General features: G+C 43.0%; 3 protein-coding genes and 1 pseudogene across 5 annotated transcripts in view; 3 read left to right on the top strand and 1 right to left on the bottom strand.

The window, feature by feature from the left end:
- Positions 1–24,226, top strand: part of LOC106571395 (cation-independent mannose-6-phosphate receptor) — a 44,697-nt gene extending 20,471 nt beyond the window's left edge. For 2 of the 3 annotated variants that reach the window (XM_014144437.2, XM_045695714.1), the window contains 35 exons: positions 333–470; positions 634–784; positions 1,027–1,204; positions 1,503–1,618; positions 1,808–1,967; positions 2,305–2,481; positions 2,590–2,691; positions 2,820–2,921; positions 6,713–6,887; positions 8,415–8,588; positions 8,743–8,892; positions 9,039–9,214; positions 9,400–9,487; positions 9,607–9,816; positions 9,926–10,056; positions 10,170–10,273; positions 10,384–10,514; positions 10,705–10,901; positions 11,154–11,280; positions 11,510–11,641; positions 12,521–12,789; positions 13,340–13,555; positions 13,695–13,844; positions 13,998–14,156; positions 14,347–14,551; positions 14,935–15,087; positions 15,196–15,430; positions 15,603–15,739; positions 15,921–16,038; positions 16,484–16,630; positions 17,836–18,020; positions 18,275–18,461; positions 21,381–21,542; positions 21,679–21,748; positions 21,919–24,226. In XM_014144437.2, coding sequence (XP_013999912.1) covers positions 333–470; positions 634–784; positions 1,027–1,204; positions 1,503–1,618; positions 1,808–1,967; positions 2,305–2,481; positions 2,590–2,691; positions 2,820–2,921; positions 6,713–6,887; positions 8,415–8,588; positions 8,743–8,892; positions 9,039–9,214; positions 9,400–9,487; positions 9,607–9,816; positions 9,926–10,056; positions 10,170–10,273; positions 10,384–10,514; positions 10,705–10,901; positions 11,154–11,280; positions 11,510–11,641; positions 12,521–12,789; positions 13,340–13,555; positions 13,695–13,844; positions 13,998–14,156; positions 14,347–14,551; positions 14,935–15,087; positions 15,196–15,430; positions 15,603–15,739; positions 15,921–16,038; positions 16,484–16,630; positions 17,836–18,020; positions 18,275–18,461; positions 21,381–21,542; positions 21,679–21,748; positions 21,919–22,353 — 5,747 coding nt within the window. In that variant the 3' untranslated portion in view covers positions 22,354–24,226. The remainder of the gene's footprint in view (positions 1–332; positions 471–633; positions 785–1,026; positions 1,205–1,502; positions 1,619–1,807; positions 1,968–2,304; positions 2,482–2,589; positions 2,692–2,819; positions 2,922–6,712; positions 6,888–8,414; positions 8,589–8,742; positions 8,893–9,038; positions 9,215–9,399; positions 9,488–9,606; positions 9,817–9,925; positions 10,057–10,169; positions 10,274–10,383; positions 10,515–10,704; positions 10,902–11,153; positions 11,281–11,509; positions 11,642–12,520; positions 12,790–13,339; positions 13,556–13,694; positions 13,845–13,997; positions 14,157–14,346; positions 14,552–14,934; positions 15,088–15,195; positions 15,431–15,602; positions 15,740–15,920; positions 16,039–16,483; positions 16,631–17,835; positions 18,021–18,274; positions 18,462–21,380; positions 21,543–21,678; positions 21,749–21,918) is intronic. The other variant, XM_014144438.2, reaches the window with a different exon arrangement.
- A 104-nt stretch (positions 24,227–24,330) lies between these two features.
- LOC106571523 (solute carrier family 22 member 2-like) lies at positions 24,331–27,658 on the top strand (annotated as a pseudogene).
- A 5,015-nt stretch (positions 27,659–32,673) lies between these two features.
- Positions 32,674–38,270, top strand: s22a2 (Solute carrier family 22 member 2). Its single transcript, NM_001141799.1, has 11 exons — positions 32,674–33,114; positions 33,595–33,698; positions 33,787–33,941; positions 34,639–34,807; positions 34,936–35,050; positions 35,139–35,239; positions 36,769–36,983; positions 37,091–37,199; positions 37,295–37,407; positions 37,534–37,633; positions 37,739–38,270. Exons 1-11 carry the CDS (start codon positions 32,698–32,700, stop codon positions 37,824–37,826), a joined length of 1,686 nt encoding a protein of 561 aa, NP_001135271.1. The 5' UTR covers positions 32,674–32,697; the 3' UTR covers positions 37,827–38,270.
- A 98-nt stretch (positions 38,271–38,368) lies between these two features.
- On the bottom strand, positions 38,369–66,970 carry LOC106571394 (plasminogen). Its single transcript, XM_014144436.2, has 19 exons — positions 66,700–66,970; positions 65,875–66,010; positions 65,674–65,780; positions 65,088–65,202; positions 53,270–53,409; positions 53,021–53,141; positions 52,335–52,453; positions 51,932–52,094; positions 51,661–51,785; positions 51,284–51,443; positions 50,745–50,938; positions 47,893–48,041; positions 47,692–47,785; positions 45,639–45,753; positions 45,438–45,512; positions 43,312–43,452; positions 43,089–43,195; positions 42,793–42,938; positions 38,369–38,703 (listed from the first exon to the last, which is right to left on the bottom strand). The coding sequence occupies exons 1-19, from the start codon at positions 66,746–66,748 to the stop codon at positions 38,539–38,541; spliced, it is 2,421 nt and encodes an 806-aa protein (XP_013999911.1). The 5' UTR covers positions 66,749–66,970; the 3' UTR covers positions 38,369–38,538.
- Between the last annotated feature and the right edge of the window lie 3,916 nt (positions 66,971–70,886).

The raw sequence follows: 70,886 nt of genomic DNA, 5'->3' as shown, positions 1-70,886 counted from the left end.
TGATTCATTAATGTATACATTCAAAAATCCCAAATCTGTAACGATATTGAACTCAAAAGATCTGTCTGGAACAAGTGCCATTCTGTGACTAAGGCTGATACGCTGCCTTTTTTGCCGTGGTATCATTTTGATATCTAGTATTGTAATGGTATCAAGTATCGTGATACTAAACTTAGTATCGAAGTCAACATTTTTGTATCGTGGCAAGACTACCTGAAAGTGGAGCTTGCTAGCATTTTAGTCCTACCTTAATGTTGTCTTTAAAGTCTAGCTGTTCAACTCCTCCTGACTTTCTGTGTGCGTCCCGTCTCTCCCCCTGTCCTTCTACCCAGGTGACCTAGAGAGTGCCCCCATCATGCGGAGTGTGTCCAGTGACGGCTGTGTGTATGAGTTTGAGTGGTACACGGCTGCAGCCTGCGTCATGTCCAGGACAGAGGGGGACAACTGCAAGGTGGAAGACCCTCAAGCTGGTAGGTCACATGGACCCAGATGCCTACCAGCAATTTGTGTCCAGAACTTTAATATTGTTTCATATGGAAGCAGGGAGACGAGGACAGGAGGTTTAGATTATGGAGATGTAATATAGCCGTTTGATGCGTTACTATAATTTTCTCTTTTGTCTTCTCTCTACAGGGTTCTCATTTGACCTGTCCCCCCTGTCTAAACCTGGAGGAGACTTCTACAACATGTCCAATGGAGATTATGACTACTTAATTAACGTCTGTGGCTCTGTCACTGCAGCCAAATGCCCTCTGAAGGCTGGGGCCTGCCAAGTGGACCAAAGGCATGTATTAACCATTTAAATCAACCCTTCTTGTCATACTAAATCCCTGTGGATATACAATAGGTGGAAGTGCCCTATTACAGTGGTAGGAAAATAGGATCAAGCTTATATCTGGGGTCCATACATGTGCTTTAGAGTTCAGAGGTTAGAGGACTGAATGGACTGACCGTTTTAGTCTGAAGTAATGGATGGATATACTGTAGCTTCTGTTCTTATGTTTGGTGTCTGTCTGCCTGCTACAGTGGCTCTAATTCATGGAGCCTGGGGGAGTTTAACTCTCAGCTGTCCTACTATGACGGGATGATCAAGCTGTCCTACAATAATGGCTCTCAGTACAACAACATGCAGCACACCCTTCGCTCCACTATGATCTCCTTCCTCTGTGACCGAGAGGCCGGCGCTGGAAAGCCAGAGTTTCAGGTACTGACTGGGTCCTAGAGGCGAAAGTAACGCACACCTATTTAGGCGAGGTGCTGGCTAGCGGAGTGGAACACTTAAAAAATAAAGGAGAGCCGCACACTCTAGGAGCTCAGATGCGAAAATATTTATGTCCAACGTTTCGACAGACAAGCTGTCTTTATCAGGGTATATGTCCTGCTGACAGATCTCATCCAATCTCTAATATGTAGTTCCTCATATGGTTCACATATGCACTGTTCCACCTGTAGTATTTATACCATGAACGTACCATTATTCATAACCATGTTGATCCTCACAGGTAGAAGACAAGTACACCTATAACTTCAGGTGGTATACGTCCTACGCCTGTCCAGAGAGGCCACAGGAGTGTGTGGTAACAGACCCCAACAGTCTGGACCAGTACGACCTCTCCAGGTGAGAATTCCCTGCACAATGTTATGACTAGGGCTAGGAGTTTTCCCAGGCCACAAAGCTTCCTTTGTCCTGGTCAGGTCATGGGGTCAAGAAAAATTATCGGTCTTAGTTATGTCCAATAAAGGCAGACAAGAAACAATATTTGAAGAATAATGTGTGTAACCCTCCTCTCTCTGTCCTCTCTCCCAGTCTTTCCCGGTCTAGTGGAGGGAGAAACTGGCAGGCCATGGACCTGTCTGACCCTAACAACCTGAGGAAGTACTACATCAATGTGTGTCGTCCTCTGAATGCCGTGCAGGGCTGTGACCGCCAGGCCTCCGTCTGCCAGATGAAATACGAGCCTCAGCAGGTTAGTGTAAAAGCTCCAGGATGACCTACAGGAGGAGGTTTACACACTATGATGTGTGTTAAACACTGTTTGGGTCATGGAACTTGCACTTCAGATCCTTCTATCACCGGAGTACAGTATTTATCCAATGGCATTATCTGGAAAACAGTGCATTAAACGGCATTAAAAAGTAGATTTTTCCACAAATGATATGTATCTTTTTTTGTTATTGATATCAATTTAAGGTAAGACTGTTACTATCCCTCGTCTGGTTCTGGTAGCCATCCCCTGTGGTTCTGTCTTAGTACTGAACTGTAGCCCGATGTGATTCTGGTCTTTCTCTGTGTGTTGTCTTCAGGGCATTCTGTCTGAAACGGTGTCTGTCAGTAACATGGGCCTGGCTAAGAGAGGTCCAGTGATCGAGGAGAAGGACCGCCTGCTGCTGGAGTACACAGGCGGCTCCAAGTGCATCTCAGATGGACTGAAACTCACCTACACCACACGTATCCACCTGGTCTGCTCCAGAGGGTCTGTGGTAAGTGAAATTACATATTTATAGACCACTGTGTCAAAAAAATCTATATCATAAAGTCTGTCTATGATTTTAAGAGTGAGATGTGCCTGTATTTATTTGTATCTACAGTCGTCCGGCCCTCGTTTCCTCAATTATGGAAACTGTACTGCCAACTTCATGTGGGAGACTGGGGCAGCTTGTGCCATCAGTACTGCTGATGACAAGAACAAGGTGAGTTGTTGCATTCCACATCAACTTGAAGCGAATGTTTATCTCTAAAGTCTTTAGATCTTCTGTTATAGATTTGGTGAGGTGTCGTCAATGATTTTTAAATGTTTCTTTGTTCTATTCTATGGCAGACCTGCTCTGTGAGGGATCCCAACACCGGCTTTGAGTTCAATCTGCATCCTCTGTCCTCCAAGACTGGCTACAAGGCTGAGGGGAATGGGAAAACTTTCGTGGTAAGTCACTAGGCATGTTCACCTGTCCCTTTCAAGATGATTCGATATGTATCTAGATGCATGGGCTCAGATACGATACAGGAACGATACGTTTTAGTTTGAAACCGTTCAGTTTGATTAGAAGTACAAATCAATGAGATACGATTCGATGCACTAACATTTGTTATATAAACGCATTCATTTTCCATTCTAAATTCAGCTGGATCTCTGTGTGTGGTTGTGATGAAACTGGGCATCTACCACCCCGAAATCACCACATCCACTAAATAATTAAAAAAATTCCAGATTAAAAGGTTTTGAGCTAGTAATGTATCAATATTTATCTTTACAAATTAGCTATGATATAGCCAATGAATATATAGTACAACTTTGGACTTCACCCCTGTTTCAAAATCAAATGGCAGACCGTTTGGAAGTTTTCTTTTCCCCCACATGGACCACGCAGTGAGTGTAGAAAAAGTGATTGTTGTCCTCGTTATGAAATGATCAACTTGACCCTGTGTGTCTAAAAATGACCATGTACAGTACCAGTCAAAAGTTTGGACACACCTACTAATTACAGGGTTTTTCTTTATTTTTACTGTTTTCTACATTGTCGAGTAATAGTGAAGACATAAACTATGAAATAACACATATGGAATCATGTAGTAACCACTTTTTAACAAATCAAAATAGATTTGAGATTCTTCAAAGTCGCCTCGCTTTGCCTTGATGACAGCTTTGCACACTCTTGGTATTCTCTCAACCAGCTTCATGAGGTAGTCACCTGGAATGCATTTCAACTAACAGGTGTCCCTTGTTAAGTTGTGGAATTTCTCTCCTTAATGCGTTTGAGCCAATCAGTTGTGTTGTGACAAGGTCGGGGTGGTATACAGAAGATAGCCCTATCTGGTAAAAGACCAAGTCCATATTATGCCAGAACAACTCAAATAGGCAAAGAGAAACGACAGTCCGTTACTTTAATACAAGAAGGTCAGCCAATGCGGAAAATTTCAAGAAGTTTGAACGTTTCTTCAAGTGCAGCTGCAAAAATCAAGTACTATGATGAAACTGGCTCTCATGAGGACTGCCACAGGAATGGAAGACCCAGAGTTACCTCTGCTGCAGAGGATACGTTCATTAGAGTTAACTGCACCTCAGATTGCAGACCAAAATAAATGCTTCACAGAGTTCAAGTAACAGACACATCTCAACATCAACTGTTCAGAGGAGTCTGCGTGAATCAGGCCTTCATGGTCCAATTGCTGCAAAGAAACCACTACTTAAGGACACCAATAAGAAGAAGAGACTTGCTTGTGCCAAGAAACATGTGCAATGGACACAAGACCGTTGGAAATCTGTATTTTGGTCTGATGAGTCCAAATTTTAGATTTTTGGTTCCAAATGCTGTGTCTTTGTGAGACGCAGAGTAGGTGAATGGATGATCTCTGCATGTGTGGTCCCCACCGTGAAGCATGGAGGAGGTGTGGGGGTGCTTTGCTGATGACACTGTCAGTGATTTATTTAGAATTCAAGGCACACTTAACCAGCATGGCTACCACAGCATTCTGCAGTGATACTCCATCCCATCTGGTTTGCGCTTAGTGGGACTAATTTGTTTTACAACAGGACAATGACCCAACACACCTCCGGGCTGTGTAAGGGCTATTTGACCAAGGAAGAGAGTGATGGAGTGCTGCATCAGATGACCTAGCCTTCACAATCCCCCGACCTCAAACTAATTGAAATGGTTTTGGATGAGTTGGACCACAGAGTGATGGAAAAGCAGCCACCAAGTGCTCAGCATATGTGGGAACTCCTTCAAGACTGTTGAAAAAGCATTCCAGGTGAAGCTGGTGAGAGAATGCCAACAGTGTGCAAAGCCGTCAAAGGCAAAGGGTGGCGACTTTGAAGAATCTCAAATATTAAATATATTTTGATTTGTAAAAAGAAAAGTGGTTACTACATGATTCCATATGTTATTTCATAGTTTTGATGTGTTCACTATTATTCTGCAATGTAGAAAATAGTAAAAATAAAGAAAAACACTTTTTATAAACTTTTAACTGGAACTGTACACATATTGTGGATCGGACCCATTTTTTTTACATTTTTGCCTAAAATGACATACCCAAATCTAACTGCCTGTAGTTCAGGACCTGAAGCAAGGATATGCATATTCTTGATACCATTTCAAAGGAAACACTTTGAAGTTTGTGGAAATGTTAAATTAACGTAGGAGAATATAACACATTAGACCTGGTAAAAGATAATATAGTTTTATTTTTGTTCCATATTTGAAATGCAAGAGAAAGGCCACAATGTATTATTCCAGTTTAGGTTCAATTTAGATTTTGGCCACTAGATGGCAGCAGTTCACGTGCAACTTTTTAGACTGATCCAATGAACCATTGTATTTCTGTTCAAAATGTTGTATCAAGTCTTCCCAAATGTGCCTAATTGTTTTATTATTACATTTTCATGTTCAAAACTGCACTCAATTCAAACAATAGCATGGTATTCTTTCACTGTAATAGCTACTGTAAATTGGACAGTGCAGTTAGATTAACAAGAATATAAGCTTTCTTCCCATATCAGATATGTCTATGTCGTGGGAAATGTTCTTTTTACTTACAACCTCATGCTAATCACATTAGCGCACATTAGCTCAACCGTCCCGCAGGGGGACACCGATCCTGTAGAGGTTTAAAGCAAAAATGATTGCTGATGGTGAACCCGAACAATCAAAATAAAATCTAATTTACCCTAAGCCCCGATCAGCAGGTAGCCTACAGTATATAGCCAGATGAGTCGATCAGCAGGTATGCCACATGGCAAACTCATTCCACAGAGGGCTGAGTGTCTGCGGATTTTCGCTCCTCCCTTGTATTTGATTGATTTATTACGGTCACTAATTACACCCCACACCTGGTTGTCTATGGCTTAATTGGAAGAAGAAGAAAAAAAAAAAAACCTGCAGACTCTAGGCCCTCCATGGAATAAGTTTGACACCCCAGAGGTAGGCTATAAAGCCAGATGAGTCGTGTCTCCGTCACTTGCTTAGGCTATTTTAGTCTGGTAAAACACAATTTTCAACTAGGTATTTGAAAACAATAACCTAGCAATAACATTGGTTGTCACTCAACGAATAAAACCTAAAATTGCGCCATTTTACAAACATTTGAATGCTGAAGGTGACATGCGGCCTACCTCTCGTTGGTGAGTGCATGAAGCAGTGCGCAGTTTGACTAGGCTACTGATATTGCCTGGGTTGTTCGGCATGCAAATTGACTTGTAGATCAATGACTGTCAACACATTTACATGCTTAGTTTTACACTGAAGGAGAGGACATATCATTTGTCACAAAAAAATATTGTATTTTCGGGATGTAGAAAGAAGGTAATATGAGCTAAAAAAAAAAAAAATGGTGAACCGCCAATTCGTAACGCTTGAATCGATTTTATGACAGATTTGGATCAGTTTGGGGTCCGCGTAAAAAATTGACCCGGGGATCGATGCATATCCAAGCAGTTTTAGTTCTGTTTCCTTTTAACTTCTCCACACAGTGGCAGGTTGTAGCCTCTGGCCTGCATAGCAGAAATGGCACATTCCCAGAAATGTTGACTAATGTCCATCGTCCCTGTCAAATATGTCATAAAATCAACTAAAGTGAATCCATTTCCCAGGCTAGCTCTGGCTTCCAGTTCCTGAGTTGACTTCTGTTGCAGTGAAATGTACACATTGTTTGTGTAGTAGTGTTTTTGGGCACTGTGCCTGACTATATGACACTGTCGTCGTCGTCCCCCCCCAGGTGAATATCTGTGATGAGGTGGCAGAGTGTGGGAAGGACCAGGGGAAGCCTGTAGCTGGCTGTGAGCTGGACCATGACCTGGTTGTTGGTCCTGTGGGAGTGGAGAGATCTCTACAGTACTCTACTGACGGCCTGCTCACACTCACATACAAAGGAGACCTGGACAGGCCTACAGGTACAGTCAATGGACCCAGTTATCTTCAATCAACACGGCTGCTCCCTTCAACATAAATGCATAATTTGCACAAAAATCATCGTACACACAGTGTTATATAATAGAGTTGCACATTACAGCAATATTAGCATTGCTGCCTAAGAAATGGAATCCATATTTTTTTGCATGCTATATCCTGCATTTCTCAAACATTCTTTGACTTAAAGAGATTTGCCAGAAGTTTTGTATAATTTCCGCCAGTAGTTTTGAAAGTAGCACTCATGAGCCAAAACAGGCCAAAATAGTGTACAATTGTCTACAACGTCATTGTTCTTGAGCCTCTGTAAGGTGTACCAAAAGAGAGTTAAAAAAACAAAAACAATGTGGTGTGCATGTTGAGCTCACCCTGCAACCTCATTGGACAATACTGGGCTGACCTGATCCCTCCTCCCACTTTAACCTTGCAACCTCATTGGACATCATTCCACCTGCCAATCAACATTGTCCATCACGTTTGGGATTGGTTGACAATTATCTTCTAAATGTATTTGTGTGGCTACAATGCCATCTTTAAAAAACATGAGTGGCGCACACCCAGAAAAATGTGTTTGTGTTCGACTAACGGCGAAAGAAAGTCGCACACTCCATATATAAACTGCCAGCAATTTAATGGGTATTTACCAACGTTTCGGCATCACTTGTGAAGGCATAGTGAATACTTGAACCAGGTTATGTAGACAAACAGTGCAATTAGTGCAACCAACGACAATAGTGAGGGGTGTGTCATAATGATTTAAGTTAATTAAAATAAATTAGTGAAACTTAAAAAAATATATATATATATATTTATTTATTTATTAGTTTATGGCATATTAAATATATTACGATATTGTTATCATATAGAAACATAATGGAATATTGTACATCATATTAGCATCAACATACATTATTGTTTAATTAAATTTCACATAATTGATTCGTATTTCATTTAATATTTGTTACATGTAATCTTTTGGTTCAACCTTAATGTATAATGAGCATCATCAACAGGGGAACATATTAGGTGTACGCTAACAAGCTGTAGAAATAATATATTCATTTATAGGACTTGTTCATAAAAGAAAGATTTGTTCATAAGGGCCTGAGATCAAAGTCAATATTCAGACCACTAGGGGTCAATGTTTTTAGATATGATATCCAGTAAGCCTCCCTTTGTAGTAGTAGGATCTCGATGTTACCTCCTCTCCTTGGTAAAGCAACACTCTTGCTTCAGAGCGCAAGTTTATTACATGACAGGAACGAGCACATAGATCTCATGCGCGACATGTCAGGTTAGAATGTAAGGATTCTGTACCTTTTTCCGCTGGAAGAGGACTGTAGATCGTTTATTATGCATGTATGAGCCATACATTGACACGTTGAGTCCAAAACGAGAGGTTTTAAAAAAATAATAACTTAGTTTTCAATCCTCTGGAAAATCCCTTTTTAATGAGTCAGTTCATAAGCATTTGGTCTGATAACTGTCCTGATTCCTCCGTTCTCCCCCAGGCACCAGGGACACCTTCACCATTAGTTTTGTGTGTGACCAGGACGCCCACCCTGGCACTCTGAAACTGGTCCGAGAAGAGCTCAGCTCATCTACACACGTCACCCATGATGTCTTCTTTGAGTTCTCCACAGCCCTGGCATGCATCCCTGCCCCTGTGGACTGTCAAATCACTGGTAGGAACAACACTGTCAATGTCTTCAAAACAGTATGGATGTCTTCAGTACGTCTCTAACGAGGCATATATCACTCTATCCACCTTAACAAACTCTGGTCATAGAAATGGGTATTTTCATTAATTGAAAGACGTTGTTTGTCCTTCCATTTTAGATTCCCATGGTAACGAGTATGACCTGAGTCACCTGAGCAGAGACAGTGAAGACAGTCCCTGGGTGGCCATCGACACGGCTGAACAGGCTAAGAAACGCAGCTTCTTCATCAACGTGTGTAAACCTCTGCCTCCAGTCCAGGGCTGCCCCGGTGAGTCACACACCATGAGCCTATGTTGATATGCCAGCCAATGAGGAGGAATACCTCTGTGCTGTACCATCAGTTTAGCATTGCTCTTGACAATTTTTAGCTTTGTGTTTTAACTCCTGTACATGCATCTATGTGTGCATCTGCAGCGGGCCTCTTGGGTGCATGTGGCACCATGGAGGGTAAAGGTGTGAACCTGGGCTACGTCCAGTCTAGCCCCCAGGTGGCCTCTGACGGCTCCATCAGCATTGTCTACCTCAACGGGGACCGCTGTGACACAGACCACTACTCCACACGTATCATCTTCCAGTGTGACGACAACCCTGTGAGTAAAATACACGCATCTTGTTCTCTATGGGAATGCTCTTCCATGTTATGGCCATAGAGTTGGTGTACTTATCAATGGCAGGAATCTGTGTGAAATTTTACTTATTGATGTTACTGATCCTATTACCATATATTTCCCCTCCTAATACCTATATTTTTCTTGGTTGGTTCCTTTACTAATAGGGTTCTCCTGTTTTTGACCGCCAAGACGGCTGTGAATATGTGTTCATCTGGAGAACCTCCGAGGCATGCCCTCTCACCAGTGCTCAGGGTAGGCTTGAAAGAAGAGGCTGCCATGTTTAATGTTGTGGCTCTGACTAAGACTGTTACTTCTCTCCACTAGTGTCATCATCATGCTCAAGTTAACTCTCCTCTCCCTGACTCCTGCAGGTGAAAACTGTAAAGTCAAGGACCCCAGAAGTGGCTACATGTTTGACATGAGTTCCCTGTCAGGGAAGGACTACATGGTGAAGAGTGGCCAGTACCAGTACCACTTCTCTGTCTGCGGGGGGCTTCAGAAAGGGATCTGCACAAACAAAGACACAGGCAGTGACCAGGTGTCAGTCTGTCAGGTGGAAGGCAGCACCCACAGAATTGCCGGTATGTAAACCTGTATCAAATACTTGGTCTTTAAAAAAGCTTTGATTTTGGTTTGTTAGTAACTGATCAAAAACCTCAGGCATGTTGCTTTTGTTTTATAATGTATTAGGCATGGCCTCACAGACTCTGAGCTATGTTGGAGAACAGCTGGTACTCAACTACACTGGTGGGGAGACCTGCCATAGGATCTATCAGAGATCCACAGCGATCTACTTCTCCTGTCATCCTAAAATGAACCCTGTGAGTCTGAGCGAAGCGAAAGAGGAAACCTCTAATGCAACTTCTCTGCTTGTCCCAAAGTGTGCTTGGATGTGGTAGTTACTCGGGTTGTTTTGTGTTGTTTCTGCCTATAGGGGGTGCCAGAATTTATCAAGGAGACTGCAGAGTGCACCTATCTCTTTACCTGGCGTACAGCTCTTGCCTGTATCCCTGTCAAAACTACCAGCTGCTCTTACCAGTATGCATAGTCATATTATATTCTATTCTATTCTGGGAGCCCTCTTCCATCCACAACCTCTTTCTCCCAGACAATGACTGATTGTCTCCTATCTTTATTCTTCCTCACAGAGATTCTAATGGAAAGTCGTACGACCTCTCCTCTCTGGCCCTGAACACCAGAAACTGGGTGGTGGAGTCCAGCACTGAGAAGCAGGAGCGCTACTACATCAATGTCTGCAAGTCTCTGGTGCAACAGGGGGGTAAGTGCCTATCCTCAACACCAGCATCCTTTAAATGAAGGACACTGGTGGCGCCTATATCCTTTTTATTTCCCCATTTGTGTGAACAAATATCAACATTCTCATAAAGTCTTCATTCACAATTTGAATGTGGTGCAATTATGCTCACCTTCTGAACCATGGGATACATATTTATTTCCTCATGTTGTAGGCTCCTGGAAGTGTCCGTCCAACGCAGCGTCCTGTCTGAAGAGTGAAGAGCATTATGTGAGTCTGGGAGAGGCCGAGTCTGCCCCACAGTGGGACCAGAACATCCTTGTACTCAAGTACACCAACGGAGAGATGTGTTCCGGTGGACAGAGGAATAAGAGCACCATCATACGCTTCAAATGTGACCGGGACAAAGTGGTAAGGGATTATAGACATCACACACATGCAGATACACACACAATTACGCATAAACACAAATATGCCCACGCACAGATATGCACACACACAATAGGTAGAGCATGGCGTTTGCAATGCCAGGGTTGTGGGTTCGATTCCCACGGGGGACCAGTATGAAAATGATTCCACTCACTACTGTAAGTCCCTCTGGATAAGAGTGTCTGCTAAATGAATAAAATGTAACTGAGTAGACGGACTGTGTTTCTGCCCCAGGACTCAAGACCAACCCTGATCATGGCCATAGAGGACTGTGTCTATACCTTTGTGTGGTTCACTGCAGCCGCCTGCCCCCTCAACAGCAGCCAGCATGGCGACTGCAGAGTCACCAATCCAGTCACCGGTGAGTGCCATTCCCACGCACAGCCACTGAAAACTGAAAGACCGCTGCCTGCACTAAAGTATTTGCAATTAGTATAATTATCATTCTTGATTATCATTCTCATAGAATCTCGGTGCAGTAGTCAAGCACATGACCGCAAAGAGTTACTGACAAACTCCTCCATGTGCTATAGTTAAAAAAAATGTTTGGACATGTGTATGTATGTACTGTGTTGCCCTCCTGAACCCAGGCCACCTCTTTGACCTGAATGGACTAAGCCAGGAGGGAGGCTACACTGTGTATGACAACATGGACCCTAGGAAGATGTTCAGGCTCAACGTGTGTGGGGAACTGGCCAACGCAGGCTGTGGTCCAGACACAGGTAAGACCATATTCTATCTCATAAGCTCTGGGTTGGCTGGGAAAGCTCTAATACTGGTCAAAGCCAGATCCCCGCAGGAATCAATCAACAGGCCTGCCAATGTGTCTGCCATCCAGCAGTGATCAGCTTACTGAGCCATGGACCAGACAGGGGTCCCAAGACGACTGTGTAGAAATTAAGCAGACTCTTCTAGACGATGTTAGTTTATTCAGCGGTATTTTGTAATCGGTCTGTGGCTCTGCTTTAGACTCAGGACTGTGAGGCTGGTTCTCCAATATGTTACCTTCCTGGGAGAAGATAAATAGATATTCATTCACATGCGACATTTTGAAATGAAAAAAGCTAACAAAAAATGTGGCGCAGTGGTCTAAGGCACTGCATCACGTGCCTTAGACCCGGTCGTCACTACAGACCCGGGTTCGATCCTGGGCTGTATCGGGAGTCCCATAGGGCGGTGCACAATTGGCCCAGCGTCGTTTGGGGAGGGTTTGGCCGGGGGGGTTTTACTTGGCTCATCGTGCTCTAGCGACTCTGTGGCGGGCCAGGCGCCTGCAGGCTGACCTCGGTCATCAGTTGAACAGTGTTTCCTCCTCTGGCTTCCAGGTTAAGCGGGCGGGTGTTAAGATGCTAGGTTCGGCGGGTCATGTTTCGGAGGACGCATGACTCGACCTTCGCCTCTCGAGCCTGTTGGGGAGTTGCAGCGATGAGACAAGATCGAAAGTAGGGAGAAAAAGGGTGTGAAATACAAAATAAATATATATTAAAAAAAAACTGAATCCTTGTGCAGAAATTCGCGAAATTGAGGGCGTAGACTTGAGTTTGATCGACGTAGACAGTCTGTTCAGTTGCTTATGGTAAAGTAGTTGTTTGTGTGTGAAGGTGCAGGTGTGTGTATCAAGGAGCCCAAAAGTGCTCTGAGTGGCGGGCGGGCCAGCAGGAAGCTGTCATACCTGGACCAGGTGGTGGAACTGACCTATGAGGGCGGGGCTGTGTGTGCAGCCAACCCCGCCATCACACACAAAAGTATCATCAGCTTTGTGTGCAAGGCCCACGGAGAGGCCAGTACGGGGCCAGTACTGGTGGACTCAGACAAGAACACGTGCACACACTTCTTCTCCTGGCACACGCCCCTGGTGTGCGAACAGCAGGTAATTACAAGTGTTTTTTTCCCAATTCCAAAACAACCCATAGCCTCATACTCCCTAGACTGAGTATAACTGAAAAGATTGGATAGACGTAAGTAATATGGCAATTTGCATTACCTAGACACTGATTGATAGGTGGAATTTCTTTAATAGTGCTTACCAGTCATGCCATACATATCCGGCAACCAGTGAGCCCTTGATGTAAAGTCATTTCAAACAAGTCAATGTGCTGCTCATCTATTGTTACTGATGTTAACTGACTGTCTGTGTTGAATAACCAAACTACATGGATGTGCTGCTTTACCCAGGTGACTGAAAGATTTTCTTAATACATAACGTTTAATCTGCTGAATGGTACATCTTGAGGAATTACCTCAACTGACATCTTATTGAGGTGTTCAGATCTCAACCAACAGCTGTTAACTTTCTATTCAAATTTGGTATACTGTATTGGGTGTATTATATCTAAAAGGCTATTTAATATGTAAACATCTGATGTATCTTTTTTCTTTGCTAGCCCCCATCGTCTCTCTCTTTCATGATGTTTCCATAGGTGAAGTGTTCAGTCCTGAACGGCTCTACCCTCATCGACCTGACTCCTCTGATCCATGTGACGGGCTACTACATGGCCACAGACGAGGACCTGGTGGACAACGACCAGTCCCCTGACTTTTACATCAACATCTGCCAGCCCCTCAACCCCATCCCTGGGGTCACCTGTCCCCCAGGGGCCGCTGTCTGCATGGACCCTGACGAGGGGCCCCCTGTAGTGAGTCACACGCAGAGAAACGCATGCACACCCCAACACGCACACAGCAGAAATGAAGACTCTTTAATAGTATTCCCTCTGTGTTTACAAACCAGCATGCTCAAGGATTTCTCTCTCTGTGTCTCTCTCCTACTAACAGGACATTGGTCGAATCACTTCCACCCCGGAGTTCAACAGCATGACCAATGAGGTGTCAATCACCTTCAACAGCACCACCACCTGCCCCTCTGACTCCACCCAGAACTACACTTCCACCATCCTGTTCACCTGCCAGAGAGGCCTGGAGCTGGTCAGTACCACAGGTTTCACAGATGGCGTGTCTATATATTAGAGACCTTTTCTTTCATTGTCGTCTTTTCTCACTGATGGTTCTTGTGTTGAAAGATGGCAAAAATAGAGGTAATGCCTTTGCAGAATGAAAGCCTCTTTCCTGTCCCCCCAGGGCTCGCCCCAGATGATCAGGAAGCAGGACTGTATGTATGTGTTTGAGTGGGCCACTCCGCTGGTCTGTCCTGATGCCACTCAGACCAGTGTCTGTAACCTAACTGACTCACAGCTGCAGTTCACCTTTGACCTCTCACCCCTCTCTGGGGAGATCCAGGTGGGTTGACCATTCATATGTGGCCTCTTACCCTCGATATACCTACTTCTATTATAGCTACTTAGCTAATCTATGCATTAACACATAGTTGTCCATGTATTAGGTGGACAGGGCTTTCTTTCTAAGTAGTTATTCTTCTTTTTCATGATGCATTTCATCCTTGTTGATACCCTTTGTCTTTCTCTTCCAGGTGCCCGGCGTCGGTTCAGAGACCTATAAGATCAATGTGTGTGGGGCGGTGACGGACCCCAAATGTAAGAACAGTGCAGTGTGTGTGCAGTCGCCGGGCGGATCAGCATTCTCCTATGGCATTAGCCAGGCCATGACTATGGACTACAAACATGAAGAGCAGGCTGTCATTATGCAGTACAGAGGAGGAGACATCTGCCCAGCAGGTTAGACAGTTCTCAGTCAGTCCTGCCTCTGAGTCTATGACCAAGTCGCTAATGACACCCATATGTATGTATGTATGTATGTGTGTGTGTGTGTGTGTGTGTGTGTGTGTGTGTGTGTGTGTGTGTGTGTGTGTGTGTGTGTGTGTGTGTGTGTGTGTGTGTGTGTGTGTGTGTGTGTGTGTGTGTGTGTGTATATATATACACGTATATATATATATATATATATGTATGTGTGTGTGTGTATATGGTGTTATTTAAGATGCGACCTATGATGCCTTGATGAGGTGTTTATCAACCTTTTGTGGTGTTGTATCCCAAAGTGAAGCTCATTTCAAACAAAATATAGTGTGTTTTTTTATTGATGTACATGTTTTCCTTTTCAGTGACTGAGAATGGGGAGGTGTGCGTGTTTCCCTTTAACTTCCTGAAGAAGTCGTACACAGCGTGTACAACCGAGGGCAAGATCGGTGGGAGACTCTGGTGTGCCACCACCAGCGACTTTAACAAGGACAGGAAATGGGGATTCTGCGCTAATGGTAATTACTGGTCGAAGCAATGCTTTTAGGCTATCTTGTATAATGTGGAACAGAGTTGGCTCTGGACTTAACTGTGCTCAATACTGCTGTGTGCTGTCTCCCTCTCAGTTACAGGGAAGAGGCAGTCGTCCATCCTGTTCACCTGTGACCAGTCAGCCGGCCACGGCACCCCAGCGCTTCTCAGTGAGACAGGAGGCTGCGCTGCCACCTTCCAGTGGAGAACCACGACTGTATGCCCACCCAAGAAGATGGAGTGTAAGCTGGTGAACCAGCACCAAACTTACGACCTGCGCACCCTCTCCTCTCTCACAGAGCCCTGGAAGTTCAGCCACAACAAAATGGCGTATGTTTAGCTTTTCCCTACTCCTTCTCTATCTTCCTCTCTCCCTCCTACTCCTCTTCCGTTCTGTCTTTTTCTCCCTCTGTACAACTTGATGATGAGTGAACATGCACAGTAGTGGCAAGCTGTTAGAAAAAAACCTATTTGAACTTTAGCTTGGTTGTGCTATCTCCAGGTACTATATCAACCTGTGCCAGGGGATCCATGGGGGCCTGCCAGGCTGCCCTGAGGGAGCCACGGTGTGCCGGAGGACCAGCGAGGGTAAGACCCAGACCCTGGGCCGTGTCTACACCCAGAAGATGGCCGTCTCTGGTGGGTCTTACAGCTCCGTCACACCCACACCTTAGCAGGACTGGAGGAAACTCTTTCAAAATTGGAATGCCATGTGTTACGTTTCACATTGTTCTTCGGCTTGTGTGTTTGTGTCCCAACCCACTAAAATAAGCTGTGATAGACATATTGCCTCAACCTTAACCAACCCTCCCTCTCCCAGATAAGAAGATCCTAGTGAGCTACACCATGGGAGACACTGTGTGTGGAAACGGCCTCAAGGCCAAGACAGTGGTCCAGCTGACATGTGGTCCTAATATAGGCCAGCCCAAGCTGCTGAGGTGAGTGGGCTGTAAGCAGTTAGCTTGGGAGAGCCTCCTCGCCTGTAGCCTTGTCCCAGATCTGTTTGTGACATATAACCAACTGCTATGGTTGTTGGCTATACAGCACAAACAGATCTGGGACATGGCCATCTCTCCTACAGAGGAAAGCCAGCTAGCCTCCAGTCAGCAACTAAAATGTAGACCTGAGGGCAAAACAAACTTATTCAACGCAACAATACTAGGAAAAGTTACTGAATGATCAAGTTGAAGAGGCACTTTAACCTCCTTTGTAGTTGAAAATTTACAATTGAAATGTCCATTTTAAAGTCTTGAACTTCATGTTTATTTTTCTAGTTCAACTTTTCCATTCATTTGTCGCTCTTTCAAGGATTTCTGTTAACGCTCACACAGACACATATACTGTACACACACTCTGACTAAATGTCTGTGTCTCTGTGCTTAGCGTGGATGAAGCCTCATGTGAGTTTGTGCTGGGCTGGGAGACTCGTGCGGCATGCGCTGCTCAACAACGTGAGGTGGTGATGGTCAACGGAACTATCAAAGTCCCCGATACAGGGGCCAACTTCAGCCTGGGGGCCCTCTACTACAGGTGACACCTCTCACCACCAACACAGTTCAATCAAGCAACTTTATTGTCACAACAACCCAGGCCACCTCTCCATTCTAGTCCCGTGTAGCTCAGTTGGTACAGCATGGTGCTTGCAACGCTAGGGTTGTAGGTTTGATTCCAATGGGAGACCAGTATAGAAAAAAATCTGCAATCTTTTTTTGTAACGGTCATACAGCTAGAGTTAAACAATTAACCCTGACCATATTATATTCACACCTGTTATGAGTCAAGTTCATGTGCTGAGCCGAAAACATGTATTTTTAAACATGTTATCTTCCAGGTCATTGAGATCATAGGTCAAAGCATAGAATTGGAATACTAGAATGGAGATGAACCTTCTTATGATGGTCCAAAGATCAGCCATGTTTGTCAGGGAGCTGGTCAACTATGGTTTTGCCAGTGCTGTGAAAAGATAGTGTCATGAATGTGAATCATTTATTTTCACTGTATGTGTATTAACCCGCTAGCTAGCCAGCCAACATGTTTTAGAGGAATGATTCCATAAATGTTTCAAATTTAACTCCCAATAAGCCAACATTCCATTCAAACAATGCAGTCAATTCACAGCCATACACTGGCTCAAATCAGTTGATGACAAGACTTTGACAAGTTGTAAATGCAACAAATAATCATATAATAGCACTCACGGCTTTACAAGAAAACAAAATCTGTAATATTTATGGTCTGTTTACATATATTCTAGAGACTATTTATACAAAAATTGTGAATAAAATCTGTATAAACTACATTTATAATTCCACCAAATTTCTGATATATCACATGCCTTAGTTTTATTTTCCTGCATAAGTAAAAGCAGGAAATGCATCACCTATGCCTACTGCCATTCATTCCAATTAGACTGGTTTTGGATTTCTCCCTGACTAAGATGGCTGCCATTTTGGCCCCATTGTGGAACTTTGAGGGTTTATGACAAGGCCTCTAGTAATTTAATATGATCTCTATGGGTCAAAGCCTCTTATGTCCTAAACGGTCAAATGTTGCTCTGGCCTATTAACTGCCTGAATGCCTATTACAACACCAGTGGGCCTCTGATGCAATTGAACCTCTCTACAGTTGCAGCAGGGAACATAAAACAAACATTTAAAAATGTACTAGAGGGAAGATAAAATAAGCCTTTTATGAATGTACTCAGGCCAGGTTTTTTGTCCGTCTGTCCACTGTAGGCTCCACCAGGCCTCTGGGGACATTCGCTCCAATGGGGACAAGTACATCTATGACATTCAGCTGTCAGGCATCACCGACAGCTCCTTCTCCATGTGTCTCGGGGCCAACATCTGCCAGGTGAAGATCAACGGAGACTACAGTAGGAAGATCGGCTCCTCCAGCAAGGCCAAGTACTACATCAAAGGTAAGACGTGAGCTAGACACAGGTTTACTCCAAAGTGGTCTGGGCCTTTGGGGAATACAGTATGGGTGGGTTTGGAGCGTGGTGTTGAACATCCTCAGTGCCTCACCTTGCACTTATTAAAGATCAGACGGATGTCAACATCACTCACAAGATACAGTAATTGGTAATCAAGTATACTTACATTGACGTCAATGACTCAACGAGCTCACTCCATTAAGCTGCTTGTGATTGACGGATGGACTCGTTCTCCTCAGGTGGTAACCTGGACGTGCTGGTCCCATCGGAGTCTGTGTGTATGCGGGACAATTCCAATACGGTGTCGTCGGCCATCTTGTTCCAATGTAACCCCTCAGCCGGGGAGGGCATCCCAGAGTTTCTGTTGGAGACGGACGGATGCCAGTACCTCTTCATCTGGCACACCTCCACTGTCTGTGGCCTAGTGTGAGTCAACAACTCCACACACAGATATCAGGATAGTGTTCAGTTGTTTCAAAAAAGGAGAAAATGCTTTGAAACAAAGTACTACCTGAAGTTGGCCTATAAAAAAAGCTTTTCAACTTCAGCTTTAAAGCGCTTACTTCCATTTAACCCTTTCACGCGTGAGTTCCAAATATCTCTAACGGTCGCCCCAGCGTGAGTTTTTTTATGCACGTGATGTTCGAACGTTCTCTCCATTCCAGGATGTGATTGTTCCATAAACAACAACACTGAATGGCTCAGAGTGGGAGTGAGAGGTTACCGTGATTGACTGCCTAAATGCGCAATTTGTATCAATAAATCACTATCAAAAAAGGTTTTGTGTGGTATTATTGATATACACTGCTCAAAAAAATAAAGGGAACACTTAAACAACACTTAACTCCAAGTCAATCACACTTCTGTGAAATAAAACTGTCCACTTACGAAGCAACACTGATTGACAATAAATTTCACATGCTGTTGTGCAAATGGAATAGACAACAGATGGAAATTATAGGCAATTAGCAAGACACCCCCAATAAAGGAGTGGTTCTACAGGTGGGGACCACAGACCACTTCTCAGTTCCTATGCTTCCTGGCTGATGTTTTGGTCACTTTTGAATGCTGGTGGTGCTTTCACTCTAGTAGTAGCTTGAGACGGAGTCTACAACCCACACAAGTGGCTCAGGTAGTGCAGCTCATCCAGGATGGCACATCAATGCGATCTGTGGCAAGAAGGTTTGCTGTGTCTGTCAGCGTAGTGTCCAGAGCATGGAGGTGCTACCAGGAGACAGGCCAGTACATCAGGAGACGTGGAGGAGGCCGTAGGAGGGCAACAACCCAGCAGCAGGACCGCTACCTCCGCCTTTGTGCAAGGAGGAGCACTGCCAGAGCCCTGCAAAATGACCTCCAGCAGGCCACAAATGTGCATGTGTCTGCTCAAATGGTCAGAAACAGACTCCATGAGGGTGGTATGAGGGCCCGACGTCCACAGGTGGGGGTTGTGCTTACATCCCAACACCGTGCAGGATGTTTGGCATTTGCCAGAGAACACCAAGATTGGCAAATTCGCCACTGGCGCCCTGTGCTCTTCACAGATGAAGCAGGTTCACACTGAGCACATGTGACAGACGTGAGAGAGTCTGGAGACGCCGTGGAGAACGTTCTGCTGCCTGCAACATCCTCCAGCATGACCGGTTTGGCGGTGGGTCAGTCATGGTGTGGGGTGGGATTTCTTTGGGGGGCCGCACAGCTCGCCAGAGGTAGCCTGACTGCCATTAGGTACCGAGATGAGATCCTCAGACCCCTTGTGAGACCATATGCTGGTGCGGTTGGCCCTGGGTTCCTCCTAATGCAAGACAATGCTAGACCTCATGTGGCTGGAGTGTGTCAGCAGTTCCTGCAAGAGGAAGGCATTGATGCTATGGACTGGCCCGCCCATTCCCCAGACCTGAATCCAATTGAGCACATCTGGGACATCATGTCTCGCTCCATCCACCAACGCCACGTTGCACCACAGACTGTCCAGGAGTTGGCGGATGCTTTAGTCCAGGTCTGGGAGGAGATCCCTCAGGAGACCATCCGCCACCTCATCAGGAGTATGCCCAGGCGTTGTAGGGATGTCATACAGGCACGTGGAGGCCACACACACTACTGAGCCTCATTTTGACTTGTTTTAAGGACATTACATCAAAGTTGGATCAGCCTGTAGTGTGGTTTTCCACTTTAATTTTGAGTGTGACTCCAAATCCAGACCTCCATGGGTTGATAAATTGGATTTCCATTGATTATTTTTGTGTGATTTTTGTTGTCAGCACATTCAACTATGTAAAGAAAAAAGTATTTAATAAGATTATTTCATTCATTCAGATCTAGGATGTGTTATTTTAGTGTTCCCTTTATTTTTTTGAGCAGTATATTTACTATTTTATTTACGTTTTTCAATTACCCGTGATAAATCATGCGTTCCGATTTTTGCATAAATTGTAAAGGGCGCATAGTATGTGTGTAAAATAATGTTTTGAAGGTTGTACTGATTATGATGAGCTAAGCTAATTCCAGCTTTGTGTATGGAGCCATGTTTGTTGACATACAATGCATTCTGGGTTTCACTTGATCGTCTGTCGGACCAAAGATGCTATAACAAAATGAGGTGAGTAAGGGTTCACTCATTTTTTGAGAACTTCAGGAAGTGAATGTGGGATGTGAATGATGGTAGACCACACCCCTTCAACAAATCATCTTGTCTTCTCTTATTATCTTCGGTTTCTGTGAGCTAAAAAAGCATGGCTGCACGCTGAAACTAATCGTCGGATTACTTTCGATTTCTAGAAAGTGTTTTACTCAATTATTTTGATCAACGGTGAGCTCACCCGTGATGTGATTAATTGTACATAGTAATTGCTATTGGCTAATTCATAGTGTAGTTTATGTCAGCCGAGAGTTAGAAAATATGACCGCTTGTGTTGCGTCAATCTTTCCTCAGCGCTAGGACAAATGTAGCCTACATTTTTCCGGTTAGGATGATTTGTCTTATGCTATAGATACTTCTGTGAATATCTGAACATTGCATCCAAAAATAAACTGCTCACATTCTGGACATAACTTTGTAAGGACTGTGTTTGTGTAAATAGTTTCTGAAAAAAGTGTGGCCAGCTCAAATGTTGATTGTTGCGTCATTCGAAACTGGCCGTTCTAATGAGCATTCTAAATGAGTGTTCTAATCACACGGGGTGTGATCGTACGCTTCAGGGACCACTGTAGAACGATCACACCCCGTGTGATGGTTCGTGTGAAAGGGTTAATTCTATTACCAGTCCATACATTGAATTGGACTTTGAATTTGAATGAAAGATGCTGTATAAGGTAGATGTGTGACATTTTGTCTGGTGTGCCGTACAGAACTGTGGACACCTCCGAGTCCAAGCAGACTGATGATGACGGAGAGGAGGACCATAGGGCCTTGTCTGGGAGGAGCCAGGCTGTGGGGGCGGTCCTGAGTGTGCTATTGGTTGTGCTGACCATCTGTCTGCTGGTTCTGCTACTTCACAAACGAGAGAGGAGGTAGAGACATCTCGCATAGGGGCCACTAGCATAGGGGCTATAGATACTAATTTGAATACAGCTTAAGTGTGTTTTGGTCATATGGTACATGCATCCTATTTCTTTTCATCTTTTCCTAAATCTTTTCTATTTCCAGGGAGCTGGTTATACAGAAAGTGATTGGATGTTGCAGGAGAGGAAACCCTGTTTCTTATAAATACTCCAAGGTATCCACATCAATAAACCCTGTAGTACAGTACAGATCAAACCAACCAGCTACAGTATATAGTCTCTTCAATTCTGTTTATATTTTAAAGTAATTGATTCCATGTCAATGATGGTGTGGTGAGTTCCCAGTGCTGAATCTTCTCCCCTGTCTGTCTGTTTGTCCCTGCAGGTGACCATGGATGATGAGGGAGGGGACGATGAGATGGAGTGGCTGATGGAGGAGATGGAGGCCCCAGCCATGTCCTCTCGCCTCGGGAAGGAGGGCCAGGAGAACGGCCACATCACCACCAAGCCCGTCAACGGCAACGCCCTGCGCTCCTTCTCCCTGGACGAGCAGGAGGACAGTGAGGACGAGGTCCTATCTGTCCCCGGGGTGCGTGTCCACGGTGGTCGGACCACTCTACGGCCCTCGAGCTCCAGGACCCGCACTTCAGGACCCCTCCGCAGCGCCCTGCTGGAGGAGGAGAGTGATGAGGACCTGGTGGGGCTCCTGGAGGATAGGGGGAGGAGGGGAAGGGCCAAGCCTCACCGTGGCGACAGCCCCCCCCACAGGAAACAACAAGAGCCCCAGGATGACAGCGATGAGGACCTGCTGAGAGTGTGAGGGACTCCCCATTCTCCCGTCCACCTGAACTAATATCTCTCTCTTACTCTTTCTCTCTCTCTTACTCTGAATGTCTCCGCACAACGACGACAACGCAAGAAAGCATAAACCCTTAGAGGCGTTTTGTTTATTTTGTAAAGGGAACGATGCAGAATATCTGTTGGCTGTTTACAGTTTTAAAGAGCAGATTTTTTGGGGGGGCCCCTCTTCGAAAGGAAGTCGATGCCTTCCTGATGAGTGTTTTCATCAATTAATTGTTTTTGTACTGTTTGATTTATTTAATTTATGTATATAGGTAATGGAATTGTATTTTGTCACTTGCATCTTCCTGAGAATTGCTTATTCAAGTTTTTTATTATTTAATTTTGTGGACTGATTTGCTCTGTAAAACTCTATACTGCTAACCTTGCCAGGATTGGACATGATTGGCCTCTGTGTGAATGGATTGTTGTGAAAATGGAAAATAAGTTATTGGGAAAACAGGGACTTGAAACTGTGTTGCTCAAACCATGACTCATTGGTACATGAGATTCTTAGGTTGTATTTTTTTTTTAGAGTTCCCTAAATCGTATTTATTCAACAACAGTATATCAAATCATCATGTGGTTTTGTACTTGCACTCCATATGTACCATATGTATCACAGGCACAGCTAGTTGCTGTATCTGTTAAATGCTATAAATTAACTCTGCTTCTAGATGTTGCCTTGTCAAAGTCATGACCTAAGTTTATTTGAAAAGGGATGTTTTCTGTAGAGCTGAAACTCACTTTTTGCCAAATTGCATGTGCTATCCCTCATAAACGGAAGTCATGAAAGTTGTAGCTAGTGCCATTAAAGATGCAATGTATTTGTGAGCTTGAGATCCCCTTTTCGGTCTTACTCAGCCATATCTATCCCTTGCAGACACTTTACTGGGTCTATAGCAGAAATCACAGTATTACCTTTCTGGGAAAATATGGATTATTTGAAATTAATTTAGCATTTATCAGTTGGCACACACAAGTACACAAACACCAGTACACAAATCACATGTACACAGGCAGTCACTTATTCCACTCTCATGTATCTGCAGTTGGGACAATGTCTCATATTAATGTCAGTGGTACAGAACAGTAATTAGAAAAAGCTTTTGAGGTGGAACTTGCCTCACTAACCAGTCTGGCTACAGGATTCTTGTTACCGTTGTCTCTATTTAGACTTCAAATTGGAGAGTTTCTTTGTTATGCCAGTGTTTATCACCAGTGTTGAAGCTAATGTTCACACACTTAGCAAGCCGCTGGCCATAGCAACCTTATCCGTAAAATAATGGTTCACCTTTCAGGGTATTTATTAAGGTTTGTAGCTGCACAGGTTATTAAGAGGAGAACAGCAGAAAAACTTCACAATGTTGTGCGAGGTTATAAAATGTATCTAATTTTGCATTTATTTTCATAAGTTTCCACACCTCCAAGATCATGAATTGAAATTGTGACATAACTGCACAAAGGCTAATATTTAAAACAGACATTACTGTAGAAGTCAGATGAAAAAAAGAGATGTCTTCAGGTACTTTGATATGGGGAAAGGGCACTTTCTACCTTTCTTCAGGAGCGATGAAAAGTAATCCTGTATGGTAGTAATGTGAAGGAAATCCTTGCTCATTGTATAATGTCTAGGTCTGCTGTAAGCTCCAAAGCACGTCTGCTTGGTTCATCTGTGTGGGTATGAATCATGGGAAAAGGAGCTCCATTCTGATGAGTTGGTACTTTTGGAGGTGATTTGGTTCTTGTATGTTATTTTCTCAAACATGTTTTACTGCTTTTTGTCTGTTTTCATGTTTAAATTTTGATGTAAAAATGTTGCATTATTTCAATAAAAAAAGAGCTCAGCTGTCTGTCACTGTTGCTTCTATTAAAGAGTAACACCATTTAGCACTTCCAGGATTGTGGAGATTTGACTAAGGTTACTCTGAAAGGTCATCAGGTTGATGCATTTAGTGAACAGAACCTCAGAAGTCTCAGTACTGTACACCAGTACTGTATGTTTCCCTAGTCATAAATCACTGAGGCTTCAAAAGGGAAATGTAAGGTAGACCTACATTTCTGTAAGATCAATCATTCTTTTGACCGTGTTGACTTTCCACTGTAAACTTAAAGTGACAAAAACACAGTTGAGACGTATTCAGTTTTTACAATTCAGTAAATATTGACCAAAATGAAATGGACATAATGGCATGATTAAGTAACATGTAATTGAGTGGGCAATGCATCTAGAACTCACCAAGACCAGGTAAAATCAAGACAAATATACATACAGTAATGTATACTGTAACAATTAACATTTTGTGGTTTGTGATGGACCATCAATGAATGTGTTATTGGATTTGGCCCTTTATCAAACCAAACACAGATTATTAAAGAATTCTGTAGAGTTCAATTGCAAGATCCCCATGACGTCTGAAGCCTGCTCTAGTGAACGTGTCTAAATGCATCGTCGATCACTGATAGGTCAAAGGTCAACCTCTGTTGGACCTTAGATTGTTTTCACACTGTTGAAAAACCATGGTCAGGTCTTTCTGCAGTCACAAATGTCTTAGTGTCTGAAAACTGCAACCATGTACTTGTACACTTTTGATGACAACCTAGAGGAGGTGGGCAAGCTAGGGCGATCCCAGAAGTGAATCATTTCCCTGCTCTGTATGGTCTCCATGCCATGGGTCTACGTAGGCATTATGTTCCAGGGGTTCACCCCAGAGCATTGGTGCCGGAACTCAGGGGTGAGTCAGATCCGGCAGAGCTGTGGCTGGAACCTGATGGACGCCAGAAAGATCACGGTCCCTCTGGTCAACACCTCAGGAGTGCTGGTCCACAATCAGTGTGAGCAGTTTGACCTGGACTGGAACAATACGGGTCTGACCTGTGACAACCCAGAGTCTGACCTCACCGACGCCCACCGCAGCAAAGCTCCCATGACCTCCTGCAAAGAAGGCTGGGAGTATGACTACGAAGGCAGGCAGTCCTTTGTGACCGAGGTGAGAACTTTATGAAATATTCATGAATTATATGTTCAATTTTAATTGAATGTCAGAACAAAGAACTGATTAAAATGGCAGTGAATGATAAGGTATTTGTGAATTTCAGTTTGACCTGATGTCTGGGTGGTGGACATTCCAGGCGACACTCAACGTGGGCTTCTTCATAGGCAGCATAGCCATTGGATACATGGCTGACAGATACGGAAGGCTATGTGGGTCAGACAGAAGATCCCACCAGTGCAGATTTCTTACTGACTTAATGAGAAAAAGTGAAGGAAAATGGACTTGCTAAAAGAGAGTGAACCCTGAATGAAAGACATACCCTTCTGAAATACTATGTGCAGAGATGGAAAAATGAAATTTTGAATTTCCATCCTCTGGGTATTCCTTTTTCTCCTTCATTTTAGATTTGGCAGAAAGAAGAGCTTGTTAATGTCCAACCTCATTAATGGGATTTTGGGAATCCTTGTAGCATGGTCTCCAAATTGAGTATCCATGCTGGTCTTCTGAGCATTCTATAGCATTCTATGGCTTTTGTGTCAAGGGAGGGTGGCTGGATATGTCCTGAGTATGACAACATTGCTTTTTTAAACAATGTCTAAAACCTTAACATTTTAATTATAATTTTACATTTCAAATTGTAGTTTTAGAAATTGTAGTTGTAATAATCACATCATATTGCACTTGTGGAGATAATACGTCAGTCACAACACTTTTGACTATAGCATCATGTCAGAGACTTCCTCTCTCGTCCATAGGTATCCTCTGTGTCCTGTCCTTATGCCCTGCTCCTACCCCCTCTCCTCAGTCACTGAGCTGATAGGAGTAGAATACAGGAGAACTGTGGGAGTTGTCTACCAGATGTTCTTCAGTGTGGGAATTCTCATCCTGCCCCTCACCCCCTACTTCATCAGACTGGCATTGGCTGCAGGTGATCACTGCACCTTACATCCTCTTCCTGTCCTACTACTGGTAAGACCTGGAACTGCCTCATACTGTAGATATTCAGGTAGATATTTGTTTGTGTGTTTCATGTATTCAAGATTTTTATATAGAAATTTCTATTCTGGCTTCCAGGCTGATCCCAGAGTCTCCAATATGGCTTCTCTCTCAGCACAATGCAAAGAAAGCTGTGGAGATCACTGAGGCAATAGCTAAAGAAAACAAGAAAACCCTCTCCAGTAACATTGAGGTGAGTAATTAGTGCTTTGAAGAGCATATCAAATTGAAGAAACGAAAGAATGCTGCAGTTACTGAAATGTAGTTTGATATTACACACATTTGGCTGATGTATCGTACAGACACTCACAGACAGCCCTGCATGGTAAACTAGATTGAAGAATAACTTTCATACGCTACTGTGTCTTACGTACAATGAGAGACGGCAATGCCAAGACCTCAACTGTCTCATTCATGGACCTAATCAGAACTCCAAACATGAGAAAACACATCTTCATCCTTACTAGTTTCAACTGGTAAACCTTTTCCACAAACAACAAGAAAATATCAAGAACTATAATAGCCTTATTAATCACAACTATACGGTTTCCTTTACGGTCACTTAGATCCCTCAGTAAATAACTTGTGTCTTTCCTCCAGGTTCACAAGTGCTATTGTCTACCAGGGTCTTATTATGCACCTCGGAATTCTGGGGGGAGACGTATACATTGACTTCCTGATCTCTGGCCTGGTGGAGTTCCCTGCTGCCTTTCTCATCCTCTTCACCATCGACCGTATTGGACAGCGTCTTCCCTTTGCTACGGCCAACATTGTAGCTGGAGCATCTTGCTTCACCACTGATATGATCCCTGAGAGTGAGTCTATGTCTATTGTCTATGATAACATTGATGTCAAATAACAATGACCTGCCAGGTTGAATGTGCATTAAGTTATTTTCTTTCTCTCATTTACAGGTATGTTCTGCTTCAGAACAGTTGTGACCTGCATTGGCCGTTTGGGCATCATCATGGCTTTTGAGATGCTGGTGTTTGTAAACAATGAATTGTACCCCACCTTTGTCAGGTAAGGTTTACCAGGGGGGCACAGAAAACAACAATATACAAATAAATAGCACCACATGGTTGCATCACACAACATTGACAATCAGCATAACATAAAGTTCCGTTTAAAGCTAAAATTCCAGACAGTGATAGTATTGTTTCTCTCCTAAGGAACATGGGTGTGTCAGCGTGCTTCACTCTGTGTGACAGCGGAGGCATCGTGGCCACATTCCTTCTCTACAGGCTGGCTGTCATCTGACTGGAGCTGCCACTCATCAGCTTCGGTACCTAATTGCAATGTGAGAACATGATTATACACAAGCATTATTAACTTGTAACACATCAATGCTGTATGAAGATGGAATCTTTTACTGTACCAGTATCTGAATATCTTGAGTTTGAAACTACTCCCGGTTTAACTCACTAAAATCTAGCGTAATTTGGTCAGATGCTTGATTAAGATGCTACCAATTACCAAAGACATTGATAGTCTATCCACAAGAGATTAGCTTGAAACTTATACTTTTGGCTCATAAAGCCTCAAGCACAGCTACTTAGGGAATGTTTTCTAGAGACAGGCGGGCACTTATATGCTAATGGTGATAAGTCTTTGTGACAAGGGGCCCTTGTGTTTGTGGCTGGAGCTTTGGTCTCGCTGTTGTCTGAGACCAAAGGTTTACAACTTCCTGACACCATTGAGTTCCCAGATAAGTGAGATTTCTATACATCAGTTTCTTTCTTTTCTTTTAATTTTACCCCATTTTCTCCCCAATTTCGTGGTATCCAATTGGTAGTTACAGTCTTGTCTCGTCGCTGCAACTCCCGAAGGTCGAGAGCCATGCGTCCTCCAAAATACGATGCAACCAAGCCGCACTGCTTCTTGACACGATGCCCGCTTAACCCGGAAGCCAGCCACACCAATGCGAAACACCGTACACCTGGCGACCATGTCAGCGTGCATGCGCACGGCTCACCACAGGAGTCGCTAGAGCGCAATGGGACAAGGACATCGCTGTCGGCCAAACCCTCCCCTAACCTAGACGACGCTGGGACAATTGTGCGCAGCCCCATGGGTCTCCCGGTCGCGAGCCTTGACTTGAACTAGGATCTCTAGTGGCACAGCTAGCAACTGCGATGCAGTGCCTTAAACCACCTCGCCACTCGGGAGGCCCTTATATAATGTTTCTATTATTTTTATAAGCGAATGCGCTGAAATATCATGCTTTCAAACAAAAGGTTATTGTATTGATAATGTCTGAGGTGAAAAATCTATTCATTGTGTATGGGTTCCTCAAATCAAATCAAATAGAATTGTATTGGTCACATACACATGGTTAGCAGATGTTAATGCGAGTGTAGTGAAATGCTTGTGCTTCTAGTTCCGACAGTGCAGTAATATCTAAGTAATCTAACAATTCCCCAACAAATACCTAATACACACAAATCTAAAGGGATGGAATAAGAATATGTACATATAAATATATGGATGAGAGATGGCCGAGCGACATAGGCAAGATGAAGTAGATGGTATAAGATAGAGTATATACATATGAGATGAATAATGTTTACATATCTTACATTACTCTAGTGGCATTGTTTAAAGTGACTAGTGAGTCTCTATGTAGGCAGTAGCCTCTCTGAGTTAGTGATTGCTGTTTAGCAGTCTGATGGCCTTGAGATAGAAGCTGTTTTTCAGTCTCTCGGTCCCAGCTTTGATGCACCTGTACTGACCTCGCCATCTGGGTGGTAGCGGGGTGTACAGGCCCCGCTGTGACATCAGGCGCTGTAGGTGTCCTGGAGGGCAGGTAGTTTGCCTCTGGTGATGCGTTGTGCAGACTGCACCACCCTCTGGAGAGCCTTGCGGTTGAGGGCGGTGCAGTTGCCGTACCAGGTGGTGATACAGCCTGACAGGATGCCCTCAATTGTGCATCTGTAAATGTTTGTCAAGGTTTTAGGTGACAAGCCAAAATTCTTCAGCCTCATGAGGTTGAAGACGTGCTGATGCGCCTTCTTCACCACACTGTCTGTGTGGGTGGACCATTTCAGTTTGTCTGTGATGTGTACGCCGAGGAACTTAAAACTTTCCACCTTGGCCACTATTGTCCCTTCGATGCGGATAAGGGGGTGCTCCCTCTGCTGTTTCCTGAAGTCCACGATCATCTCCTTTGTTTTGTTGACGTTGAGTGAGAGGTTGTTTTCCTGACACCACACTCCGAGTGCCCTCAACTCTTCCCTGTAGGCTGTCTCTTCATTGTTGGTAATCAAGCCCACTACTATTGTGTCGTCTGCAAACTTGATGATTGAGTTGGAGGCGTACATGGCCACGCAGTCACGGGTGAACAGGGAGTATAGGAGGGGACTGAGCATGTACCCTTGTGGGGCCCCAGTGTTGAGGGTCAGCGAAGTAGAGATGTTGTTTCCTGCCTTCACCACCTGGGGGCGGCCCATCAGAAATTCCAGGGCGATAATCATTTAGTTCAATTATCTTTGCCTTCTTGGGTACAGGAACAATGGTGGCCATCTTGATGCATGTGGGGACAGCAGACTGGGATAGGGAGCGATTGAATATGTCTGTAAACACACCAGCCAACTGGTCTGCACATGCTCTGAGGATGCGGCTAGGGATGCCGTCTGGACCAGCAGCCTTGCGAGGGTTAACACGTTTAAATGTCTTACTCACGTCGGCCACAGAGAAGGAGAGGAGGGACCGCAGTCCTTGTTAGCGGGCTGCGTTGGTGGCACTGTATTATCCTCAAAGCGGGCAAAGAATTTGTTTAGTTTGTCTGGAAGCAATACATTGGTGTCTGTGACGTGGCTGGAATTATTTTTGTAGTCCGCAATTGCCTGTAGACCCTGCCACATGCGTCTTGTGTCTGAGCCGTTGAACTGCGACTCCACTTTGTCACTATATTTACATTTCGCTTGTTTGATTGCCTTGCGGAGGGAATAGCCACACTGTTTATATTCAGCCATATTCCCAGTCGTCTTTCCATGGTTAAATGTGATTGTTCGCGCTTTCAGTTTTGGTTTTCGGTTAGGGTAGGTTTTAATAGTCACAGTGGGTACAACATCTCCAATGCATTTCCTTATAAACTCACTCACCGTGTCAGCATATAGATCGATGTTATTCTCTAAGGCTGCCTGGAACATTTCCCAGTCTGCGTGATCGAAGCAATCTTGAAGCGTGGATCCCGATTGGTCAGACCAGTGTTGAATGGTTCTAGTCACGGGTACATCCTGTTTGAGTTTCTGCCTGTAGGACGGTAGGAGCAAGATTGAGTCGTGGTCGGATTTGCTGAAGGGAGGGCGAGGGAGGGCCTTGTATGCATCGCGGAAGTTAGAGTAGCAGTGGTCCAGTGTATTGCCTGCGCGAGTGCTGCATTCAATATGCTGATAGAATTTAGGTAGCCTTGTTCTCAAATTTGCTTTGTTAAAATCCCCAGCTACAATAAATGCAGCCTCAGGATATATGGTTTCCAGTTTACATAGAATCCAGTGAAGTTCCTTGAGGGTTGTCGCAGTATCTGCTTGAGGGGCTATATACACAGCTGTGACGATAACTGACGAGACTTTTCTTGGGAGATATTATGGTCGGCATTTGATTGTAAGGAATTCTAGGTCAGGTGAACAGAAGGACTTGAGTTCCTGTAAGTTGTTATGGTTACACCATGAGTCGTTAATCATGAAGCATACACCCCCACCCTTCTTCTTCCCAGAGTAATGTTTATTTCTCTCGGGGCGACGCATGAAGAAACCCAGTGGCTGTACCGACTCCGACAACATATTCCGAGAGAGCCATGTTTCCATGAAACAGAGAATGTTACAATCTCTTATGTCTCTCAGAAAGGCAACCCTTGCCCTAATTCCGTCCACCTTGTTGTCTAGAGACTGGACATTGGCGAGTAGTATACTTGGAAGCGGTGGGCAGCGTGCACGCCTTTGAAGCCTGACCAGGAGGCCGCTCCATCTACCTCTTCTGCGGTGACGCTGTTTTGGGTCACCTACTGGGATCCGATCCATTGTCCTGGGTTTTTGGACCGAACAAATGATCCACTTCGGGAAAGTCGTATTCCTGGTTGTAATGTTGTTAAGTTGACGTCGCTCTTATATCCAATGGTTCTTCTCGGCTGTATGTAATAACACTTACGATTTTCTGGGCTTACAATATAAGAAATAATGCATAAAAAAAATACTGTATAGTTTCCTAAGGACTCGAAGCGAGGCAACCATCTCTGTCGGCGCCATCTTGCCCCTCTTGCCATCTCAGATGCAAAGAACAGGCTCTGAGGTGTATGTACTGTAGCTGAAGAGGAAACAGATAAGCCTCTTGCTCACCACCATCAACGTGACGACCAACAAAGAACCTGAGACTGTCTGATTCCGTCCTGGACCTCTTAGAGGTTGTGTGATAAAAGTATGAGAGGATGGTGAAGAGCAGTATTTATTATTTCATGTTATTTTATGTTATAATTACCTGTCCGTTTAATTTGTTGTCTCTAATACAATACGGATTGTTTGTATTGGTGTTTGCAAAGTTTAATGTTTTATGTTCACTGTATTTATATTGTATATCCTGTATGTTGACTATGTTGACTGTGTGTCTGTATTCTGTTTGTACATTGTCTGTTGCTGGCAGCACCTATTCACTAAGTCAAATTCTGGGTATGTGTACGTTTAATTGGGGAATAAAGTGATTCAGAAGTTATTTTGATTTCTTTCTCCTCTACCATGTGTGCATCGGTTACAGTAAGATCTCCCTCTCAGATGATGTGCTTTGTGTCATGTTTGTTTTTTTATGATGTGTTTGAAGTAATTTACTGAAATAGTTTGTTGTTGCCCTAGCTTTGTTATTATAAGTGTTTTACAGTTACTTACCTGCCATTGTAGAGTTGTGGATGGATTGTGTTGTTTCTGTGAATTGACATTATGCTGTGTGGGCAGAAAATATTTAAGAGAGAACATGTCTATGGTTATACAACCCTACTCCCGCAAACACACAAACTTGTAATAAATGTGACATTAAACAACAATTATAATTATGTGATTATCTTGCAGGAGTATACAATTATGTAATTATCTTGCAGGAGTATAGCAAAACAATCCACACTGTCTAATTTGCATAATACGTATAACACACAGTGGAATTGCACTCTGTACAGCCAGTGCTATTAAAAAGTAACATGCTGCCTCTGTTGGCCAGTCAACTCAGTAGATTCAAGGTCAACCTCACTATTGGACTTTTGATCTGCTCTTTGCTTTTAAAACCCCTGCACAGATCCCACTGCAGTCTCACATATAGTATCTCTGCTTCTGACACCCAACTCTGCAACCATGACCACTTTCGATGAAATCCTAGAGGAGGCAGGGAATTTTGGTCGTTGCCAAAAGCGCATTTTTGCTCTGCTATGTATGGTGTCGTTGCCTTTTTCTGGGGTCTATGTGGGCATTGTGTTCCAGGGGTTCACCCCAGAGCATTGGTGCCGGGACTCAGGGGTGAGTCAGATCCGGCAGAGCTGTGGCTGGAACCTGATGGACGCCAGAAAGATCACGGTCCCTCTGGTCAACACCTCAGGAGTGCTGGTCCACAGTCAGTGTGAGCAGTTTGACCTGGACTGGAACAATACGGGTCTGACCTGTGACAACCCAGAGTCTGACCTCACCGACGCCCACCGCAGCAAAGCTCCCATGACCTCCTGCAAAGAAGGCTGGGAGTATGACTACGAAGGCAGGCAGTCCTTTGTGACCGAGGTGAGAACATTCTCTTTTTTTATTAGACAATAACTTGTATTGTTATGTAACACTAAACAAGTTAATGTTTTAAGACATTAAAGGGATATTTTGGGATTTTGTCAAAGAGCCCCTTTAGCTACTTCCCCAGAGTCAGATTAACTTGTGCATATCATTTTTAATGTCTCTGTGTGCAGTTTGAAGGAAGTTGCTAACAAGCACTAGCACAATTGCTAACTAGCGTTAGCGCAATACCTGGAAGTCTATGGGTATCTGCTAGCACGCTGGCAGATACCCATATACTTTCAGTCATTGTGCTAACGCTAGTTAGCATTTGCTCGCGAAACTACCTCTAACTTCATTCTTACTGGACACAGAGACATAAAAATAGTATTCATAAGTTCATCTGACTCTGGGGAAGTAGATAAAGGTCCTAATTGCCAAAATCACAAAGTATCCCTTTAATATGGCAGTGAATTATGAGGCATTTGTTCATTTCAGTTTAACTTGGTATGTAATGATGCCTGGGTGGTGGACATGTACCAGGCTACACTGAATGTGGGCTTCCTTGTTGGAAGCATAACTTTTGGATACCTGGCTGACAGGTAAGTTTACTTCGCAACGCAGATGAAAGATTCTCTTTTCGATATTAGATCCTGTTTTTACATTCTCTTTTTTTCTTCTTGTTTGAAGGTTCGGCAGAAAAACAAGCTTCTTGATGTCCAACCTCTTGAATGGGGTTGCTGGAATACTTGTAGCAGTGGCTCCAAACTATATATCCATGCTTGTATTTCGCACAATCTTTGGCTTTGCTGTCAAGGGAGGCTGGATGTCTGTATATGTGCTTAGTATGAAAAACATCCTTTGTCCCACAAAAGTTTATATATTAACTACTACATAATAATTTGCAGCAAATTAGTCTATGGTTTAGCAAATAGGAAGTTCATTTTTTTTCCTATGCAACTTTCAACCGAGGATGGTCAAATTATGTATTAGTAATAACTCTTGCTTTACTTAAAGTTACATGCTTTATTGTACAGTATGTGTCTTACCTGCAGTGTTGGGGAAGCTCGTCTGAAAATATAATTGACCAAGCTACTGATTGCTTCACACTGGAAGAAGTTAATAGCTACCTTTAAGAAAAATATAGTTGACTTAACTGAAGTTACTTTGAAAAAGTAGTTCACTACATCCAAACTACTTTGTGATATATTATATGTAAATTTGAAATGTCATAGACTACACATTTTTACAGAAGGTGTAATTTAGTCTATTTAACACAACAACTGTTTTAAGTAAGAATTAGGCAGGTCTAACGCCTAAAAATGTAATTTTTGCCTACTTCACCAATATTTTATTTTTGCACAAAATGTAGTGTAGTTCCAGCAGTTAATCTTTTACTTTTGCCATGTAGCGCTGTAGCTAACTACTGAAAACACTACCAAGATTTCAAACTACCACCTAGCTACTGCAAAATTTAGTTAAATTACTAGTTGAACTACATGTAGTTCACTACTCCCTAACACTGCTGACCTGTCTCCTCAGTCACTGAGCTAGTGGGAGTTGAGTACAGGAGGATGGTGGGCGTGCTTTTACAGATGTTCTTCAGTGTAGGCATTCTCATTTTGACCCTCATTGCCTACCTCATCACTGACTGGCGCTGGCTGCAGGTGGCCTTCACTGTTCCTTACTTCATATTTCTATCCTACTTCTGGTAAGACCCGTGATCACCTCAGATATTGTACAGGCCTGTTGTAGGATCACCATGTCCAATGCCCTTCTACACTGCATGTCGGCATGGTTCTAAAAACCTCATGTTGCGTCTCACATTTTGGCTTCCAGGTTGATCCCAGAGTCTCCAAGATGGCTTCTTTCTCAGAACAACTCAACCAAAGCTAAGGAGATCACTGAGGCAATAGCGAAGGAAAACAAGAAAACCCTCTACAAGAACATTGAGGTAAGAAATGTTTCAGGACATACATCATTAAAAAGGCACTGCTAAACACGATTTGATGATAGCTTCTATAGCCTAACATGTCTTACAGACGCTGAGAGACGACAATGCACAGACCTCAACTGCCTCTTTCCTGGATCTGGTCAGAACTCCAAACATGAGAAAACACACCTTCATCCTCATGTTCAACTGGTAAAACCCATGCTACAAACAATAGCTAGACATCTATTGACCAATGTTTTAAGCTAAAATTACAACAGCACAAAAGCTATATGTAACGTGGGAGATTATACCATAAATAACCTTTCCTGTAGCCGATACTACTCCACCTTTTTATACGTGAGGTCCTCGGGACTAAACTAAACATACAGGTTCTTTAACAGCAGGGGTGGAGCATTTGAATAAACAGGCCAGGTTGAATTCAACATTAGATGTTATTCACAATAGGACCAATAGAAAGCTTAGACTGGGACATCTTCAGTGCCTAGCATTCTCTGTGCAGAATCTGCTGACCAACAAATAATTTAGTCACTGTATATCATCATCACAATAATCATCATCACCAGTATTCAATAATCAAGGTTTCGCTTCAGAATGTTCTGTTTAACTCTGGGCAACATACAATACATCATATATACCAACAAGCCTGGAGAACATGCCAAGGGAGAAGGAGAGTGGCACCAATGGAAACAGGCACTCTTGCCATAGAACCTTTACTCCCGATTAAACGGAATGCCAGACTTTACAATTTTTTGTGGATCCCCTGAAACATCTTCTTCAGTGGAGTTTAACGGTGGTTGGCATCCAATATGTTGCATTACCGCCCCCAACTCAACTATAGTATAATTCCATTACACTTTGTGATACAAAATGAGAAAAGGGGGAAATAAAATAAAGATACAAATATATTTTGAATTACCCTACCAACTAACCCTATACTCATTCAAACCAATCACCTTATTTTTACATTTACATTTTAGTCATTTAGCAGACGCTCTTATCCAGAGCGACTTACAAATTGGTGCATTCACCTATAATATCCAGTGGAACAACCACTTTACAATAGTGCATCTAAATCTTTTAAGGGGGGGGGTTAGAAGGATTACTTTATCCTATCCCAGGTATTCCTTGAAGAGGTGGGGTTTCAGGTGTCTCCGGAAGGTGGTGATTGACTCCGCTGTCCTGGCGTCGTGAGGGAGCTTGTTCCACCATTGGGGTGCCAGAGCAGCGAACAGTTTTGACTACTTTAACCCTCTCTGATCTTACTCCAGGCCAATGGCCAGACAGGACAGGATACTACCACTCAACACACCCTGTAACACTTCTGAAGTCAAATCGAACCAAGTACTTCTCTGCAGCTGCGACCACATCTATTTTCTGTGACTTACGTTTCATCTCTGCTGTTCAGTTGATAAGCATTGCTATGAACGCTAAGAAGCCAACCTTACTGAAACATATATCAATCATTGGCCTATCCCTCTGTTCTGGCACATATCTACTATTCACAGAGATCCTCAGAATATCCCCTGAAACAAGGGAAAAGCTCAGCTTTTATACAAAAAGCCACATCCTCAATTAGAAGGAGGTGCACCTGTGATTGGCAGAAGCAAGAGGGTGTGTTCAAGAACCACAAATAACTTCAACCCGTTATATATACATTTATGACAGGGTCCCTTTCTCTTTTCCTGGCCTAATTGGATGTTGTATCATCATCTTCACAGGTTCACTAGTGCTATTGTCTACCAGGGTCTTATCATGCGTGTGGGAATCGCAGGAGGAAACGTCTACATTGACTTCCTGATCTCTGGCCTGGTAGAGTTCCCTGCTGCCTTCCTAATCCTCTTCACCATCGATCGTATTGGACGTCGTCTTCCCTTTGCCACGGCCAACATTGTAGCTGGAGTATCCTGCTTCATTACTGCTATGATCCCAGATAGTAAGTGTGCAATATCTGAAAGAAAACTTGTTAGAAAATGGTAGTATCCCGTCTTATTTAATGTGCATAGTACATACAGTACAGTAATGTCTCTCTCTCTCCTGCAGGTCACTTCTGGGTCAAAACAGTTGTGGCCTGCATTGGCCGGTTGGGCATCACCATGGCATTTGAGATGGTGGTGTTTGTGAACACTGAATTATACCCCACCTTTGTCAGGTAAAGTTTACCAGGGGGGAACATCTCAAAATTTAAACTAATAACAAAGCAGGGGGAAAAATTATGGGAAAAAATACAACTATTTCTTTCCTCAGGAATCTGGGTGTGTCAGTGTGCTCTACTCTGTGTGACATCGGAGGCATCGTGGCCCCGTTCCTGCTCTACAGACTGGCTACCATCTGGCTGGAGCTGCCACTCATCATATTTGGTACATGATGATTAAAACACTAATTAACCTGTTATAAGATGCTTATACACCGGAGACCATTTCTGTCTGAGGAGTCCATTTCTGTCTGACACTCAATGTGGTAATATGTTTTGTTGTACCCCACAGGGGCGATAGCGTGCATAGCTGGAGGTTTAGTCTTGCTGTTGCCTGAGACCAGAGGTGTAAGACTTCCTGAGACCATCGATGACATTGAGTTCCCAAACAGGTATGATTTTATTTATCACTTCAAACTAAACTAAGTTGCACTGTAGTGTGTTAGAGGATTTGTTTGGGGAATATGTATTTATTGTACATATTCCATTGGCAACAGACACAAAGAAAACCATCCGAAGAGTCAACAGCTGACAAATCTCTTGCCCACTGACATGACGACCAACAAAGAAACTACAATCGTCTGATCGATCTTGCTCTGCCTCTTCACAAGATTGACAGCATACTGAACTCATACACTGTATTTACGAATTTATGTAGCTTAGCCTATATGTTTTTTGCATTTGTTGTTTCCCAGCACTAGCTGATGTGAATCTTTGTTTTTGAGGTGCTGGTATTTGTATGTATTACTGTACAGGACATTATAATAATAATTTAGCTGTTAAAATACACATAATGGTGATTTCTATTATTTAAAACAAATATTTCAGTTGGAAATCCCCAAATGATATCCCTTATCAGTCCTCCACTAGTTTTATGGTAGAAATTGCCAGAAACGTCATCTTCAAGTGTGTTTTGAGAAGATTTTCTTATTCTAAACTGTCTGTAGTTATCCTAAATATTATACATTTATTTTTGACTGAACTGACCGAAATTAATAAAAAGGTTTCCCATCAAAGATCCCAATGACACACAAGCTCTTACAAAATGTCAGCCTTTGTTCCCGTTTTTTAACATGTGGTCAAACACCATGGTTGTGTACCAGGCTAGAACATAATTGGATTGCTTATCAATTGAATTATTTTATTTTCTAAACAAAAACAATGAACCCTGCAATTTCGGAAGAAATCACTGACGACAGGTATTTAATTTGTAGTTTCAAGTCTTACAAGTCTTAATAAAACTACATTTAGGGCTCAAATGATCCATTCCTCGAGATTATGGATGTATAGTAGACGGTTAAGAATTCATCTTTATCTGACTGTTAATCCAATCCGTAAACTTCGATACTCTGACGTACACCCCTGGCTTCATGGCGTTAGCACAGCCCAGACCCCAAGATGTCACTCCCTGGAGAACAAAGGTGTTCTGAGCATGGCACACCAAAGGGCCGCCACTGTCACCCTGGAAGAAGTCAAAAACATCATCACCACCATTATCATCATCACTCCAATGCAGTATACAACCAACCACACAGTCCTTACTGAAATTGAATGATTACAAGTTGTTGCTGAGCATGTACACTATAGGTCAAAAGTTTTAGAACACCCCCATTTTTCCAGTTTTTTAGACATTTAAGCAGTTCAAGTCCAGTGAATAACCTGAAATGGTACAAAGGTAAGCGGTAAACTGCCAGAGGTTAAAAAAAAAGTTTCAGTTACCAAAAACGGAAAAATATTGTACATTTCAGAGTTCTAAAAAAAAAAGTCATTTTTCAGGGAACAAGTAATGAGTTAACAACTCACAGCTGTTCTGCAGCAATGGAAGTAAATTCAGCCTTGAAAGTAGAGGCTAACAATTCCTACAGGTGTCACTACTTTTGTTGATTAATTACAATCCCTCTGTCTGTATAAAAGCAGTGTTGGAACAGACTTACTACACCAGCAGCATACCACCCTGCATCCCACTGCTGGCTTGCTTCTGAAGCTAAGCAGGGTTGGTCCTGGTCAGTCCCTGGATGGGAGACCAGATGCTGCTGGAAGTGGTGTTGGAGGGCCAGTAGGAGGCACTCTTTCCTCTGGTCTAAACAAATATCCCAATTCCCCCCAAGCAGTGATTGGGGACACGGCACTGTCTTTTGGATGGGATGTTAAACGGGTGTCCTGATTCTCTGAGGTCATTAAAGATCCCATTGCACGAGTAGGGGTGTTAACCCTGGTGCCCTGGCTAAATTCCCAATCTGGCACTCATATCATCATGGCCACCTAATCATCCACAGCTTACAATTGGCTCATTCCTCTCCCCTGAAACTATTCCCCAGGTTGTTGTTGCTATAAATGAGAATGTGTTCTCAGTCAACATACCTGGTAAAAAAAAATAAAACACCCTCTTAAGCATTATTTGGACAATATTGTACTGCAGGAAGTAGTATATTGCTATCATAATGGTGATAAAAAGGCAATTAAAGGAAGACAGACCACTATAACCCTTAAGTGTAGGTCTTTCCTTTAAAGAAATTGCAAAGAAAGCCAAGGTGTCAGTGAGTACAGTTTCCTACACCATCAAAAGGCACTTGGAAACTGACAGGAAGAGGTCTGGCGTGATAGGCGGCTCACAAGACAACAGCTTCAAGCACAGCTTAACACTGGTCGAAGCAAGTCTTCGTTTCAACTGCGAAGCAAAGACTTCGAGCTGCAGGTTTGACAGGTCGAGTGGCAGTAAGAAAGCCATTGCTAAGATGGCAAAATAAGAAAAAGAGGCTTGCCTGGGCCATGAAGCATTGCCAGTGGACTACTGAAGACTGGTAGAAGGTCTTATTGTAACTATCATGTTCTCAGGTATGACCCAGGTGCAGACAGTGTTGAAGAAACAAAAGTTTATTCCTCAATCAGGGGCAGGCAAACGACAGGTCAAAGCAAGCATGGGCCAATAATCCAGAGTGTGTAAGGTACAGGACAGCAGACAGGCTCAGGGTCAGGTCAGGCAGAGGTCGGTAATCCAGAGTGTGTAAGGTACAGGACAGCAGACAGGCTCAGGGTCAGGTCAGGCAGAGGTCGGTAATCCAGAGTGTGTAAGGTACAGGACAGCAGACAGGCTCAGGGTCAGGTCAGGCAGAGGTCGGTAATCCAGAGTGTGTAAGGTACAGGACAGCAGACAGGCTCAGGGTCAGGTCAGGCAGAGGTCGGTAATCCAGAGTGTGTAAGGTACAGGACAGCAGACAGGCTCAGGGTCAGGTCAGGCAGAGGTCGGTAATCCAGAGTAGTGGGGAAAAGGTACAGGACAGCAGGCAGGCAGAACGGTCAGAACCAGGAAACTAGAAAACTGGAGCAAGGAACAGGCGGGAGCAGGGAAACAAAATGCTGGTAGGTTCTACGAACAAAACGAACTGGCAACAGACAATCAGAGAACATAGGTATAAATACACAGGGGATAATGGGGAAGATGGGCGACACCTGGAGGGGGGTGGAGACAAGCACCAAGACAGATGAAACCGATCAGGGCGTAACAGTAACGGCCTTGAGACAGACGCTGGGAAATGGGAAGCAAGTACAGGGTGAGGGTTTAATAAAAAATAAACATGAAACGAAACAAAAACAGCATCTGGACAAGAGAAACAACACAACATCAATGCAGACACGGGAATGAAACTGAGGAAGTGACAGATATAGGGGAGGCAATCAATGACGTGATGAGTCCAGAAGAGTCCGATGAAGCGCGTAACGATGGTGACAGGTGTGCATAATGATGAGCAGCCTGGCGACCTTGAGCACCAAGCGGGAACAGACGTGACACTTATGGGCCAATGAATCAAAATGAAATCTTCAGTTCATTACGCCATCGAGTAGGCGAAAGGATGGTTGCTCAGTGTGTGACATCAACTGTCAAACATGGAGGAGGAAGCTTGATGGTCTGGGGCTCTTTTGCTGGATCCAGTGTCGGCGACTAGCACAGAGTGAGTGGCACCCTGAACCAAAATGGCTACCACAGCATTTAGGCAGCGCCATGCAATACCCTCTGGTGTGCGCCTAGTTGGTCAGGGGTTCATCCTACAGCAAGATAATGACCCAGAACATACCACCATGCTATGGGGTTCATCCTACAGCAAGATAATGACCCAAAACATACCTCCATGCTATGGGGTTCATCCTACAGCAAGATAATGACCCAGAACATACCTCCGGGCTTTGTCAGAACTGCCTTAGAAGAAAAGAACAAGACGCTAGGCTTCAAATCATGGAATGGCCAGCACAGTCTCCAGACTTAAACCCCATCAAGCTGGTTTGGGATGAACTGGGCAGAAGGGTGAAAGCAAAGCAACCTACAAGTGCAGCACATTTGTGAGAACTTCTGCAACAGTGTTGGGAAGAACTTTACAAACAATATTTGATTTCTATTGTAGAAAGAATGCCACGAGTGTGTTTGGCTGTTATGCCTGCAAAAGGTGGCTACTTTGATGAGTCAAAAATGTAGATTACATTTTGTTAAACAAAACGAATCCATGATTTATTTTTTGTCTCCAGTTGTCTATTTGTTCTATGCTTTAATTTCAGAGTACATTAAGACATTTGTCACGTTGTATAAATTATTGGAGACAGGTGCAGGAATACGTAATAGGGGGTTTTAATACTCCACACAAAAATACAACATGCCATGAAAGGCACGGAGACGAAGCCCAAAACAAACACGTGTACAAAAACAAAGGGATGTGACCCAAACAAAAGAGCGAGGTTAAACCTCGAATAAATACACGGGACGAGACCCGTAATAACAAGTACACAATACACGCAGTACGAAAGCCAAAACAAGAAAGCACAGGTACTCACAAGACCAACAGACATGGGAACAATAACTGACTAGACAATGGTGAACAGTGGGCACATATATACAATTACTAATCAGGGGAATTGGAATCTGTCACGTCCTGACCAGTAATAGGGGTTATTTGTTATTGTAGTTTGGTCAGGACGTGGCAGAGGGTATTTTTTTTTTGTGGTTCGGGGTGGTGGTTTGTTTAGTAGGGTATTTGATTTATGTATTCCGGGGGTTTTTGGGCACTGTTCTATGTTAGTGTATTTCTATGTTTTGTCTAGTCTTTTGTATTTCTATGTTTTGTTAATTGGGGTTGGACTCTCAATTGGAGGCAGGTGTTTTCTAGTTGCCTCTGATTGAGAGTCATATATATAGGTATGTGTTTGTTGAGTACTTTGTGGGAGATTGTTCTGTGTATAGCCTTGTGCCTTACCAGCCTGTGATTAGTCGTTGTGTTTTCTTTGTGTACGTTTTGGTTCTCCTTCTTGTCCGTTTATAATAAAGAAGATGAGTGCACATTTCCCCGCTGCATTTTGGTCTATATCCGACGACAACCGTTACAGAATCAGGTGTGCGCAATGAGACAGTTCAATGATGCCTAGAGACCGGTGAGGTAGACCTCCGGAACTGGTGCACGGAATGAGCAGCAGTACCGGGGGAATCCGTGACAACATTAAACTGTGTGAATTTCAATAAAACTGGAAAAATTGAGGTGTTCTAAAACTTTTGACCGGTAGTGTATACCTGGCAACTGTCTGCTCCCCCTTCAATGTTTCCAGCACACATCTCATGGTCCTTGACTCTGTTGTCCAGGTAGGCAGGACGATTACACACTTTATTTTCTATTACAGGGAAGCCCGTCTCCTTGAGGAGCCCTTCTCCACCAGTTCCTACAAACACAAAGATCAATGTTTCATGTCGGAAAATATCAAAACATTATTGGTATATTTGCATCAACAATGTCATGGAGTCCATAACTTAATTTTGCATCATGTTATGAGAGCAACCATGAGGGGAAAAAACATGCATGACTCTTGAACCTTGTGTCTCTCCCCATCCTGTCACATAGCACTCTGTTCCAGGTGGTACCACATAATCCTTCTCAGGTAAGCATGCTGGTAAAACCTTGTCATTTATGATTGCAGGGCTGCAAATCAATCACACAAGTCTTTTTACAGCTTCGGACCTCCAAACAGCAAGAAAAATATAAAACATTCTATTGTGTTTATTTTTTTTTAAAGACAATGAAATGGCCTCACTCACCTCTCTAGCTTCAGTAGTGCAATGTCTGTCTCACCAGGTCCCAAGATCAGTTTTTCCAGGTTACGCTCCTGCTTAGACGGTTCATTTCCTCCCTCTGTATGCGTTCCCAATACCACCATGTAGGCAGATGGCCTCTTTGATCTGATATACACACACACACAGACAGATGTACTGGTAATACATAATTAGGGCCTCGCAGTAAACATGACTAAACAGTAATGCTGCTTTTCTTCTGTGTAGGAGGCTAACACTCAGCCACTACCAATTTTACCTCTAAACTGCACCGTGCGCGCAGCTCCCGTCGCGCTGGCGCACAGATGAAATAGAGAAGCACGAGATTGAACTTCATTCTAGTTTTCCCTTTAAGAGTTAACACTATCAACGTTTCGCTCTGCTGTCGGAATTGTGCTCGAATCAACGCAATATTAGCCACTTTCAATGTAACATACCGAAACAAAATGAACTATGCAAAACTAACTGTGGAATATATTTTATTGTAGGCAAAGCACATTGGCATAGGATTCTATTGCGCTGACATGCACGACTCAGAGCCAATTTATGCTTGATCCGACAATGTGGGCGGAGGCTCCACATGGATGGTGTGACGCAATTGCGGAGCCTCCTGAGGCACGCAGATGCCAAATGTATTTTCTTTATTTAACCTTTATTTAACTAGGCAAGTCAGTTAAAGGACGAATTCGTATTTACAATGACGGCCTACCCCGGAAAAACCCTAACCTGGACGATGCTGGGCCAATTGTGCGCCACCCTATGGGACTCCCAATTACGTCCGGTTGTGATGTAGCCTGGAATCAAACCAGGGTCTGTAGTGACGCCTCTAGCACTGAGATGCAGTGCCTTAGACCGCTGTGCCACTCGGGAGCCCTTGATCTCTGTACCACATCGCAGTGGGGCTCCATATAGCTCCACATTGACATGATTGGTTGACGGTACTGTAGGTGAGGGCAGGAGGTCCTGCATAAACACAAACTCACTTCCTTGACAACTTATTTCACAACAGCTCTGCGCTGCTCGGCAAAGTGCAAGAAGTATAAATGCCCTGACTTCTGCTGAGGCCATATCACCGTAAATGCTGTATGGCCAATGCAGACATCGGATTGACCATGCAACACCTGTCAGACCCATACTATAGTCTACACAGACCGGTGCACCATAACCAATCAGATCTGCAGGAGGCATTTATGCAAATAGCCATTGCCATATATGGATCGGTGCCGTTCACTTTGAATTGGACAGCATGAGCTGTCATGAGTAGATGCACTTGTTCTGAGATCAAGCGAGAGCTACATGTAGCCACCTGTACACATTTGTTCATACGGTTTGCTAGTTAGTGAGTTATTACACCAGATAAAGCTAATTTCTAGTCAACAATGTGGGATTGGTTGCTTCCTACAATAGCACAAAATGTGTGCATTTCTAGCCATCTTTGAAAAGCAAGTCAGGTAAAGAGATTTGTTTATGTCTTAAAGGGGCAGTGTTGTATTTTGAGACAGTCTTGAATAAGATAAGTAGCCAGTAGGCTGAGGGTAGCATCATTTGTCTGATTCTCTGTAATAATGGTATGGGAATAATATATATTTTTTTAAATTGTAAAGTGGTTTCTTGCATCAAACAACACAACATTTTCAGTCACCTTCTTGTCTGAATGACAAGTGGATAAACAGGTTAATGTCAAGTCCTGCATGTTTTTGTTCTCCCAAAAGTCTGATGGAATGTAGGCCTACATTGAACACCACACATAGGCTGCTACTGTAGGCTGAATGATAGAACAGCTATTTCCATCTTAAAAAGTTATGTGATGCATGTTTCTCCCTTCTTTTTGATGGTAGGCCCCTCTGGTAGGTCTACATTATGATCAAATAGCCACAGTATCCTACTTGGCCACAGTTAAAACTGTAACTTAAAATAGGTACAGTGTCAGTGTTGCACAGAATTTTCACAATGTTCATGTTTGCACTCAGCAGACATGAAATTTGCTTAGAGCCAAAAATAATTTGAGGAAACATTGGCCACTACTACACAGTATGTATAACTGCCCTTCTGGTTGGTATAGGTTTAGTGAGTAGAAAGCCTCATACGGGCACTGATGAGGGCTGCTCTCTCACCTCTCCAGGCAGTGGACAGCGGTGAGGACCCACTGAGGGGCAATCAGAGTTCCTCCACAGAAATGGATGCCAGTGCTGCAGAGGGGCGGACAGAAGGATAAGTGAATAAGTTCTCCGTGAGATATTGTTTTGTCTTATTGTATGTAATTATCAATATGTTAATGAGATTCATGAAAGGGAATGGGATGCTATCCTCCATACTTGGTCCTTAGGCTGATCTGCCAGGGCCATGAGTGGGGTTTGGATACACAACCTCCAACGATGCGACCGAAACACCTCCTGGGCTTTGAAACAGGCTGCCCACATTTCAAGCCAGCTGGAGACCAAAAATACACTTTTATTTGTGAATTCCACAATGTAGACCAGATAGAATGCAGGCAGATATACATACAGTAACCACATACAGTACATCTGGATAAAGCAACAACAGCCATTTGTATAATGATTAACAGAAACTGTCACTCACAATCAGAGTGCGAATTACACCGTGACATTCGGGGTGGGGGTTGGGTGTGGGGGGGTTATTGGGTGCACAATATTTTTTTATGGGTCTATAATAAAGAAGTCATTTAAGGTAAAAATGTATTACCTTTTAATGTGGCATGAACACAACCATTCATGAGGCTTTAATCTGATTGTCAAACAAATCACTTCAAAAAGATGGCTACCTGTGCGTGTTCCTCCACTCCAAAATAATAGGAACAGTGCAATGCATGTACTATACACTCATGCCATTTGATGAATGGAAATACACATCTGTTTACAAAACACCACAAGTTGTGCCTAATGACATTCAGTGATTGCCATTGAGTAGGCCTACATTAATGCGGCTTGCTGGCAAATGTACTTTTTTGGAAGCCTGAAAAGTCGGGACACCTGAAATGGGGCTGAAACTGTCCCAGGAAAAACTGGATGGTCACCCTAACACACAGGGTCAATTTACTAGACTAGGCTACAATGTGTAGGCCTATTACTATGCACTTCAAATAGGCCTTTCTGTAGCCAGTGGTGTAGTGGTAAAAAAAAAACTTGGTGGGTAAACTCTGATTTCCAGTCACGGTGAAAAAAGTAACGTTCTCTATACTTTCACTGCATTTTTCTGAAAAAGGTGGTTAAACTGCGTTTGGCTGCATTTACATTCCACTAGGCCTACACCACTGCTGGTAGCCTGCCCTGTCAGCCGAGGCAATTTTACACACATGAACACAAGAGTTGAATCAAAACATGATTACGTCTCAGTTCATGAGCTGGTCATAATTCATGAGTTGAATGCTTGGAGTCTTCATAGATCGTGTGACATAAAACACTACTTTTCTTTCCTTACATGAATTACATTTATGACAGTGTTATTTGTAATTATTAAGCATTTAACAATTTAATTAGAACATTGAACTTAAATCCAGTACGATTCCTGGATCTTGGAGATCTCGGAAAATGCACTGTAAGTATAACTATGCCTACGTAAAATGTAATTATGTTTTGCCATGAAAAAAGTTCTCACGGGCACACAAATCCAAAATAATGTAGGCCTATGCCATTGCAAAATGTAATGCTTCTAACCAAAAGAGTCAACTATAGGCCTACTGTCATTAATGTTGGATGGGTTGGATGCAGATTGGTGTCTAGCTGTAGGCTAGTTGTCTAGTGATATTGGCGACCATCATCGGCTGATCCAGGAAAGAAAACAAATATTGATAGAAAATAATAAAGCTAAATAAATGGTCTACTTCTTCTGGCCAGGACGGCACAGAGAACACCAATACCCGCAATGAGTGCTCTAAACAGCTGACTGACAAAACCAAACGATATATCAATGGATAAATCTAATGCATTGGAATAAAGGCATATGCTCTTTTTTATCAAGGGCGCATGGCAAACAAATGGCGAAAATGAGCAAGTGCAAAGGAAAATCTATGCATTTAAAGGAGCTCAGCTATGGCCAAAATTCAGCACTACTGAGTGAACAGTGCTGTGGACAGGGAGGTTTGTGCAGCCACGTAGAAATAAATGGTTTAAACCATGACAGAGAGGTGGGGGTGTTCGTTTCATTTGAAAGCTTTTATTTTCATATTTACCACTGTAAAACATATTTACCCCTGCATTTTAAAAAGGAGAATGGTTAAATTAGCATTATTTAGACACCCCCCAAATTTTGACTTTTGTTGTATTTAGGAGAGCTAATGTCTCATTCAGGGGAGCTGAGCCCCCCCTGGCTCCCCCACAATTTGCACCCTGGTCACAGTAGTCCACATACCGCAATCTGGGATTTGGCAGTAGTCCCATTTCTGGTTTCTGTCTGTGGTGTAGCACCATGGTCCATTCACGTCATTGTCAGGGTTTCTACAATTCTAACAGTGAAAAGGGGCGCTGAATAAATGTCTGTCATATGCAATACTTTTGCAGTATCATCAGACATGATTTAAATATGTCTTATAAGAAGACTCCTTGAACTTACATTGGACTCCATGCCTTTGTCAGGGTGGGATTCAGGGGTGAAGCTGGTGTGCTGATGGGGGCTCTGGGCGCTCCAACTCTGACAGGTGACACCCAACACGGTCATGGAAGTAGGACCCCTGTATGTCCCCCCGTTGCCCACCTTGCAATCTGAAAGCCACAGTCAACAGAAAACAATATCAGGGATAACATTTCTATCCTCAACACTGACAATGTAGGGCGAAAGAATGAATGTTGAACTCAATTCTAATCTAGGTAGTGTTTTCAGTAGTTAATTACAATGTTTTTATGTAGTGGTGTAGCTAACTACTGGAACTACACACTTATTTTTTGTCTAAAATAAAATGTGGGTAAAGTAAGCAATACTTTCCATTCTTTTTTGGCATCAGGCCTGCCTAATTCTCACTTGAAACATAGTTTTTGTGTTAAATAGGCTAAATTACACATTCTGGTAGCAAATGAACCTGAATTGTAGTCTATGGCATTTCAGATTTGCAGTGCCTTCATAAAGTATTCATACTATATAAAGTATTCATATTCATATATATATATATATCACGCATAATACCACATAATGACAAAGTGAAAATATGTTTTTAGACATTTTTGCAAATGTCTTGAAAATTAAATACAGAAATATCTAATTTACATAAGTATTCACACACCTGAGTTAATACATGTTAGAATCACCTTTGCCAGCAATTACAGCTGTGAGTCTTTCGGGATAAATCTCTAAGAGCTTTGCACACCTGGGTTGTACAATATTTGCTCATTATTCTTTTCAAAATGATCTGTCAAATTGGTTGTTGATCATTGCTAGTGTAACGCCCTGGCCATAGAGAGTGGTTTTGTGTTCTTTATTTTGGTTAGGCCAGGGTGTTACATTGGCATTCTATGTTCTGTTTCTATGTGTTTGTATTTCTTTGTTTTGGGCCGTGTGTGGCTCCCAAATCAGGCACAGCTGAAGTTCGTTGCTGTTGATTGGGAGTCACATATAAGTGCATGTTTTTCCGTTGGGGTTTTGTGGGTAATTGTTTCTGTTTCTGTTACTGTGTTTAACGTGACAGGACTGTTTTGGTTGTCTGTTTATTGTTTTTGTAATTGTATAGTGTTCCGTTTCATTAAATATGACGAACACTAACTCCGCTGCGTTTTGGTCCACTCTCTCTAAAGGCAACCGTTACAGAATTACCCACCAAACCAGGACCAAGCAGCGGAGGAGGAAGGAGCAACAGGAGTACAGCTTGATGGACTCGTGGACATGGGAACAAATCCTGGACGGAGAGGGACCATGGACTCAAGCTGGGGATTATCGCCTCCTGCAGTGGGAGATCGAAGCGGCGAGAGCGGAGAGGCGATATTATGAGGAGAGAGAGCGCAACGAGCACGAGAGGCAGCCCCAATAAAAAAAATTGGGGGGGGGGGGGCACACGGAACAGTGGCAGAGCCGAGGTCGGAACCAGAGCCAGCCGGGTTGACATTGGAGGTGCGCGAGGGGTACGAGGCAGAGACTGTGACGGAGTTAATGGGGAAATTAAAGGAGAGAGAGATGAGAGAGCTGCTAGTTTGGTGCATAAGGCACGGCATTCGCCCTACGGAGCGTGTCGTGGAAATTATGTCACCTGAGGCAGCTCTCCATACTCCATATCACAGCCATTACACTCTGTAACTGTTTTAAAGTCATGGTGAAATCCCTGAGTATTGAAACACCATCCAAAGTGTAACTTCACCATGCTCAAAGGGGTATTCATTGCTTTTTATATTTTTACCAATGTACCAATAGGTGACCTTTGCAAGGCATTGGAAAACCTCCCTGGTCTTTGTGGTTGAATCTGTGTTTGAAATTCACTGCTCGACTGAGGGACCTTACAGGTTATTATATGTGTGTACAGAGATGAGGTAATCGTTAAAAAATCATGTTAAACACTATTATTGCATACAGAGTGAGTCCAAGCAACTTATTATGAGACTTGTTAAAGATGCACTATGCAGAAATTCCGCCGGCATTTCCTGGTTGCTAAAATTCTAATAGTTAATTTCAGTTTATGTGACAAAATAAGCAAATATAGTGTGGATAATCATTGTACCATCTAAACTGCTGTGAAATATATTTTCCAAAAGCAAAAATATTATATTGTTCAGCTGTTTGAAGCTGGTGTACAAAACCGAAAGTAAAAGAAGCAAAAACGAAATGTAAGAACATACCCCCCCCAAAAAATGCTAACCTCTTCTGTTATTGTAATGGTGAGAGGTTAGTATGTCTTGGTGGCATGATACTTGTCTAACTTTCTCGCTCATCATTATTCATGATTCATTCAGGTTTATCTTGTATCATGGTAGTATCCACATTAATGTAGAAGTGTTTAGAAACATATTCTATTCTTATTTACAATAAAAGGGACTCCAAAATGACACAATATATTTTTTACCATTAATTTCTATTGGGCACAGAATAATCTTAAAATACAACCAAAACTAACAGCAAATGCATCCAACAAGTTTGTATAGTCACAAGCTTAATGTAGTCATTGCATGCTAGGAATACGAACCAAATACTTGGCATTTTACTACTTTAATACACACATAAGTGAATACTTTTGGTCCCCAAAAATGGGGGGACTATGTACAAAAAGTGCTGGAATTTCTAAACGGTTCACTATGGATGAAAATACCCTCAAATCAAAGGTGACACTCTGCACTTTAACCTCATAATCATTGTATAATTTCAAATCCAAATTGCTGGAGTACAGAGCCAAAACAACAAAATATGTGTCACCGATGCAATACTTTTGGAGATCACTGTATATTTTCAAAATAGCTTCCCAAGCACTGATGAAAGGATGGATAGATTACCTCTGCTGTCATCTGAGGGTGTCTGGGAGGGTTTTGGCTTGGGCTGGTCATGTTTGTCAGGTTTAGGAGTAGGCTTGGGAGCAGTTGGGCATCTATTCACACTGCAGAACTCCCAACGAACAGAGGGGTCAGTGGTGTAGCACCATGGTGCACGGTCGCCATCAGGGTTCCTACACAGGTTTCTTCTCAAATCGCTGTGAAGCACATATAAAAGACATAATGTCCTCAGACACTGAAGATGACATATTACATTGTTTGGCTTTTAATCACTAGATAGTAGAAGACAGAGATAGAGCTAGAGATATGCATTACCCACTAGACACAGACATCAGTTCAACATCTAGTTTTGATTTACATTTGATTTACACAAGTTCCAAATGCCCTTACGTTGATGACTTTTTGCAAATCTAATCAGTTTTTCACATTGATTCAGTGTCATCACATAGATTTTTGTAGTTTGAAAATACGTGGAAACAACGTAGATTCAACCAGTTTTTGCCCAGTGGTTAGAGATTATTTGACTATGCTCTAGGCCTCACGCTTTAGGGAAGACCTGCGGTGTCTTATTGTGACTGTGAGGTGTCATCGAGCTCCAGGACTGGCATCTCTTCCCACTGATGGTCTCCGTCACCATACCACGATAGTCGGTCCCGTGGTCCACATAGCAGTCTTCCTCAGCTGGAGGGGGAGCTGCGTAATCTGAGGTTTAAAAACAGTATGAGCCACATCAACCAAATGAAATATGAATTTTGGTGAAAAATGTAGGCTGTATGGATTGCTAGTGGATGACATAAGTTTCGCTACGTAGTTAGTATATAGCAATTTTAGCATTTGGGAAAGCTATATAAATCCAATGCATTAACATCATCATCATAATCTTCATTATCATCATCATCATGATGCAGTGTCAAGTGACCTGGTCCAGGAACATCTCCACAGCTAGGCACCTTGCAGTACTCCCAGCGCGTCTCTGGGTCTGTAGTAAAGCACCAGGGCATCTTCTCATGGTCTGGGTTCCTGCAGTAGTTCAGTTCCAGGCCTCTGACAGGAACACAAACAACCACTCATATTGGTTAAATCACAGTCAGCCTGTATCTATAAGACATTGATCTACTGCACTGAGAAACGCAAAGTTCGGTTCTTGCTTGAGTAAAAACAAGTTGCCCAATCTCGTGGGTTGATCTTACTTGCATGGGTAGTTGTCTGGAGTTCTGTTGTGCTGTTGGGGTGTCTGAGTTGCCCAGACCTGACAGGCTTTCCCAGATGCTGTCACTCCGATGGTTCCCCTGTAGGCACTGCCGTCGCCTGTGGCACAGGTGAGCTCCTCCACCACCCTGGGAGGCTCAGAGGCTAGGGGAGAGGGAAAGAGTGAGGAGAACTCCCTGGGAGATAGTAAACTCATGTTTTAATTAAATTGTTTATATTTATGTGAAAGAGCAGGGGAAACAGGGGTCATGGGAGACAAAAGAGATACAAGATGAAGATAATAAATGGGGTGACAGAGTCGCTAGTAGGGAGTAGAAGGGGTCCAGGTTACGAAAGCAATAGACAATGTACAACACTATTACTAGTATATCTATGATAGCTCACTGCAGCGAGGGATAGAGCAGAAGTCCCAGCGTTTGGAGGGGCTGGTGGTGAAACACCAGGGTCTGGGGTCTCCGTCTGGGTTCCTACAGTAATTTTCCTCCAGGTATTTCTCAAGAAGACTGGAGAGACAGGGAGCGGGGCGGTGGGGGACGAGATGAAGGAGCACATGGTTAGACATATACAGTGAGCCCAAAAATATTGGGACAGTGACACAGTTTTTGTTTTTTGGCTCTGTACTCCAGCACTTTGGATTTGAAATGATGAGGTTAAAGTGCAGATTATAAACCTTAACGGGTGCAGATTATTTCATCCTTAACGGGTGAAATTAAAGCAGTTTAGAAATGAAAGCAGTTTTTGTAAAAAATTGTATTTAACTAGGCAAGTCAGTTAAGAACAAATTCTTATTTTCAATGACGGCCTAGGAACAGTGGGTTAACTGCCTTGTCAGCTCGGGGATTCAATCTTGCAACCTTTCGGTTACTAGTCCAACGCTCTAACCACTAGGCTATCTGCTGCCCCGATTATTCCATTTTAGGGGACATTAATGTGGATGCTATGGATAATCCTGAATGAATCGTGATGTAATGATGAGTGAGAAAGTTACACCCGCACAAGGGCCCAAAACACTACAAAAGAAAAACAGAGAGAGAGAGAGAGAGAGAGAGAGAGAGAGAGAGAGCTATTACGCGCTGGGAATGTAGCCATGGTTGTGAGGTTTCTGGGCATTCCAGTGCTGGCAGGTGTAGCCATTCTCAGTGGTGGAGATCTTTCCCCTGTAGTTCTTACCATTGCAGTGCATACATTCCTCTATGGACCAAACAACACTTTGTTAAATATTGATAGTATTTTAGTGGTTTTGAAATCTTAACTTTTGTGCCAACATGACACCAGCAGTTTCATTAGCTTATTGGGACATAACAAGATATTGAGGGTACCGCTGCAGTTCTGGACGTTACAGGTCTCCCATCTGGTGCCAGGGTCTGTTGTGTAGCACCAGGGACCTTTGCTGTCCCCATCAGGGTTTCTGCAGAAGTTGGACTCCAGGTCGGCTTTGGGGTGTGTTGACGGAGTCATGCTGTAAGAGACATTCACACAGATAATGTTAATTTAATTCAGGTGTTAAGAAATCTAACCTCACAAGTTACTTAAGAGATTGAACAGGATCTTAAGCACTTACAAATTCATAACATATTGTATGAATTTGATTTTTGTTGTTGTTGCAGGATGTGGGTGATTTCATTTGGCCCCCCAAGTTTTCAGAGCAAAATATTTGTTTTATTGTTGTACATAACAGACTGTAAAAACACCAGCAAATCAGCTCCAAATGATTTTCATTTTGGAAATCTGTTCCAAAGTATTCTCGTGTATAGTAGAGCGATATATGTAGGGTTGCAAGGCTATCGGTAATTTACCAAAGTTAACTGGAATCTTCAGTCATTTTGGTAATTAACAGAAAATAAATGGCAATCTATCGTAACTTTGGTAATTTATACTTGAGTAACTTCAAAAATGTGTATTTATATAGAGTATTCATTTTTTTTTTATATCTGTGTCCATATTGTCTACGAGTTTCTAGTAGATAGACCATATGATTCAAGAGAAAATAGCATAATTAATGGAACAAAGCATCTAATCAACAATGGCATTATTTTCAATTTTCAATTACCTCTTCCAACTATTTACTTTTTCACAACTGCCAACAGTTTGACTCCAAAACATTGACAACAAATACATATTGACATAGTAAAATAAATCAAAGTGTGTTAAGGGTATTTCATGCTGAAACCCTCATATTGAACACATTATATTCACTAAGTAGATGGTTTATATGTAAGATAATGTTTTACAGCTTTGTCATTCTATATACAATAAAAGTTTGGACACACCTACTAATTCAAGTTTTTTTTCTTACATTTGTACTATTCAAAGTTGCCACCCTTTGCCTTGATGACAGCTTTACACACTCTTGGCATTCACTCAACCAACTTCACCTGGAATGCTTTTCCAACAGTCTTCAAGGAGTTCCCACATATGCTGAACACTTGTTGGCAGCTTTTCCTTCACTCTGCAGTCCAACTCATCCCAAACCATCTCAATTGGGTTGAGGTTGGGTGATTGTGGAGGCCAGGTCATCTGATGCCGCACTCCAATCACTCTCCTTCTTGGTCAAATAGCTCTTACACAGCCTGGAAGTGTGTTGGGTCATTGTCCTGTTGAAAAACAAATGACTGTCCCACTAAGCGCAAACCAGATGGGAAGGCGTATCGCTGCAGAATGCTGTGGTAGCCATGCTGGTTAAGTGTGCCTTGAATTCTAAAAACATCAGAGACAGTGTCACCAGCAAAGCACCATCACACATCACACCTCCTCCTCCATGCTTCACGGTGGGAACCACACATGTGGAGATCATCCATTCACCTACTCTGCATCTCATAAAGACACTTCTGTTGGAACCAAAAATCGCAAATTTGGAATCATCAGACCAAAGGACAGACTTCAACCAGTCTAATGTACATTGCTCATGTTTCTTTGCCCAAGTAAGTCTCTTCTTATTATTGGTCTCCTTTAGTAGTGGTTTCTTTGCCAAAATTCGACAATGAAGGCCTTATTCATGCAGTCTCCTCTGAACAGTTGATGTTGAGATGTGACTGTTACTTGAACTCTGTGAAGCATTTATTTGGGGTGCAATTTCTTAGGCTGGTAACTATAATGAACTTATCCTCTGGAGCAGAGGTAAGTCTGGGTCTTCCTCTCCTGTAGCAGGCCTCATGAGAGCCAGTTTCATCATAGCGATTGATGGTGTTTGTGACTGCACTTGATGAAACATTCAAAGTTCTTGTAATTTTCAGGATTGACTGACCTTTATGTCTTAAAGTAATGTTGGACTGTCGTTTCTCTTTGCTAATTTGAGCTGTTCTTGCCATAATATGGATTTGGTATTTTCCAAATAGGGATATCTTTTGTATACCACCCCTACCTTGTCACAACATAACTGATTGGCTCAAACACATTAAGAAGGAAATAAATTCCACAAATTAACTTTTAACAAGGCACACCTGTTAATTGAAATGCATTCCAGGTGACTACCTCATGAAGCTGGTTGAGAGAATGCCAAGAGTGTGCAAAGCTGCCATCAAGGCAAAGGTGGCTACTTTGAAGAATCTCAAATATATTTTGATTTGTTTAACACTTTTTTGGTTACTACATGATTCCATAAATGTTATTTCATAGTGTTGATGTCTTCACTATTATTCTACAATGTATAAAATAGTAAAAATAAAGGTGTGTCCAAACTTTTGACTGGTACTGTATATATTTTTTGTATCTTATTTAATTATTTCATATATTTTACACGTGATAAGGCCACAATATGTCTTGTGATAGATTACATAAAATCCTTGAAAGACACGAAAATTCTGGTAGTTTACTGGTAAACTCAAAGTATCCAGTAATATACCCTCCCTTTGCAACCCTAGATACAGTGCCTTCGGAAAGTATTCAGACCCCTTGACTTTTTCCACATATTGGTAACAGTCTTATTCTAAAATGGATTCAATAAATAAAACATCCTCAGCAATCTACGCACAATACGCAATAATGACAAAGCGAAAACAGGTTTTTCGAATTTTTTGCAAATGTATTAAAAAATAAAAACAGAAATACCTTATTTACATAAGTATTCAGACCCTTTGCTATGAGACTCGAAATTGAGCTTAGGTGCATCCTGTTTCCATTGATCATCCTTGAGATGTTTCTACAACTTGATTGGATCCACCTGTGAAAAATTCAAGTGATTGGACATGATTTGGAAGGTCACACACCCGTCTATATAAGGTCCAACAGTTAACAGTACATGTCAGAGCAAAAACCAAGCCATGAGGTCGAAGGAATTGTCCGTAGAGCTCCCAGACAGGATTGTGTCGAGGCATAGATCTGGGGAAGGGTAGCAAAACATTTCTGCAGCACTGAAGGTCCCCAAGAACACAGTGGCCTCCATCATTCTTAAATAGAAGAAGTTTGGAACCACCAAGACTCTTCCTAGTACTGGCTGCCCCCCCAAACTGAGCAGTCGGGGGAGAAGGGTCTTGGTCAGGCTGGTGACCAAGCACCCGATGGTCACTCTGACAGAGCTCTAGAATTCCTCTGTGGAGTTGGGATAAACTTACAGAAGGACCACCATCTCTGCAGCACTCCAACAATCAGGGCTTTATGGTTGAGTGACCAGACGGAAGCCACTCCTCAGAAATAAGGCACATGACAGCACGCTTAGAATTTGCCAAAAGGCACCTAAAGACTCTCAGGCCAAGAGAAACAAGATTCTCTGGTCTGATGAAACCAAGATTGAACTGTTTAGCCTGAATGACAAGCGTCACACCAGCAGCAGGGACTGAGATACTAGTCAGAATTGAGGCAAAGATGAACGGAGAAAAGTACAGATAGATCCTTGATGAAAACCTGCTCCAGAGCGCTCAGGACCTCAGACTGGGGTGAAGGTTCACTTTCCAAAAGGACAACGACCCTAAGCACACAGCCAAGATAATGCAGGAGTGGCTTCAGGACAGGTCTCTGGATGTCCTTGAGTGGCCCAGCCAGAGCCCGGACTTAAACCCAATCTCTGAAGAGACCTGAAAATAGCTGTGCAGTAACGCTCCCCATCCAACCAGACAGAGATTGAGGGGATCTGCAGAGAAGAATGGGGGAAACTCCCCAAATACAGGTGTGCCAAACTTGTAGCGTCATACCCAAGAAGACTCAAGGGTGTAATCGCTGTCAAAGGTGCATCAACAAAGTACTGAGTAAATGGTCTGAATATGTATGTAAATGTGATATTTCCGTTTTTTATAAACTTCTAAAAATGTAATTTGTTATTATGGGGTATTGTGTGTAGATTGATGAGGAATAAATAGAATGTCATCAATTTTAGAATAATGCTGTATCCTAACAAAATGTTGAAAAAGTCATGGGGTCTAAATACTTTCCAAAGGTATACAAATGTAAGCAAGGTTTGATAGCAAGGTTTGAAATTATTTAGTCAAATAGTATATCTGATTGGGATTCTTGCAGTCAATTTGCAGTCTACAAATTATTTGTAATTATGTTTCGCTACTTTCAAAACTGCAGGCAAAAATTATACAAAACCTTTACAACCCATTTTAATCCATATTATGTAAATAAAATACTTAATAGGAATATGAGAAATATTGTACAAGTCAGGGACAGCTATGGGCGGGCCTTAGGTGGCCTGGCCCGATCTAACGTACCCCCTTGCCCGTCCAAATAAAAATATAGAAATATTGATCATTTATTTGACCGAAACGTGCGCCAACAGGAAGACTCCTCAATCTCATTTATAGGTTCCGAGAGAGCGAAACAGCGCCCCTCTGTCTAAGTATGTGTTGACCATTCATCCGATGCTGTCTGGACCAAAAGAGTATGGCATGTCATACTATTTCTGTCCAGAGAGCATCAGATACATGGGCCATATATAGAGGGGCGCTGTTTCGCTCGCTCGGCTGCTTTGTCCAGTGATATAGTTTCAGCAGAGAGGAAGAGGAGAAGCGAGAGGGCTCAATCTCACCAAAATCTGTCCAGTATAAATCCAATGTGTTTCTTTGGGAATAATATGCAGACATAAACTTCCCGCCTTTGGGACAAAGACTCCCGATTATGGTAGCCCCCCGCACCTCTCTGATTTAGAGAGTTTGGGTTAAATACGGAAGACACATTTCAGTAGAATGCATTTAGTAGTACAACTGTGGGGACATGATTATCTCGTCATTATATAGCGCTCTCTGGTTTCAGCCTTTTGTGACTTGGAAACAATGTTGCCATGTTCGCGGTTTTCCATATAATTGGGCTACTTTGTAAACGATGTTGCGGGTTTTTGGGCTATTTCTAAATTGCACCGCGCCCGCCAAGGCATTTCTCTTAAAAATATATATATTTCGGCCGCGACCGGGAGATCCATGGGGCGGCGCACAATTGGCCCAGCGTCGTCCCATTATTTAGGGGAGGGTTTGGCCGGCAGTGATTTATGCATGCTCAGTCTTTGGTCTCGGGGGCTGCCGGAGTGGAAATTGGAAATGGAAGTTTGGAACTCTCTCTTGTGGTTATTTTTTATAGGAAAAAGTCCTCAATGAAACTGACATTAGGCGAAATGTGGAGAATTATGCATTTGCCTCTGTTGGCCATCAAGTAGAATATTAATGTATATGTCATTGTAGGCTACCATTTGATACAATACATATGTTGAAATGATGATATCACTGGAGTCATTGCAAATCAATTTGTGCCACTTATGTAGCCTACATGGAGCTGACAAACCAATGTATTAAATAGCCTATACCTTCAGTTTATTGTTGTTGTAGCCTTGTGTTATTATGAACGCATTAGATTGACGGTAAACCTATTCAAAAAATAAACACTGTCTGTTGTTTACAAACAAATTCAGTTCATATACATATTATTCATTTTTTATTCAGTGATTGAAATGATGACCCCATCCTCCGTATCCTATTCGAGCAGGCTATTAGGGAAACAAGCACTTCTTACTGCGAAATCGCCTTGCTATTTATCTTGAATAAATGAGTCTGTTAATTTGAACTAAGCAAGCAGCTAAATTGTTCAGTTTACATCTTGTTTACATCTTGTCTACATCTTGTCTAGGCTACTGTAGGCTATCTGAAATTAGATGTAGGCCTATCAGGGGCTATAGGCTACCTGCCTTTATCTTAGCAAACCATAGCAAAAAGTAATTGGATTTTAGTCTGTGGCCCATACCCAGGGGCGCTGCCAGGGATTGTGTGCCCTATGAAAAGATATCACATTAGGCCCCACCACCACAGGCCCCACCAACCCTGCGCAATTGCTGTAAGCACACACCTCCAGAACCCAATCAACCAATTCAAAGCTTTAAATAACTCTACCTTTGCAGGTTTGGAACTCTCTTGTAGTCCAATATTTACTGTACGATATTTACTGACTGTAAGCTGTGAAAATATAACACTGTACAGACATGCATGCAACATTCTGCATACAGTGGAATTCACTATTTGATGCAAAACTGATACCCTCTATAAGAAAAGTACTAAAGGTAATCTTTTACAGTCTAAATGTAATTTTAATGGTAAAAGTCTTGAATGGAAAATTCTCTTAACATTAATGAATAACTTAAAATAAATATAGCTTAAATATACATTAACCTCTTCAATTATAATAAATTAACATTATCATCTATAGAATGACATAACAAACAATATAATAAAACCAGCCTCAGATTTGTGAACTAAATATACATACCAACTAAAAAATCAGCAGCCGTAAAAGTGGAAATGGAAAATGGAAAACAAAATGGAAATGAAAAGGCCTGATAGTGGCGCTAGAGGAAAGGTCAAGTCGTCACCAAATCAATAGGTGTCTTCCACTTGGGGTCTTGATTGTGCACAACAAATTTTATGGCAATCCAGCCATTACTTTGAGATATATCTTGTTCTCAGTCTGTTCTCAGCAATACAGAGGCTCTCTGGATGTTTACTTTTTGCCAAAAAATAAATAAATAAAATAAACCGTTAGTTTTATTAGTACATTGCAAATAAAATAGTATATTAATGATGATAGGTTAATAATTGAATATTGAAAAAAAGTTACAGTCACAGGCCCTTAGAATTGTCCTAACCCACCCATACGGCGCCCCTGCCTGTACCTATTGAAATGACAAGTCATTCTTGCAAATGGGCCATTTATAACGGTTTGCATGCATAACATCCGGCACAAAATAACAGCCAGAAAATGCGAATCATGCGAATCATCTTTTCTCTTGTCACATATTCAAATTCCCAAATTAAGTCATGTCATAGCTTGCAATAATTATTATTTTGAGAAAACTTGAATTTTGCTTGTAACATTACAAGTTACTATGATATTCCTTCTTAATTGTCTTGATAACGTTATGGAAAATGGGTTGATTGTATAGATATGGCAACTCCTCTCTTGCTATAAAATGTTTTCAGGTCTTTATAGCAGGTTGTGAGTGGTCATTGTTCTAGAAATTTGAACTTGACCTGGCAACCCTGGTTGGAAACGAAAGTCGGCGGGTGCACAGTGCACTGTTAGGGTAGTGCGCGGGAGCAATAGGTCTAGCTGATTGAGTTGCGGCTGTCAGTGAAAAGCGTCTAAAATATGTGTTAAACATAATTTGCTTTGAGTATAATTTCAAATGTTGCATCAAGAAAAAGGGAAGGGGGTGTGGCGAAGATATGTTGCGTCTCTCGAGAATGGATGAATATTTAGGAAAGTGCCCATTTGACAATGTCTGATTTCTGATTGTTTTAACTCACCACATACACCACCATTTTTTTCTTCGCCTCACGCAACTCAACGAAGTCTGTTTTTTCTTTACATGCATTGCAACTGATAGTTCCTCGATATTTGAACAATCTTTCCAACACGCCCAATCACCAAGCCTTGGTGTGAAAGAGCAAAATATATCCCATATATCCAGGGTAAACGTAATTAAAAACAGCTTTCTGTCCCGAACTCACTGGCCCAGGAAACACCGAGGGTCCGGAATAGGCTAGTTGATATTATACAATGTTGCAAGATCGCTAGCGAAAGCTCCGGGACGGACCAAGTGATGGTTTAATAAAATGTTGCACTTCACTAGCAATAGCTGAAGACAGATAGAAAGGGAGCTAGATAGGCAGATTAGAGAGATGAATATGATTGAAAGAACAAGAATTTTTATCAGGATATTTTCTACTGTTTTTATCTGTTGGCTTTAGGCCTATTCATTTTACTTGGTTGACGATGGAAGTTGTAGGCCTACTGCGGCATCTCTGAGTTCTATGCTCTCGTTTCTTTAGCCGCCAATGGATCACAGAGTATCCATGTGTCGAAATGACAGAGGCTGGTGCTGACGCCATAATTGAATTTTAACTTTTAGATTTTTATAATTTTAGTTCATATTTTTATGATTAACCACGTGACAATGATTTTGAGAAAGTAAAACGTTATTATTACAAATATTACAACTACAAATATTGACATTTACATGGTTTTTAGAGTGAAGTACATCGGAAAAAAGCAAAAGAAAACTGCAAGACTGAATAGGAGAAAAAACAAGCAACAAACAAAGAAGATAGGCTTTTGAAAAATAACTATTTTTCATAAAATTGTAGTTATCTTAGCAAGCTGAATTGTTTACCAGTTGCTAAGCAGTTGCTAGGGACTCTTTTGGAAGAAGCTAGCTAGCTAACGAAGAACAACAAAGAATATCTAGTTAACAGAAGAAAAGAAAGAGAAAATCAGGACAGAAGAAAAAGGATATCAAAGTGAAACAGTTCTCTAAAGACACAGGAGACAATAATACAAGAAACAACACTTCTGTAGCTTGTCAACTATGTGTCTGTCTATCCCTGTTCTCTCCTCTCTGCACAGGCCATACAAACGCTTCACACCGCGTGGCCGCTGCCACTCTAACCTGGTGGTCCCAGCGCGCACGACCCACGTGGAGTTCCAGGTCTCCGGCAGCCTCTGGAACTGCCGGTCTGCAGCCAACAAGGCTGAGTTCATCTCAGCCTATGCTACCCTCCAGTCCCTAGACTTCCTTTCGCTGACGGAAACATGGATTACCACAGATAACACTGCTACTCCTACTGCTCTCTCTTCGTCTGCCCACGTTTTCTCGCATACCCCTAGAGCATCGAGCCAGCGGGGTGGTGGCACTGGAATCCTCATCTCTCCCAAGTGGACATTCTCTCTTTCTCCCCTGACCCATCTGTCTATCTCCTCATTTGAATTCCATGCTGTCACAGTTACCAGCCCTTTCAAGCTTAACATCCTTATCATTTATCGCCCTCCAGGTTCCCTTGGAGAGTTCATCAATGAGCTTGACGCCTTGATAAGTTCCTTTCCTGAGGATGGCTCACCTCTCACAGTTCTGGGTGACTTTAACCTCCCCACGTCTACCTTCGACTCATTCCTCTCTGCCTCCTTCTTTCCACTCCTCTCCTCTTTCGACCTCACCCTCTCACCTTCCCCCCCTACTCACAAGGCAGGCAATACGCTTGACCTCATCTTTACTAGATGCTGTTCTTCCACTAATCTCATTGCAACTCCCCTCCAAATCTCCGACCACTACCTTGTATCCTTTTCCCTCTTGCTCTCATCCAACACTTCTCACTCTGCCCCTACTCGGATGGTATTGCGCCGTCCCAACCTTCGCTCTCTCTCTCCCGCTACTCTCTCCTCTTCCATCCTATCATCTCTTCCCTCTGCTCAAACCTTCTCCAACCTATCTCCTGATTCTGCCTCCTCAACCCTCCTCTCCTCCCTTTCTGCATCCTTTGATTTTCTCTGTCCCCTATCCTCCAGGCCGGCTCGGTCCTCCCCTCCTGCTCCGTGGCTCGACGACTCACTACGAGCTCACAGAACAAAGCTCCGGGCAGCCGAGCGGAAATGGAGGAAAACTCGCCTCCCCTGCGGACCTGGCATCCTTTCACTCACTCCTCTCTACATTCTCCTCTTCTGTCTCTGCTGCTAAAGCCACTTTCTACCACTCTAAATTCCAAGCATCTGCCTCTAACCCTAGGAAGCTCTTTGCTACCTTCTCCTCCCTCCTGAATCCTCCTCCCCCTCCCCCCCTCCTCCCTCTCTGCGGATGACTTCGTCAACCATTTTGAAAAGAAGGTTGACGATATCCGATCCTCGTTTGCTAAGTCAAACGACACTGCTGGTCCTGCTCACACTGCCCTACCCTGTGCTTTGACCTCTTTCTCCCCTCTCTCTCCAGATGAAATCTCGCGTCTTGTGACGGCCGGCCGCCCAACAACCTGCCCACTTGACCCTATCCCCTCCTCTCTTCTCCAGACCATTTCCGGAGACCTTCTCCCCTTCCTCACCTCGCTCATCAACTCATCCTTGACCGCTGGCTACGTCCCTTCCGTCTTCAAGAGAGCGAGAGTTGCACCCCTTCTGAAAAAAACCTACACTCGATCCCTCCGATGTCAACAACTACAGACCAGTATCCCTTCTTTCTTTTCTCTCCAAAACTCTTGAACGTGCCGTCCTTGGCCAGCTCTCCTGCTATCTCTCTCAGAATGACCTTCTTGATCCTAATCAGTCAGGTTTCAAGACTGGGCATTCAACTGAGACTGCTCTTCTCTGTGTCACGGAGGCTCTCCGCACTGCTAAAGCTAACTCTCTCTCCTCTGCTCTCATCCTTCTAGACCTATCTGCTGCCTTTGATACCGTGAACCATCAGATCCTCCTCTCCACCCTCTCCGAGCTGGGCATCTCCGGCGCCGCCCACGCTTGGATTGCGTCCTACCTGACAGGTCGCTCCTACCAGGTGGCGTGGCGAGAATCTGTCTCCGCACCACGTGCTCTCACCACTGGTGTCCCCCAGGGCTCTGTTCTAGGCCCTCTCCTATTCTCGCTATACACCAAGTCACTTGGCTCTGTCATATCCTCACATGGTCTCTCCTATCATTGCTATGCAGACGACACACAATTAATCTTCTCCTTTCCCCCTTCTGATAACCAGGCGGCGAATCGCATCTCTGCATGTCTGTCAGACATATCAGTGTGGATGACGGATCACCAGCTCAAGCTGAACCTCGGCAAGACGGAGCTGCTCTTCCTCCCGGGGAAGGACTGCCCGTTCCATGATCTCGCCATCACGGTTGACAACTCCCTTGTGTCCTCCTCCCAGAGTGCTAAGAACCTTGGCATGATCCTGGACAACACCCTGTCGTTCTCCACTAACATCAAGGCGGTGACCCGATCCTGTAGGTTCATGCTCTACAACATTCGCAGAGTACGACCCTGCCTCACACAGGAAGCGGCGCAGGTCCTAATCCAGGCACTTGTCATCTCCCGTCTGGATTACTGCAACTCGCTGTTGGCTGGGCTCCCTGCCTGTGCCATTAAACCCCTACAACTCATCCAGAACGCCGCAGCCCGTCTGGTGTTCAACCTTCCCAAGTTCTCTCACGTCACCCCGCTCCTCCGCTCTCTCCACTGGCTTCCAGTTGAAGCTCGCATCCGCTACAAGACCATGGTGATTGCCTACGGAGCTGTGAAGGGAACGGCACCTCCATACCTTCAGGCTCTGATCAGGCCCTACACCCAAACAAGGGCACTGCGTTCATCCACCACTGGCCTGCTGGCCCCCCTACCTCTGAGGAAGCACAGTTCCCGCTCAGCCCAGTCAAAACTGTTCTCTGCTCTGGCACCCCAATGGTGGAACAAGCTCCCTCACGACGCCAGGACAGCGGAGTCAATCACCACCTTCCGGAGACACCTGAAACCCCACCTCTTTAAGGAATACCTAGGATAGGATAAAGTCATCCTTCTAACCCCCCCCTTAAAAGATTTAGATGCACTATTGTAAAGTGGTTGTTCCACTGGATATCATAAGGTGAATGCACCATTTTGTAAGTCGCTCTGGATAAGAGCGTCTGCTAAATGACTTAAATGTAAATGTAAATGTAAATTATTGAAATGAAACTGTTCCACGAAAATGTGCATATATACATTACTGGCACGCAGATTTGTAGAAATGGTAGGATAGGTTGTAAGTTTCCACAAACTTGAAACTCACGAGTTGCCTATGGTCGTTACTTTTACAGAAATTAAAAAACAATTGTGAACGCGCAAGTCCAGTTTAAAAACGTGCCCCCTTATTGAAATCAAAGGCCTGTCCAACTGATTCGTTCTGGCGCCGGATCTGGTACAAGTTGTTGCAGAGCATACTTAGGCCTTTGTGGATATGTTGATGCCCATCTCTGGCAAGTCTTCCCTGAGTTTGTTTTGGACTTTGTTCCTCTGTAGTCCATACCGATTCCATTTACACACTCCATCAAGTACGCTGTAAAGACAGAGAATAAGATGTCTCAACAGTAGTAGGTGGGTTGATTGGTTAGTAATCTTTGACTTTTTATTTAGCAAGTTCAGCAGTGTACCAAAAGCCCCTCTTGGGTAGTTAAAAAGCATCATCAGGATTTTACTATCTGAGATGTTTTCATATATGGTCAGTATGGGATTTGATATACCCCATGTGCCTCCCACTGAAGGACTGATTGGACTCTCTTGTTTAGATAATCTGCTTCAACTCTTAGGTTTGTTTACTGACACAGTCCAAACCTCTTACTGGACATTCCACAAAGGTTAGTTAAATATTAACCAAAAATAATGTTGACCAATACAGTCACATGAAAATAATTTGTATTCTAATATTTGTAGTACATGAATGGACATTTTTGTATGGGTTGATACATTTTTCACAAGGGAAAATCTGTAGCTACTCATCAAGAAAAATCAGAAAAACATTAGGACTTGCCTTTCTTTTCATATAGAGAAGTGCTGGTTCTTCTCAGAACAGACTCTATTTTGCCGTTTGCTGGTATTGTCAAACATTCTTGATCCTTTTCAATGTACATGAAGGACCTACCAAGAAACATTCAGAATTCATTTTGACTATGAAATCATTTCCCCCAAATTAATTCATTATCACTATTAATGACCATAAGCATAATGATACCTGCAAGTGAAAGCTGTTTCAATGTTACACTTGACTGCACATTCCAGGACTGTGCCTACTGAGTACTCCCTCTTCACCAAAGAGAGAATCCAGGCGCCCTCTGTTTTTGCATATTCGTCCAGGACAACCGCACTGACTAAAAGGACAAACAGATAACAAATACTGAGTATGACTGAAAAAATTACCGGGCCCTGTTTGCTTACACTTGCTCTGTGATGCAATGCTTAAACCCAATGGTTCCTGGGCTAAACTGCTGTTACAGACCAATAACATAGAGGTTGCAACATGAAGGTCTATTGACAGATGAGTCATTTCTGGAGTGGACATACACTACAGACAAAAAACAAGTTATTTCAAAACAATTTACAAGTAAGAAAAATACATAGAAGCGTTAATGTAATAAACAGTGTTTCAACACTTTACATTGTTCTTATTACTGTGTACCGTGTAACAAGTATTGTAGTTACTCATTCTTCCACTGGAGTGTACTTCCACTACAGCAGTAAACCTGGCCCGAAATAAAGGCTAATAGATAAGTAATTACAATACACTGTACAGTACTAAGAGCAATACATCCAATGTGATTAAACTAACTGCTTCAGTTATAAGGTTTGACAGAAGATAATCTTACAAAATGATTATATTGAAGAACTAAGCACACGTGAAGTAACTTCGTAGACACAGGTACCTAGCAAAGAACTTAAGGGAACAGATAGAAGGACTAATTTCTGAATAAATGTTCAATTTGCAAGTACAAACACTGTGTGGGAATCCTTCAGTTCACTTCAACTTCCAATGCGTAAAATGATGCCAGCTATATCTTACCTGCAGATAAAAGGGTGCCTAGCAAGAACGTTGTTTTGTACAGGTCCATGATGAGCACTGTCAAGCAGCGTATAGAAACTCACCAGTTCAATACTTTTTGTGTCTTTTTAGCCATGTCAGTAAGACAAATAGATTTCACTCGTCAGTCAATCATTGGCCTAACAAGGACATGGAGCAGAGGTCAGGCTGTGTATGTCAATGGGATTTTAATACATTCACATACATAGTTCTTTCTTGATGTATTGTACAGTAGGCTACAGCTACTCCCCACCTCACTCGCCTGATGGTAGAATTTTTCATCCATAACTCCTTTTTATACTTTATGAGGCATTTGTATTCTAATCAATAATGTTTTGTGATGTCACATCACTCTGTATGCATAAACAGACACATCTCAAAAACCTTACTAGAAATGAAAGGCAGAGACAGAAGTGTTGAGTAACATGTTTATGCAATAAATAAAAGTAGATGAAAATGTTTCAGATTTTTTTGTTTCAGAGCAATTTTATGACAAATGATCTGTGCGATGTAGCTCTGTCTAAAATCGATACTAGTGGTTAATTATCAGCTAATAGAGACCCATGTCCTCTTTTGCAAACTTTACAAAACTACCTACTTTTGTTGTAGAGCAATTCACTAAATGACCTCTTTTCAGTTACTTGCTATTTATTTTTGCAAGAATTACAGCAATGGCTCCTTCATTTTGCCTCAGATATGAGTGACAGGTAAGGTCTTCTGAGAGGAGAAATTACGAGATTAGCATACCTGGTGCATGACAGATAAACTCGGCAAAAAAAGAAACATCATCTCGCTGTCAACTGCATTTATTTTCAGCAAACTTAACATGTGTAAATATTTGTATGAACATGACAAGATTCAACAACTGAGACATAAACTGAACAAGTTCCACAGACATGTGACTAACAGAAATGGAATAATGTGTCCCTGAACAAATGGGGGGTCAAAATCAAAAGTAACAGTCAGTATCTGGTGTAGACACCAGCTGCATTAAGTACTGCAGTGCATCTCCTCCTCATGGACTGCACAAGATTAGCCAGTTCTTGATGTGAGATGTTACCCCACTCTTCCACCAAGGCACCTGCAAGTTCCCTGACATTTCTGGGGGGAATGGCCCTAGCCCTCACCCTCCAATCCAACAGGTCCCAGACGTGCTCAATGGGATTGAGATCCGGGCTCTTCGCAGGCCATGGCAGAACACTGACATTCCTGTCATGCAGGAAATCACGCACAGAACGAGCAGTATGCCTGGTGGCATTGTCATGCTGGAGGGTCATGTCAGGATGAGCCTGCAGGAAGGGTAACATGCACAGCGTTGAGATTGCCTGCAATGACAACAAGCTTAGTCCGATGATGCTGTGACACATCGCCCTACACCATGACGGACCCTCCACCTCCAAATCGATCCCGCTCCAGAGTACAGGCCTCGGTGTAACGCTCATTCCTTTGACGACAAACGTGAATCCGACCATCACACCTGGTGAGACAAAACCACGACTCATCAGTGAAGAGCACTTTTTGCCAGTGCTGTCAGGTGCAGCGACAGTTGGTTTGTGCCCATAGGCAACGTTGTTGTCAGTGATGTCTGGTGAGGACCTGCCTTACAATAGGCCTACAAGCCCTCAGTCCAGCCTCTCTCAGCCTATTGCGGACAGTCTGAGCACTGATGGAGTGATTGTGCGTCCCTTGTGTAACTCGGGCAGTTGTTGTTGCCATCCTGTACATGTCCCACAGGTGTGATGTTCGGATGTACTGATCCTGTGCAGATGTTGTTACACATGGTCTGCCACTGCGAGGACGATCAGCTGTCCGCCCTGTCTCCCTGAAGCACTGTTTTAGGCTTCTCACAGTACGGACATTGCAATTTATTGCCCTGGCCACATCTGCAGTCCTCATGCCTCCTTGCAGCATGCCTAAGGCACGTTCACGCAGATGAGCAGGGACCCTGGGCATCTTTTTTGTGTGTTTTTCAGAGTCGGTAGATAGGTCTCTTTAGTGTCTTAAGTATTCATAACTGTGACCTTAATTGCCTACCGTCTGTAAGATGTTAGTGTCTTAACGACCGTTCCACAGGTGCATGTTCATTAATTGTTTATGGTTCATTGAACAACCATGGGAAACAGTGTTTAAACCCTTTACAATGAAGATCTGTGAAGTTATTTGGATTTTTATGAATTATCTTTGAATGACAGGATCCTGAAAAAGGGACATTTCTTTTTTTGCTGAGTTTACATATCTCCCTGGCATATCACATAATTTATGCAGCAGCATACAAGACATTTTTAGACTCAGGAAGATGGCGCGGTACTTTTTATGGGCAAAAAATTGTCATCAAATTGTGTTATCAAAGTCTGGCATTCTCTGGATTTATGGTGCATTCAAGACAACTGGGAACTCGGAAAACAACAAGATCGAATCATGATGTCAGTGATCTTCAGGTCGTAGCTCTAGAAAGAGGCCCGAGTTCCCGACTTGGAATTCCGAATTGGATGACCGTTCACAACGTGTTTTCCCAGCTGGAGTTTGTTTTTTAAAGAGATCCCAGTTGTCTTGAACTCAGTGAAGTCTGAGATTTCCAAGTTTCCAGTTGTTATGATCGTGGCAGAAGTCATGCTGGATTGACAGCATGGCCAATGTATTCAACCTTTTCTGGCCCATGACATTTAAATATTTATCCTTTTTAAGCTTGGAAAAGAGACCCTTAAACCCAGACTTGGACCACACAGGCTGGGTTTAAGGCTAGTGATTGCTTTGCAACACTTGCAGTTAGCCACTGATTCTTCCCAAACCACTCATTGTTGAATTAGCGATTTCCAACTTGAGTGATGTTTATGTCTTATGGTCGATGAGCGTCTATACGTTTATCTATAATTTCTCTTCATATGACAAGGATTGAAAAGGATTTGCCAGTAGATTGTCGACTTGATTCATGATGAGATTTTGAAAGTATGATGTTGACATGATCAGTTCAATCAAAGCTACGGTAGATATAATGCAATTTGCCATCATTTTATCTGTGGCCAATGACCTTGAGCCTTTTTGAATGGGCACTTATAATGTAACTCTATGGCAGCACCCAAGGGGCTTGAATTGTCGAGTTCTCCCCGTAGATTTTGCAGTGACATAGTGTCCCCATGAGTGACAGAACACTGAGCCAATCACGGCGCAACTAGAGAACATTACCAACCTCTACGCTTCGTATTTTCCGCTGGCTGCCTCTCTACCACAGAAAGCACTGGGCTAGGCTGAAACACCTGCATTTTGGAGCTGCCTTACTCAAGAAAGCAAAAAAGAGACCATGTTTGTATGCGGCTTTATTAACTCAATGATTATTTTTTTATTTTTTTACATCGCTTGCAAACTGAGGTGTGACATGTATTAATGCCAAATGTACAAACCGGTCGGCCGGGGACAGGAGCGTATTATCGGCTGAGCACATTAAGCCTAGGTGATAGGGGAGATCAAGCGCCACCACTAGCGGCTGCCTAGGCTACAGTATTATGCGTGGGAATACATGGGAAAAGATTTCCAAAATACAATCATTTTCTGGTGTTTTTACAGTCTATTATGTACAACAATGAAAAGCATTTACACATATATACACTGAGTGTACAAAACATTAAGAACACCTGCTCTTTCCATGATAGCCTGACCAGGTGAATCCAGGTGAAACCTATGATCCGATAATTGATGTCACTTGTTAAATCCACTTCAATTAGTGTAGATGACGGGGAGGAGACAGGTTAAAGAAGGATTTTTAAGCCTTCAGACAATTGGGGCATGGATTGTGTATGTGTGCCATTCATTCACATTTACATTTACATTTAAGTCATTTAGCAGACGCTCTTATCCAGAGCGACTTACAAATTGGTGCATTCACCGTATAATATCCAGTGGAACAACCACTTTACAATAGTGCATCTAAATCTTTTAAGGGGGGGGGTTAGAAGGATTACTTTATCCTATCCCAGGTATTCCTTGAAGAGGTGGGGTTTCAGGTGTCTCCGGAAGGTGGTGATTGACTCCGCTGTCCTGGCGTCATGAGGGAGCTTGTTCCACCATTGGGGTGCCAGAGCAGCGAACAGTTTTGACTGGGCTGAGCGGGAACTGTGCTTCCTCAGAGGTAGGGAGGCGAGCAGGACAGAGGTGGATGAACGGAGTGCCCTTGT

The sequence above is a fragment of the Salmo salar genome, chromosome ssa15, assembly GCF_905237065.1.
Source record: "Salmo salar chromosome ssa15, Ssal_v3.1, whole genome shotgun sequence".
NCBI lineage: Eukaryota > Metazoa > Chordata > Actinopteri > Salmoniformes > Salmonidae > Salmo > Salmo salar.
Note: the sequence above shows the minus strand (reverse complement) of the source record. Positions and strands in the feature narration are given on the sequence as shown.

Excerpts from the sequence above, each read along its gene's own strand:
- s22a2 (NM_001141799.1), top strand. The coding sequence starts at position 32,698 with ATGACCACTTTCGATGAAATCCTAGAGGAGGCAGGGAATTTTGGTCGT. Across the intron at positions 33,115-33,594 it reads GGCAGTCCTTTGTGACCGAG|TTTAACTTGGTATGTAATGA; the intron begins GTGAGAACATTC and ends TGTTCATTTCAG. Across the intron at positions 34,808-34,935 it reads ATATTTCTATCCTACTTCTG|GTTGATCCCAGAGTCTCCAA; the intron begins GTAAGACCCGTG and ends TTTGGCTTCCAG.
- LOC106571394 (XM_014144436.2), bottom strand. The coding sequence starts at position 66,748 with ATGGACCTGTACAAAACAACGTTCTTGCTAGGCACCCTTTTATCTGCA. Across the intron at positions 47,786-47,892 it reads ACAAAGGCATGGAGTCCAAT|AATTGTAGAAACCCTGACAA; the intron begins GTAAGTTCAAGG and ends TTTCACTGTTAG. Across the intron at positions 45,754-47,691 it reads CTGCCAAATCCCAGATTGCG|CTGGCTTGAAATGTGGGCAG; the intron begins GTATGTGGACTA and ends TTTGGTCTCCAG.